General features: G+C 45.9%; 1 long non-coding RNA gene across 1 annotated transcript; it reads right to left on the bottom strand.

Moving 5' to 3' along the window:
- Nucleotides 1-35,238: 35,238 nt before the first annotated feature.
- On the bottom strand, nt 35,239-61,155 carry LOC142924068 (uncharacterized). Its single transcript, XR_012941203.1, has 7 exons — nt 61,008-61,155; nt 50,210-50,301; nt 46,988-47,110; nt 45,973-46,131; nt 43,720-43,810; nt 40,450-43,506; nt 35,239-36,649 (listed from the first exon to the last, which is right to left on the bottom strand). It is a non-coding gene; the product is annotated as an uncharacterized LOC142924068 (long non-coding RNA).
- Between the last annotated feature and the right edge of the window lie 10,934 nt (nt 61,156-72,089).

Raw genomic sequence — 72,089 nt, 5'->3', positions numbered from 1 at the left:
TTTCTGCCTGTGGGTGTGTCTGTGTTCCAGTGTGTGTGTGTGTGCAAGTCTCTTAGTGTCTGTACATGTGACAGTGTGTGATAACGATGCTGTTCATGACACAGTGAGTATACACACACACCTACATATATATTTGTTGTTGTTGTGCAGCTCTGCATGTGGGTGGGACCCTGCAATACCTCTCTCCGGAGGTATTGCTGGGCTACAGATTAACGTGTGCAGTGGACATGTGGGCACTGGGCTGCACAGTGGCGAAGTTGGCGACCGGCAGGAATTTATTCCAGTCGGACAGCTGCGACGACCACCTCCCGTGCTGCATGGAGGTATTTCCAACTGGGCGTTCACCCGCTCGTGATTCCCCCCTCCTTTCTTGAAGTTGTAGGCTATGGGGGGGAGCCAGGAGAGGGGGGGCGATTGGCTACTTGGTGATCTGGCGAATGGCAGCCATCGTATGTTTTATGTGTGTACACGTGTGTGTCTTGTACGTGTGGGGGGAGCAGTGGTGTAGCGGTTAGCGTGCTCAGCTACAAACCTGCTAATGCGAGTTTGATTCCAATTCACGGCCAACATCAGTGAGGATTATCTGAACCGGTACTGGGCATCCCCTAGTACAAATCAGCCTCAAATGAGTACCTGGTGCCGTGTGTACCTGCTTCAATATGGCCAACCATCCCCTCTCTGTGTGTGCCACAGTCCTAGCCCTCAACAGGTGCCGCTACTGTTGCTGCTGCTGTTTCTACTCACTACTAAAAACACTTGCCCCTACAGTCTGCTGCGGCTACATGGGTGACTTTTGCCTTTATCTCAACCATGTGCAGATCCTCGGGTTGCCTCCAAAATGCATGATGGATGCAGCTCCTGACGGAATGCACTACTTTGGTGAGTTGAAGGGTGGGGCGAGCATCCGACCGGATTCAGTGTTAGGGTGTGGCCTGGAGCTGTTGTAGTTTTTTTGGGGGGGTGGCCATGGGGGGGGGGGGGGTCTCTTTGTATTTTCAATTCCTTGGGTGAGTGGGTGGGTAAATAGGGGCGTGGGCGAGTGGGTAGGTGGGCAAAGTGGTGGTTGGTGACTGTGTGTTTCTCCTGCTGTGCATGTCTCCTGCAGATCGTTTGGGCATGATGTTCTGCCCAGTCAAGAGAAGGGTGCCAGGGAGCTTGTCACTTCAGAGGGCACTCAGAAGCCACGACCCGGAGTTTGTTGACTTTGTCAGCTCCTGCCTGCGGTAAGAATCATCCCCCACTCCCTCCCCCCTCCCCATGAGGATTTCCCCCACCAAGGTGATCAACGATCGCTCTCCACCGATAACCAGGAAGATGTGGAGCTGAGTTAACCTGCCGATGACCAGTACCACCGGTGTTAAGATCGCCCTCTTTGGAGGTCCGTTAATGATGCTCCTCGGCAGTGCGAGGCTCAGGGCATTTTTAGAGTACTGCGTATTGAAGGATTGACGCTGCTACCAAGACTACCGCTGCTGCCGTGCATTCCTGGACCTCGTGGGAGAAGGGAAGGAACGTCAATCCTCTCACCACGCCTCTCTCACCATGTGCGCTGCGTGTGACCCCCGTGCGTCTCTCAACAGATGGGATCCGGATTGTCGTATGACGCCAGCGCAGGCGCTGGGTCACAGCTGGCTCCGGACCGTGGCCACCAGCACCAACAGCAACGCCACCGCCACCACCATTGCTGCTCCTGGCAGGGTACAGTGTTTTGGAGCTGCTGAGCGACGGTAAGCCACGAGCTGCTTGTCCAATGTTCAAGGCAGTCCATAGGGAGGTGTGGGGCCCGGGGCAAGTCACAATTAAATCGAAAGTATTAGCAACAATACAGGGGTTTTTTCGGTTAGATCGCATAGATATACATGTGTTGTTAAACTCACCACCACCCAACACAGCCAATTAGTAAGGTGTATCATGTAAACAAAATGTGCCAATTAGTTACTAGATCAGCACACCAGTGTTGGAAAGTAAACCCACCACATTTACTATTCGATTTCGACATTTTGCCGGGGATTGCAACCAGCCTCATAAGGTGACGGCCAGAATTGTGGAGAAATACTCCTGTTTCGGTCGTAAATAGTGATAAATGTGAATGTGATGTCATCATTTGTGAGCCAATCTGGTGCGAAAACCTACGTGTTAAAAAGACATTTGACGTCTGACACCGTGACATCGAAGCACAGGGCCGCCAAAAGCACGGTGCCTGGGGCGGTTTCCCCAGTACACCGTACCCGGGGGACGGCTCTGCTCCTGTTAATGTATTTATATTTATTACTACTACCCTTATTTAGCCAGCATGAGCCTCACTCAGTCTCAAGACTCTTTTTCAGTAGAGTCCTGCCAAGTTGTTTGCAGTACAGAACAAATTTGCTTTTGCTACTGCTGCTATGCGATCCCGATTGAATGATTTGGAGGTTCAATTTCTAACACTGGCGAGGATGTCCATCCAACACTGGTTGCGTGGCGTGTGTCAGGGTTCAGTTACGTGGAGGAAAATGCCAAACCCAAAGGAATGAAAGTTACATTTTAATGTACAATTTTATTGAGGGACTGTGTGTTGTCTTGGAGGGGTCTGGGGCTGTTTTTGTTGATGTTTTGCTGCCTTGCCCAAGTTTACATTTAGTGTTGAAAATCTGGCAGGATTTTATGTACTTTGTGCTTATGTGCTCAATTTTTTGTGACTTGCTTACATTTTTACACGTTGCACTCCTTTTGTTTGTTGTTGTAACTTGCTGACCGTGTGCCTCGACTGCATATCTGTGAAAGAAGAGCTTCATAGCTTATCGGATTCCTCTTCATCCAGTCTAAATAATGTATTCTGATTTTGGAAACCAATGCAGGACAAAACGGGGGGGGGGGGGGAGGGGGTAGAACACACTCCACATTCCACACGGAGAAAGTGGCCCAAGTATGGGAATCAAACCCAGGTCCCTCTTTGAATGAGTTCCAGCCCTGCCGCCTGCAAACGAACACATGTACAGTTCAAACCCCACGTATACATTCGGTTATATACGGATGTATTTTTATAATTGGTTCCTGGGTGAGGACAAATAATGAGACAGCCATATCTTTGCCATGTAGCCCTTCATCCTTTGTGATATCGTAAGACTAATGCCCATTCTGTAACCAGACCCACGATGGGCAAAGGTATGCTGCATTATTGCAGCATCGTTATTAGCCTGGTTAATCTATCTCTGCACACAGTTAGTCCGTACGCGGACGATGGTGGGGGGGCTGTGATCTCTGCTGTAGCAGGAAGTTGGAACGGTGTCGTGCGCATCTCTTTACAGAGCGGAGCCGGCGCTGCCCCCATCCTCCGCGCTTGCCCTGGCCTCTAAATGGATGCTGACGTTTGTGGTGGAAGAGGAGACCCTGGTGGAGGAGCTGGTGGTGCAGGAGGAGGAGGAGACCCTAGTGGAGGAGCTGGTGGTGCAGGAGGAGGAGACCCTTGTGGAGGAGCTGGTGGTGCAGGATGAGGAGACCCTTGTGGAGGAGCTGGTGGTGCAGGAGGAGGAGACCGTTGTGGAGGAGCTGGTGGTGCAGGAGGAGGAGGACACCCTGGTGGAGGAGCTGGTGGTGCAGGAGGAGACACTGGTGGAGGAGCTGGTGGTGCAGGAGGGGGAGGAAACCCTGGTGGAGGAGCTGGTGGTGCAGGAGGAGAGTCTGGTGGAGGAGCTGGTGGTGCAGGAGGAGGAGACCTTGATGGAGGAGCTGGTGGTGCAGGACGAAGAGGAGATGGAGGGGGAGACAGAGGAGGTGGAGATGAAGAAGGAGCAGGAGGAGGAGATGGTGGTGCAGGAGATAGTGGTGGAGGAGAAGGAGATGACAAGGAAAGAGGATCAGGCGATGGTGATGCAGGAGGAGAAGAGGAAGCGAGGGGGCCTGGCCCGCATAGGGAGAACCATCCGTTCACTCCTCCGACGCGCGCTGCTGTGTGGTGGCCGGTCCACCACACAGTAGAGGTGGTGGTCATGGATCGTTGTGAACCACGACCACTATCACCACACCCACCACATGCACACTCCACACATACACCCCCCTGTGATACCCACCACCCACCACACACACCCTGCACCCACCAACCCCATGACACCCACCACACACTACACAAAGGGCTAGGGGTTTAGAGGGTTAGGGGTTTATAAAGTTATGGGTTTAGAGGTTTTGGGGTATTTTGGGGATAAGGGGTTTATATGTTTAGGTATTTCGAGGGTTATAGGGTTTAGGGGTTGAGAGTGTTAGGGGTTTAGGGGATTCTAGAGTTAGGGGTTTAGAGGGTTAGGGTTTTAAGGGTAAAGGGGTTTAAAGGGTTAGGTGTTTAGAGGATTAGGCTATTAGGGGTATAGGGGTTTAAAGAGTTAGGGGTTTAGGGGTTCAGAGGGTTATGGTTTTAAGGGTAGAGGGGTTAAGAGGGTTAGGATTTAGAGGGTTTTGGGTTTAAAGATTTTGTGTTTAAGGGTTTAGGTTAGGGGTTCAGTAGGTTAGAGGTTTGGGGGTTTATGGGTTAGGATTTTAGTGCGTGATGGGTTTAGACCGTTATGGTTTTAAGGGTAAAGAGGTTTTGAGGGTTGAGTTTTAGAGGGTTACAGTTTAGAAGGTTATGGTTTTAAAGGGTTCTCGGTTTAGAGAATTAGGTGTTTAGAGGGTTTATGGGGTTTGATTGTTAAAGGGTTAGTGGTTTAGAGGGTTAGGAGTTTATAAGGTTATGGGCTTAGGGGTTTAGAGGTTTTGGGGTTGTTAGGGGGTAAGCAGTTTAGAGGTTTGGGGGGTTTTAAGGGTTATGATGTTTAGGGTTTGAGCGTATTAGGGGTTTTGAGGGTTAGGGTTTTAGTGGGTTAAGGGTGTAGAGGGTTAGGGGATTAGAGGGTGAGGGGTTTAGAGGGTTGGGGTTTTTGGGGTATTTGGGTTAGGATTTCAAAGGGTGAGGAGTTTAGACAGATAGGGTTTTAAGGGTGAAGGGGTTGAGGTCTTTATTTGGTAGAGTTTAGAAGGTTATGGGTTTAGAGGGTTAAGGGTTTAGAGTTACTGTCGGTGTTTAGAGGTTTATGGGGTTTATGGGTTTTGATTGCTCGGTGTTTTGGTTTACAAGGTTACGAGTTTGAGAAGGTTATGGGTTTAGAGGTTTCGGTGTTTCCGGGATTAGAGGCTTATAAGGTGAGGGGTTTAAAGGGTTATGGTTTTACAGGTTTATGGGTTTAGACAATTTGGGGTGTAAGGGTTTAGAACAGGGGTGGGCAAATTTTTTGACTCGCGGGCCACAATGGGTTCTAAAATTTGACAGAGGGGCCGGGCCAGGAACAGCTGGATGGAGTGTTTGTGTGAACTAATATAAATGTCATGTAAAAATAATAACATGAAAGGATTTGGCCTTTAACAGGTAGCAAAGCATTTATTTGCAAGGCAATTTAACAAATTGCACCAACATGAACAATACAAAAACATGTCGTAACTCCCGGTCAAAGTGCACCATCTAATGGGGAAATGGGGGCATTACAGGAGAAAGGTAAAATTTAATTTAATAATAATATTTGTACACGTTCGGCGGGCCGGATTAAAAAGCCCAACGGGCCGTACTTTGCCCATGTCTGGTTTAGAAGGTTAAGGGTTTAGACAGTTAAGAGTTTTTGGGGTTTATGGGTTAGGGTTCTAAAGGGTGAGGTGTTTAGACGGTTGGAGTCTTCAGGGTAAAGTCCTTTAGAGAATTTGGTGTTTAGAGCGTTAGAGTTTAGAACGTTTTGAGTTTAGAGGGTTTAGAGAGTTACGTGTTTAGAGGTTTATGGGTTTCGATTGTTAGAGGTTGAATGGTTTAGATGGTTAGGAGTTGAGGAGGTTATAAGGGTATGTGTTTAGGGATTTAGAGGTATAGGGGTTTCAAGGGTTAGGGATTTAGAGTGTTAGGGGTTTAGTGGTTTGAGAGTTGAGGGTTTAACACCTAGACTTTCACAACTAATATTGGGTTAGTCTCCAACACTAAATGGCACTTTTTGTTGATGTGACAAATTTTCCTAATTGGCTGTGTCGGGTGGTGGCTGGTTTAACGACACATTTATAGTTACACAAGCTAACCCCCAAAAAACATTTATGGGTTTAGAGGGTTAGGGGTTTAGTGGGTTATGTGTTTAGAGGGTTAGCATTTTAGGGGTATAGGTGTTTTAAGGGTTAGGCATCTAGAGGGTTAGTTATTTAGAGGGTTGGGGTTTAAATGTGTTGGGATTAGATTAGGGATTTAGGGTTTTAGAACGTTAGGGTTTTGAGGGTTAGGGTTTTAGAAGTTGAGGATTTAGAAGGTTGTGAGTTCAGAGGGTTAGGGGTCTAGAGGGTTAGTTCATTAGAGGGTTGTGGTTTAGATTGGTTGGTATTTTGAATATTAGGGATTTAGGGTTTTAGAAGGATAGAGTTTCAAGGTTTAGAGGGTTAGGGATTCAGAGGGTTGAGGGTTTGGTTTTTAATGGCTTTGAAGGTTAGGGTTAAAAGACTAAGGGGTTTGGAGAGTGAGGGGTTTTTGGAGGGTTAGGGTTAAGGGTAAAGGGTTTGAGAGGATTAGCGGTTTAGATGGTTATGGGTTTAAATGGTTAGGGATTTAGATAGTTATGGGGTTTAGAGGTTTAGAGGGTTTTATTTGTTCGAGGTTTAGTGGTTAAGGTCTCTGTGCGAGTCCAACAGGTTTATTTTAGTCTATGGTAAGATAAAAACAGTTCAGTTTAATTTGTATATATTTAAACAATTTGTTTACCTTTCCTGTCGTGTTTTTGTATTGTATTTTTGTTATGTTCTGACCCGCCCGATTGGACGTCTGTGAAAACAGATCGTTATAGCTCATCAGATTCATCCAGTATAAATAAATATTCAGATTAAAATTATATTGACCTCTGTGCGAATCTATGGATTTCTGTGTGAGTTTTTGGGTCTCTTGAGTGTATGGATCTCTGTGTGAGGCTATTGGTCTCTGTGCATGTCAAAATGACTCTGTGTGAGTCTATGGGGTTGCCGTGTGAGTCTGAGTGTCTGTAGGAATGTGTGGGTCTCTGTTGGAGTCTATGGGTTTCTGGGTATGGTTGTTTGTGCGAGTTTTACATGCACAAATGGAACTTAAAAAGGCCATTGAGGGTTGCAGAATCCAAGTTGAATATTAAGTTCTCCGCATTGCAAGCCAGCTCCCTAGTCGTGTCATCAAACAGCCCATGTAATTCTTTATAATAATAAAAGACTTACTCCAAGAAATCCACACTGAGTCACAGTAGGGTCCTGAATTGGGGTTTTATTTTATAATCTTTGGTTTTATTCTGTTAAGACACGTAGGTAAAAAATAAATTAAAATTAAATAAAAAAATTAAACACGACGTTTCGAAGGCAACACAAGCTTCCGTCTTCAGGTGGAAACAGTCACAGCAAAAAATCGCTGCACCAAGTGGCGAGGCTCTGGAAACCTCTGGCTTAAATAAAGGTTAAGGGAGGGGGGGGAGGAGCCATGTAGGGGGACCTTGGTGGGGTGAGGGGCTGAGTTAATCCGTCTTTTGTTGTGTAGAGGGTGTGGGGGGTGGGTCACTGTGTGTGTGCAATAGAAACGGAAAAATTAAAGATCGGCAAGAATGTGCTGTAAGATGCGGAGTAGAAAACCGTGGAAATAGAAAAGCTTAAATGCAGGTTAAGGGGGGGGGGGGGGGCGGGTGGGAGGAGCCATGTAGGGGGACCTTGGTGGGGTGCGGGGCTGAGTTAATCCGTCTTTTGTTGTGTAGAGGGTGCGGGGGATGGGTCACTGTGTGTGTGCAATAGAAACGGAAAAAAATAGAAAAATTTAAGATCGGCAAGAATGTGCTGTCAGGGGGAAGTAGAAAAAAGGGAAATTGAAAGTTCAGAAGGAATATGCTTGGTACACCACTACTTGAAATTGCTGTTAGAAATTAGTTGACGTTTGGTATGATTTTAAACGTCCTTCCATTGGTTGCTTAATTTGAAACTATCCTCTCGGTTGAAGGTATGCCTGTATTTGTATATCTGAATGGCTTGGTGAACACATCTCTGGTGATAACCTAGAGGTTTACAGAGAACCTTGGTATCGGAGAAGACAATCTCATGATCACCCATAGCGTTGTAACAATGATCTGCCACAGCAGATGAATTCGTTCTGCCGTGTTTCAGATCCGATTTGTGCTCGCGAATTCGGTCAGAGATATGTCGTTTCGCCTCCCCGATATAGCAATCACCGCAGGTACAACTCGATTTGTAAACTCCGGGGTACTGTAAGTCAGGGATGACATCCTTTACAGATGGGATCAGATCACGAATTTTGTGTACTGTATTGAACCCGACTTGGATCTTGTGTTTGTTTAGAATTTTGGAAATCTTTTTGTAACGCCTGCTATGTATGGTAGTGTGATGGTTTTGATCAGAGTATCAAGTGGTTGTTTCTGTGTGGTAGGAGAAACAGCTTGGCGGATGGTACGGTCAGAGTATCCGTTCCTCTTGAGGGCCAGCCGTACCAATTTTAATTCACTGGTCAAGTGGTGTTGGTCCGAGATGCAATGAGCCCTATGGTGTAACGTTTTGATGAGAGCATTCTTTTGAGCCGGGTGGTGGTGGTGGGAATCCGGTTTCAAGTAGGAATCTGTGTGGGTGGGCTTTCTGTAAACAGAATGTCCCAACGAGCCATCAAACCTCCTCTCAAACAGAACATCCAAGAATGGCAGTTTGCCATTTTTCTCTACTTCCATGGTGAATTTGATGGAAGGGTGTCTGGAATTGATGTGGTCCAGGAAAAGGTTCAAAGCTGGGAGGCCATGTTGCCAAATGACGAAAGTGTCATCCACATATCTCTTCCACAGGGAAGGACTGAGGGTGGATGTCTGGATGGCGTCCGATTCAAATTTCTCCATGAAAACATTGGCTATCACTTGTGACAAGGGGGGACCCATGGGAGTACCCTCATTTTGCTTGTATAAGGTACCATTCCAAGTAAAGTAGGTGTTGGTGAGGCAGTGCCTAACCAACGTGGGTACCTCGGGGTTTAGTCCGTGTTGGACCAGATCCACAATTATTTTAATGGTGTCAGGTATTGGGACCTTGATGAACAGAGAAACCACATCAAAGCTGACGAGGATATCGTCAGGGGCCAGTGCAATGTCTTTGACCATAGAGACCAATTGGGCTGAGTTAAGTACTGCTGAGGCGGTCTTGCCAGTGAAAGGCAGCAAGGTATCTGACAGAAAACGGGCTAGTCTATAGGTAGGGGAGTTGATCGTGGATACGATGGGTCGTAGTGGGGTGCCTTCTTTATGAATCTTGGAAAGACCATAGAATCTAGGAGTTCTTGCAGCAGAAGGATTTAGGGAGGGACGTTTAGTTGGGTCGATTAGGGAGGTCGAACTTGTGATGATCTTGTTGGTTTTCATCGCTAGGCTATTGGTAGGGTCATTTTTAATTTTTGAGTAACTTCCATCGTTGAGCAGATTCTGGATTTTGTTGTTGTATGAATCTGTATCCATAATAACAGTAGCGTTGCCTTTATCGGCTGAGAGGATGACTATATCACTTTTGTTTTTTTTTAATTCGCGAGTTCAGAGCGTTCATTTTTGCTGATGTTACTAATGGGTTTCTTAGCATTCTTAAGAATAGTGGCTATTTCAGCTCTCGCAACGTCTGCTTGGATGTGTCCCACGCCTTTGAAGGCTACATCGACCTGAGAGATGATATCATCTACTGGTATGTTTTTTGGGGTAACAGCAAAATTCAGTCCCCTAGCCAGTACTTTTTCAGATTGTCCGAAATCGGGGTGCTACTCTGATTAATGACGATTTTGTTGATGTCGAGTTTTGTTATATGTGGAACTGGGTTCTTCTTTGATAGGTGGTTGAATTTGGAAATCAAGTTAGCTTTACATTTGACTGACAGTGAATCAGCAGAAGAAGCAGTCATGTTGTCTATGTGATTCCAATCAGAAGGTGACATTTTTTGTGTTAACATTAAATGAGCTTGTAGGAGAGTCCTGTCTAAAGTATCGAGTTCAAATCGGAGTAGCCTTATCCTCTCTGAGATTAAAGATAGGCTGGCCTTAAACAGAATCTGTTTAGAATTCGGAGAAGATACAGCAGAAGAAATGAGTGTGAAAGCGATAGGTATTACCTTGTGATTGCGGCATCTTTTGAGGAAGGTCAGCGTCTCGATGAGCTGTGACTTCTTGTCCCGTAGTCTGTTAAAAGCTCTAACAGATAGGTGAAAGCCCTCCCCGTAGAGGTTATCAATTCTAGATTTAAAGCTTTCGTGACTGCAAGGATCCATACTCTTTGGTTCTATTCGGTAAAGTCACGTAGGTAAATAATAAAACAACAAAAATCACGACGTTTCGGCCACAACACAAGCGGCCTTCATCAGGTGAAGGAACCAGGCTGTCTCGAAGACAGCGCTGGAGTGAAACACAGCCACGCTCAGACCGCGACCTTTAAGCTATGTGCGAGGAAACAAGGTGCCTTGACAAAGGAATTAGCATAAAAAATAGCATTTGATTGGCCGACTTAGCATGATGAACGGTGTAGAGGTGGTGTACATGCCTGTGCACATGCCGGTTGGTGCGGATTGGAATCACGTAGACAACATGACTGCTTCTTCTGCTGATTCACTGTCAGTCAAATGTAAAGCTAACCTGATTTCTAAATTCAACCACCTATCAAAGAAGAACCCAGTTCCACATATAACAAAACTAGACGTCAACAAAATCGTCATTAATCAGAGTAGCACCCCAATTTCGGATAATCTGGAAACAGTACTGGCTAGAAGACTGAATTTTGCTGTCACCTCAAAACACATACCAGTAGATGATATCATCTCTCAGGTCGATGTAGCCCTCAAAGGCGTAGGACACATCCAAGCAGACGTTGCGAGAGCTGAAATAGCCACTTTTCTTAAGAATGCTAAGAAACCCATTAGTAACATCAGCAAAACTGAATGTCATGAACTTGCGAATTTAAAAAACAGAAGTGATATAGTCATCCTCTCAGCCTATAAAGGCAACGCTACTGTAATTATGGATAAAGATTCATACAACAACAAAATTCAGAATCTGCTCAACGATGGAAGTTACTCAAAAATAAAAAAATGACCCTACCAATAGCCTAGCGATGAAAACCAACAAGATCATCACAAGTTCGACCTCCCTAATCGACCCAACTAAATGTCCCTCCCTAAAACCTTCTACTGCAAGAACTCCTAGATTCTATGGTCTTCCCAAGATTCATAAAGAAGGCACCCCACTACGACCCATCGTATCCACGATCAACTGCCCTACCTATAGACTAGCTCATTTTCTGTCAGATACCTTGCTGCCTTTCACTGGCAAGACCGCCTCAGCAGTACTTAACTCAGCCCAATTGGTCTCTATGGTCAAAGACGTTGTACTGTCCCCTGATGATATTCTTGTCAGCTTCGATGTGGTCTCTTTGTTCACCAAGGTCCCAGTACCTGATACCATTGAAATAATTGAAAATTTGGTCCAACATGGACTAGACCCCGATACACCTGCACTGGTTAGGCACTGCCTCACCAATACCTACTTTACTTGGAATGGCTCCTTCTACAAACAAAATAAGGGTACCCCCATGGGATCCCCCTTGTCACCAGTGATAGCCAATATTTTCATGGAGAAATTTGAATCAGATGCCATCCAGACTTCCACCCTCAGACCTTCCATTTTGGAAGAGATATGTGGATGACACTTTCGTCATTTGGCCACATGGCCTCCCAGCTCTGAACCTTTTCCTACACCACATCAATTCCAGACATCCCGTCATCAAATTCACCATGGAAGTGGAGAAAGATGGCAAGCTACCATTCTTAGATGTTCTGTTTGAGAGGAGACCTGATGGCTCATTGGGGCATTTTGTCTACAGGAAACCCACCCACACAGATTCCTACTTGAAACCTGATTCCCACCACCACCCAGCCCAAAAGAATTATCTCAACAAAACTTTATACCATAGGGTTCATTGCATTTCGGACCAACACCACCTGACCAGTGAATGAAAAACATGTACAACTGGCCCTCAAAAGGAATGGATACCCTGACCGTACCATCCGCCAAGCTGTTTCTCCCTCCATACAGAAACAACCACTTGATACTCCGGTCAAAACCATCACATTACCATATATAGCAGGCGTTACAAAAAGATTTCCAAAATTCTAAACAAACACAAGATCCAGGTCCGGTTCAATGCAGTAGACAAAATTCGTGATCTGATCACATCCATGAAGGATGTCATTCCTGACTTACAGTACCCCGGGGTTTACAAATTGAGTTGTACCTGCGGTGATTGCTATATCGGGGAGACAAAGCGACATGTCTCTGGCCGAATTCGCGAGCACAAATCAGATTTGAAACACGGCAGAACGAATTCTTCTGCCGTAGCTGATCACCGTTACAACGCTGTGATTGATCATGATATAATTTTCTCCGATACCAAGGTTCTTTGCAAACCCACGGGTTTTTATCAGAGATTTGTTCACGAGGCAATTCAGATCTACAAACACAGACACAATTTCAACCGAGAAGATGGTTTCAAATTAAGCAACCATTGGAAAGATGTTCTTAATCGAACCAAACATTAAACTAATTTTCAATGGTACAGTATATTTTTCAAGTAGTGGTACCCCAAACTTTCGCAGCTCTTAAAAATTCCCTTTTCACACCATCAATAGGTAAACTCCCCCTCCCCCCCCGCGCCAACCGGCATGTGCACCCGCATGTACACCGTTCATCATGCTAAGTGGGCCAATCAAATGCTATTTTTATGCTAATTCCTTTGTCAAGGCATCTTGTTTCCTCGCACACAGCTTAAATGTCGCGGTCTGAGCGTGGCTGTGTTTCACTCCAGCGCTGTCCTCGAGACAGCCTGGTTCCTTCACCTGATGAAGGCCGCTTGTGTTGTGGCCGAAACGTCGTGATTTTTGCTGTTTTATTTTTTACCTACGTGACTTTACCGAATAGAACCAAAGAGTATGGATCCTTGCAGTCACGAAAGCTTTAAATCTAGAATTAACCTAATCCTCTCTGAGATTAATGATAGACTTGCCTTAAATAGAATCTGTTTAGAGTTCGGTGAAGATACAGCTGCAGATGTGAGAGTGAAAGTGATGGGTATTACCTTCTGGTCGCGGCATTTTTTGAGGAAGGTCAGCGTCTCGATGAGCTGTGACTTCTTGTCTCGTTGTCTGTTAAAAGCTCTGACAGATAGGTGAAAATCTTCCCCGTAGAAGTTGTTAATTCTAGATTTGAAGCTTTCGTGACTGCAAGAATTCATACTCTTTGGTTTTATTCGGTTAAGTCACGTAGGTAAAAAACAAATTAAAATTAAATAAAAGAAAAAATTAAAACGACGTTTCGGAGGCAACACAAGCTTCCGTCTTCAGGTGGAAACAGTCACAGCAAAAAATTGCTGCACCAAGTGGCGAGGCTCTGGGAACCTCTGGCTTAAATACAGGTTAAGGGAGGGGGGGGGGAGCCATGTAGGGGGACCTTGGTGGGGTGAGGGGCTGAGTTAATCCGTCTTTTGCTGTGTAGAGGGTGAGGGGGTGGGTCACTGTGTGTGTGCAATAGAAAAGGAACAATAGAAAAAATTAAAGATCGGCAAGAATGTGCTGTAAGGTGCGGAGTAGAAAACCGTGGAAATAGAACAGCTTAAATGCAGGTTAAGGGGCGGGGGAGGAGCCATGTAGGGGGACCTTGGTGGGGTGCGGGGCTGAGTTAATCCGTCTTTTGTTGTGTAGAGGGTGCGTGGGATGGGTCACTGTGTGTGTGCAATAGAAACGGAAAAAATATATAAAAATTAAAGATCGGCAAGAAAGTGATGTAAGGGGGAAGTATGAAAAAGGGAAATAGAAAGTTCGGAAGGAATATGCTTGGTATACCACTACTTGAAATTGCTGTTAGAAATTAGTTGACTTTTGGTATGATTTAAAACGTCCTTCCAGTGGTTGCTTAATTTTAAACCATCCTCTCGGTTGAAGCTATAATGAATGATGAGTGCTTACACAAGTGGGTGAAACCAAAGCACCTGGAGAAAACCCACGCATACGAGGGGGCAGCACTTTAAACCGTACAGGCAAAGATGGCGATTATCCCAATTTCTGTACCGTCTTCTCCTGGCCAGCCAGCCAGGAGAAGGCACCTCGACGCCCACGGGAAGGGGGTTTCACAACATTCACTGTGTGGTCAACTAACCTTTGCTGCCTTCCACTGCTGGATTACAGGCTTGCAACACGACCGCCTGGTGAATAATAGTAATTATTTAAAGTTTATTAGCGCGCACAAGAACGACTCAGAGGCATGAGGAACCACAAACGTGCAGGAAGAAAGCCACGTGGTGAGCCAGTACCAACGATTGTCCAAGCTCTGCAGTCCTCTATGGAGGCATTATGCGCCAATTAATTACGAGTGTTTATACACGTGGGGGAAACCGGAGTACCCATAGAAAACCCATGCGTGCGAGGGTGAAACACTCTATCCCTGTACAGATATACAACAAGGTGAAGATGGTGATTAGTCCACTTGCTCTACTGCGTTCTCCTGGCGAGTCAGGTTATAGCACCTTGACGCCCACGGGAAGGGGATTTGACAACATCATTGTGCGGTGATTCGCCAACCCTCGCTACCTTCCACAGTGCTGGATTAGAGACGTGCGCTACCAACACCAGGCGAATGATAACAATAATAACTTTCTACTTATAACTTGATAACAACAGACGAATGAGAACAACAGGCGAATGAGAACAGACGAATGGTAAGAACAGGCGAATGATACCAATAATATTATTTCCACTTACAACTTGATAACAATATTTATTTCTTCTTTTAACGAAATAATCACAATTTTTTCTCCTTATAACGTGATTACAACAATAATAACAACTATTTCTACTTTTAAATTGATAACAGGCAAATGATAAAGACGGGCACGACATCTACGTCTCTATATAAGGAACGAAACAGGGTGAACGCCTCCACAAATCTGGCAGTCGCCTGCTGAAGCTAGTTGTAATTACTGGCGAAACGTCGTACTCAGATTGTAAATGTTGTGGCTTGACTCTCCAACACACCGGTGTGCTGTACTAGTTACAAATTGGAATGTTCTGTTTACGTGACAACCCTTACTAGTTGGCTGTGTCGGGTGGTGGTGGGTTTTAACGACACATTTATAGATTTACGCGATCTAACCCCCAAAGAAACCTCTTATGGATGATATTGGTCATGAAAGTCTACGTGTTAAACAAACCCGAAGGAATCAGAGAAAAATCGACGCAACCACGGGAGAAGATGCAAACTCCAAATATACAGGCTCAGGGTTGGGATTGATGACTTCCTGTATACTAGGCGAGGTAGTTAACATCTCAACACCGTAGTGACCCATTTTCTGACTCAACCACCCACTCACACACTAACTCACCCACTCAACCTCCCACACTAAATTACCCACCCACCAGTCACCCAACCATTTATCCAAACACCCACTCACTCAACCACCCACACATTCACCTACTCACCACTCACATATTAACCTATCCACTCACACAATGACTCACTCACTCAAACACCCACAAACCCACCCACCCAACCACCCAGGAACCCACTCACTCACTCAATAAACAAAAACTACAAGTTAGTTATATAGATCTTTTTCAGCAGCGACGTGGCCACAAATGATGGCTCAACCAAGTGGGTTAGCACATAGAAATGTATAGCAGCTAATTTCCTATAAAGGCATGTTTGTAAATGTGGAGGGAAAACCCAGAGAACCCAGAGAAAAATGCCCACGACCACAGGGAGAACATGCAAACTCCAAATATACAGCCATCAGGGTTGGGGTCAAACCTATGAATTCCAATATACCAGTTTAACACGTCAACTTTCGCGACCAATATCATCCATAAGAGGGGTTTTATTTTATTTCTTACAATGTCCAATATACCAAGCGAGGGAGTTAACATCTCGCCACTGTGGCGCCTCATTATCTGACTCACCACCCAGTCAACTACTAAAGCCACCCACACACTTACTCACAAACTCACTCACAAATCCAGTCACCCTGCCACCCACTCAGCCGCCAACCCACTCGCTCATGGACACAGCCAGCCACTCAAAAACTTACCTGTGCACCCACCTACACACCCACTCATTAACTCTACGACCCACCCACCAACCGACTCACTCAATCACTGACCCACTCACTCAAGACTCCACTCACCCACCCACTCACCTATTCACTCCCCCACTCACAAACCCACCCATCCACCCACCCACTCTCTAACTCACACACTCACACGCCCGCTCACCCAGCCACTTACCTACTCACCCACCTACCCAACCACCCATGATTCAATCACACACCTACCCACTCAATAAACTAAAACTGAACTATTTTTCATCGTACTAGCTAAGGCCCACAGAGATATATAGATCTTTTTCAAAAGCGACCTTGTTACAAATGACAGGAAAAAAGTGGTTTATCACATATACAGTGAGGGAAAAAAGTATTTGATCCCCTGCTGATTTTGTACGTTTGCCCACTGACAAAAAAAATGATCAGTCTATAATTTTAATGGTAGGTTTATTTGAACAGTGAGAGACAGAATAACAACAGTGGGTGGCATGGTGAGTGGGTGCGTGTGTGAATGGCTCGGTGGTTGAGTTTGTGGGTGGTTGAGCAAGTGGCTGGTTGAGTTAGTGAGTGGTTAAGTTAGTGGGTAGGTGTTTGAGTGGGTGAGAGAGTCCAAGAGCGAAGCGCCATGGTGACGAGATACTATCTTGCCTGGTATCCAGGAGCTTCTAGGTTCAATCCCTACCTTGTTGCGTCTCTATTTCCCTAAACATTTAGAAACATGCATTTAGAGGAGTTGTCTGCTATAAATGTATCCGTGATACGCCAAATTGTTGAGCTATCATTTGTGGTGAAGGTTTTTTTTGAAAACGAGCTATATAGCTCAGTGTGCCTTACCTGGTAAAATAAACATAATTTAGATTTAGTTTAGTGTGTAGGTGAGTGGGAGGTGGGTGAGTGAGTGCATAAGTGGATAGGTGAGTGAGTCGGTGTGTGAGTGAAATAGTGGGTTAGAGATATAGTAGTGGGTGGCTTGCTGAGTGGGTGAGTGGATCGGTGGTTGAGTTAGTGGGTGGTCGAGTTAGTGGGTGGTTGAGTTAGTGGGTGGTTTAATTAATAGGTGATTTAGCTTGTGAGTGGTTGAATTATTGGGTGGTTCACTGATGGGTGAGTGGGTGAATAATTCCGTGGTAATGGGTAAGCAGATGAGTGGGCGGGTGGTTGGGTGAGTGGGTGGGTTAGAAATTGAGTGGGTTGCATGGTAAGTGGATGTGTAAGTGGGTGGGTAAGTAGGTGAGTGGCTGAGGGAGTGGGCAGCTGGTTGAGTGAGTGAGTGGGTTAGAAATTGAGTGGGTGGGTTAGAAATTGAGTGGGTGGCAGGGTCAGTTAATGTGTAAGTACTGGGTGAGAAGGTGAGCGGCTCATTGAGTAAGTGAGTGCATGGGTGAGTAGGTGAGTGGATGGATGAGGGAGTGAATGGGTGGGTGGGTGAAGCAGGGCCCATATATCTACTGAGAATTTCATCATCGCCTGCGGCTGGGGTTGGCATCGTCCCCCACTCCTCCTGATGTCGAGGGTAAATGGGCGAGGTTTAGGACTGTGACTCATGCAGCTGCAATGGCTGCTTTTGGGTACGCGGTCCAGACCTCCCCAGAGACCCTGGTTGACAGAGGAGGCGTTCAAGATGGTTGAGAAAAAGCGACAGGCCCACTGTCATTGGCTACAGAATCCCACGTCAGAGAATGAGGAGGCTTACCGCAGCCTTCGCTCGGAGGTTCGGAGAGCCGTGAGGCGCTGCAAGGATGGGTGGTGGTCGCGGGTTGCTGAGGAGATGGAGTCTGCCTCAGTGGCCCACGATCACAAATCTCTATTTAACTCCATCAAAAAAGTAACCTGCAGCGCCACACCTATTACCATCATTAGGGGAAAAAACGGTGATCCAATCTCTGACCCCCCGGTGAAACAGGTTTGCAGATCTGCTGAGCATTTCTGTGAGGTCCTGGGGGAGGGAAAATCCCTCAGCCAGGAAAAAATCGTGGCACAAAGTGAGGATGACTCTGCTGAGGCTGCGGTGCCTCAAATATTGGAAGAAGTCACCGCCTGTGAGTTGCTGGCTGAAGTGCCATCTGTTGAGGAAGTACTGAAGGCAATCCGGAGTCTGAGACCAGGAAAGGCAGCGGGCAAAGATGATCTCCCAAGCGAAATGCTGAGGGAGGGTGGCGTTGGTGCACAGACTGCCCTATATGACATCATAACAACAGTCAGGACCACTTGACAGGTTACGCAGGATTGGAAGGATGCCCTGGTGGTCCCCCTCTTTAAGAAGGGAGACCGCACAGACTGTAACAACTACAGGGGCATCTCACTCCTCAGTGTGCCGGGAAAGGTCCTGGCAAGGATTATTCAACATCGCCTTTCCAGGCACGCTGAGGAGAGGCTTGCGGAGCCCCAATGCGGTTTCAGGAAAGGGCGGTCCTGCACAGATGCCATATTTTCTGTCCGTCTGCTACAGCAGAGGTGTAGGGAATTCCAGCAAGACCTACATCTCTGCTTTATTGACCTGGTCAAGGCCTATGATACCATCAGTAGGCCTGGGCTCTGGTTTGTTCTTCGTGCTTTTGGAGTACCTGACCCTTTGCTCACGATCATTAAGGACCTTCATGAGGGTGAGCGGGCCCGGGTAAAACTACGTGGCCGGGAGTCCGAGCCATTCCCTGTATACCTTGGGGTACGACAGGGATGTCCTCTAGCTCCCACATTATTTAACATCTATTTTGACCACGTAGTTCGTGAAGCCTTCAATAGCTGTACCGGGGGAATCTCCATATGGTACAGATATAATGGGAGGCTGATCGATGCCCGGGTGCGGTCAAGGGATGGCTCCCTATTGCTCAACCATGTTATGTATCTTCTTTGGTTCTTTCGGTAAAGTCACGTAGAATGATAATAAAATAATAAATTGATAAAATAAAATAGCACAATAATATTCTCACGACGTTTCGGCCACAACACAAGCGGCCTTCATCAGGTGAAGGGGGCGAGACTGTCTGGTAGGACAGCGCTGGAGTGAAAGAGCCACGTTCAGATACGGCCTTTAAGCTGTGTGAGAGGAACTAAGCACCCTCAAATTTCAGCACCACGGATAGCTACGGGCCCCGTTCAGACGGACGAGTTCGTCCATGGTCGGAACAGAGGAGGGGGAGAGAGACAGCTGCGAGGCCCTAGTATGCTCCATGTTGTAAAACTATACCATTAACCGTGGTGTGAGAGGTATTAAGAGGCAATGCTGGCGAAAGAGCTGCGGTCTGAAGGTCATCGTAAAAATACAATTAATTAAGAACAGAAATGATTTAAAACATCTTTCCAGTGGTTACTAAGCCTGAATCCATCTTCTCGGTTGAAATTGTCTCTGTGCTTGTATATGTGAATGGCCTCATGAACGAATCTCTCATGGTAGCCGGTTGGTTTGCAAAGAACCTCCGTCTTGGAGAAGTCAATGTCATGTGAGCCCACTGAATTATAACAGTGATCTGCCACGGCAGAAGAGTGCGTCCTACCCTTTTTGGATGTCTTAATTAAAAGAAGACATGATGGTTCAATGAGCCACTCTGTCTACAGGAAAGCTACCCATACAGATGCTTACTTGAAACCGGATTCCCACCACCATCCATCCCAGAAGAACTCCCTCATCAAGACTCTATACCATAGAGCCCAATGCATTTCCGACCAGGAACACATTACCAGTGAACTCAAGCACGTACACCAGGCTCTCAGGGCTAATGGCTACTCCGACTACACAATCCGCAAAGCCATCACTCCAGTCATGAAGAAGGATCCTCTTGTGGAGCCACTCAAAACCATCACCTTACCCTACATTGCAGGGGTCACTAAAAAGATCTCCAAAATCCTGAACAAACACAAGATCCAGGTCCGATTCAACACAGTACATAAAATCCGTGATTTTGTTCCATCTGTAAAAGATGCTGTTCCAGACATACAGTACCCGGGCGTTTACAAACTAAAGTGCCTCTGTGGTAGTAGCTACATTGGAGAAACCAAAAGACATATCTCAGACCGCATGCGCGAACACAAAGCAGACTTGAAACACGGTAGGACGAACTCCTCTGCCGTGGCAGATCACTGTTATAATTCAGTGGGCTCACATGACATTGACTTCTCCAAGACGGAGGTTCTTTGCAAACCAACCGGCTACCATGAGAGATTCGTTCATGAGGCCATTCACATATACAAGCACAGAGACAATTTCAACCGCGAAGATGGATTCAGGCTTAGTAACCACTGGAAAGATGTTTTAAATCATTTCTGTTCTTAATTAATTGTATTTTTACGATGACCTTCAGACCGCAGCTCTTTCGCCAGCATTGCCTCTTAATACCTCTCACACCACGGTTAACGGTATAGTTTTACAACATGGAGCATACTAGGGCCTCGCAGCTGTTTCTCTCCCCCTCCTCTGTTCCGACCATGGACGAACTCGTCCGTCTGAACGGGGCCCGTAGCTATCCGTGGTGCTGAAATTTGAGGGCGCTTTGTTCCTCTCACACAGCTTAAAGGCCGTATCTGAACGTGGCTCTTTCACTCCAGCGCTGTCCTACCAGACAGTCTCGCCCCCTTCACCTGATGAAGGCCGCTTGTGTTGTGGCCGAAACGTCGTGAGAATATTATTGTGTTATTTTATTTTATCAATTTATTATTTTATTATCATTCTACGTGACTTTACCGAAAGAACCAAAGAAGATGAATCATTGCAGTCACGAAAGCTTTAAATCGTCATGTTATGTATGCCGATGATTTGGTAATAGCTGCTCATTCAGAGGAGGAGTTGGAGATGCTGCTGCTGAGACTGGAGCGTGCTACTAATAGATGGGGCCTTACCATCAGCCCCACCAAAACGAAGCACCTGCCTGGGTATTTTGTACCATCGGACACTCCACCCCCACAACTCCCAATCGGTGATGGGGCAGTTGTGGAGAGAGTAGAGAGTTTCCCATACCTGGGTAGTGTGCTTATGACCGGCTCCAGTTTAACAGCAGAGGTCTCACTCTGAATAAGTCGAGTGGCAATATCTTTTCATCGGTTGCGTAACGTTGTGTGGAAGCTGCCTGGTCTGTCGCGCCACACGAAGCTTCGGGTCTTCTCGGTCACGGTCATTTCCTCACTTCTCTACGCTTGCGAAACGTGGACCCCCCTAATGGAACATCTTCGCCGGTTAGAAACATTTAGACAGGCCTGCCTACGATCCATCCTGGGTTTAACCAGACTGGATTGTGTGAGGAGCTCACAAATCCTTGAAAGATCTGGGCAAGGTCCCATCGGTGAGCTCCTCCGGCGGGCAAGGCTGCGATGGCTGGGTCATGTAGCCCGCATGCCCAGCCACCGCATGCCGAAACAGCTTTTGTTCGGCCGGATCGAGGGGGCTAAACGGGCGCGGCACGGGCTAGAGAAGAGATGGAGTGATGTGGTACAGGAGGACGTGGAGCAGAGTGGAGTTGCCGATGACTGGTACCAGCAGTGTCAAAATCGGCCTCTGTGGAGGAGGCTCATGAAGGACGATACTGGGCATTTGGAGGTAGTCGCCCTCCAACAACAATGGAGGGCAGAGGAGCGACGCTCACAACAACGAGGGGAGCGCCGGGTGGCTAGGGCACAGCAGGTTGGCACAATAGGGGGCACAGGTGGTGCATCAGCCAGTCATCTCAGTCATCTCAGTCAGACAACCCGTGGCACCTGGGTCTGCCCCGTGACCTCCTGCCAGCGGGCGTTCGACACTTCACGTGGCCTCAAGGTGCACATGGCCTGGCACAAGCGTCGTGGTGACGTCACCGCCACTTAGTGGCGAATGGCGGTTGTTGTTATATATCTACTGTAATCACCCAGGAATGTATGTCCTTAACGTTCGTGACGTCACTCCACATCGACCAGCCCCCCTCATTAATATTCATGAGAAGGTGACGTCCTCCAAATGGACACACCCCCACCCCTCATTCATAATCATAAGCGGGTGACGTCACTCAAGATGCAGTACTCCCCCCTCACTAATAATCATGAACAAGTGACGTCACTCCACATCGAACAGCCGCCCTCAATAATCATGAACAGGTTACGTCCTCCACATGGAACCCCCCCCCCCATCTCAGTAACATCTGGCAGTTCACCAGTTCAAGCGAGCCTGACTGCTGATGAGACACTGAGAGACGAAGCCTGTTTCAGGGTGCTGCTTGTGTTGAGTTAATGTTGATGATGAGATGCACTCTTAGAAGCTTGTGCGGCTGAGTAGCACCACTCGCATTGTGTGCGTGGAGAAGTGGCGATGTGGAGGCTGTACAGCTCGGATATCTTGTTCCTTGAGCTGCAGCAGCAGCTGTAGTTATGCATTTGTCCACTAGAGGGCATCACGTGCCTTGTGGAGAACCTGCAGTGCCCCTACATCCTGTAGCCCTAACCCTATAGCCCTGACCCTATAGCCCTGACCCTATAGCCCTGACCCTATAGCCCTGACCCTATAGCCCTGACCCTATAGCTCTGACCCTATAGCCCTGACCCTATAGCCCTGACCCTAACCTAATGCTTTTGGTGTCCTTCCCCGGCACCTCCGATTAGCACGGTTGGCTATATACGGTGCGAAAGAAATTCAGCCTTCAATAGCTGCCCCCAGACATGAGTGATCATTTGTGGTCAAGTGGCTTCTGAAAAATAAGCTAATACCTCATTGGACTTTACCTGATAATATTTTTAAAAATTGCTTAGTTTATTCTTTGTTTAGTGATTTGTTTACTTTTCCTATACGTTGCACTCCGATCGTTTTTTTGTATTGTTTGTTGCTGTAACGTACAAAGCCGTCCCTACTGGACATCTCTGAAAAAAGCTTTATAGCTCATCGGATTCCTCCAGTATGATTACATATTCAGATTTTGATTCTTATATACATATCTGGGGCAGCTCGTGTTGGTAGTGAGCCCCGATGAAGGCCAGCAAGGCGCTCGAAGGGGACGGAATGGTCAGAACAGTGTCTGGTCCTCAGACTCACCAGAGACACTCACCAGGGACAGACTCACCACATATCGACACACTCACTCACCCACCCACTAATCCACTCACTCAATCTCCCACCCACCCACTCACCCTCACCCACCCATCCACCCACCTACTCACCCATCCACTCTGACTCACCCACCCACCCACTCTCACTCACCCACCCACTCACTCACTCATACACACTCACCAACTCACCCAATCACTCAATCATTCAAATACCACTTACCCACGTACTTATTCACCCACTCACTCAATTACCCACTCACCCACCCACTCAACTACTCACCCACCCACTCACTCGCCCACCCACTCACCCACCCACCCATTCAACCACCCACTCACCCAGCCACCCACTCACTCACTCACCCGCTCACTCACTCACCCACCTACTAACTCACCCACCCGCTCTCCCACCCACCCACGCACCCACTTGCCCACCAGCTAACTCACCCACTCACTCAATCACCTCCCCACTCACCCACCACTCATTCACCCACTAATTTACCCACTCACACATCCAACCACTCCATTACCCTCTCACACACAGACTTACGAACTCACCCATTCACCCAATCACTCATTCAAAAATCCACTCACCCCTATACTCATTCACCCACTCGCTCAATTACCCACTGACCCACCCAAGCACCAAATCATGTATCCAGCTCCCCATTCATTTAATTAGCCACTCAACCACTGATTCATTCAAACTAACTCACTGACCCACCCAGTGGGTCAGTGGCAGGGGAACTTCAGATACTCGACCATTTGTTTCAACTGCTGTGCCAGAAGGTGGAACCAGCAATCTCTCCATTGCCAGTGAAGTTTACGAGCCATTGCATCACAGCAGCCCCCTCCAGTATGCAATGCTAAACGAGGCTCTCTCTCTCTGCGTGCACATCAGGGTAATATTTAATGAGGTGGTATGGACGTCTCGCTGCTTCGTGATGGATGTGATGGCAGTGGGAAAGTGGAGCAATGGAACAGCGGGGCATTAGGGCAGAGTGGCATCAAAGCAGTGGGGCAGCGGAGCAGAGGGGCAGTGAGGCAATGGGGCAGTGGGCAGAGGGGCAGCAGGACAGCGGAAGCAGCTTGGCAGAGGGGCAGTGGGGCAGTGAAGGGGTGGATGTGTCAGACGAATCGCCTGATGATCTTTTCCCACCACTGCTTGTACACGTTCTGAAGAAGGGCCATTGCCTGAAACTTCTCTCATGACATAGTTGTCATTGTACCGCCGCACACACAGCCGGGACACTGCACACGAGCCAAGGCACATTGAACCAACCCAGGCAGCGCTCACAAGCAATGCAAAGTTACATTGTTTCCTCATAGGTTTATGTCATAAAGTTTATAATAAAAACAACAATGATAATTATTACATAATGCATTGGATTGATGCTAACTCTTAACAGAGTTAGTCTGTTGGCAGCAGTCAGTGTCCAGTACAGTCCTGGCATCTGCTGCTCAGTTTCCTTCCCCGGCTGCGGTCCCAGTGGCACCTCCATCACCCCAACTGTGCGGTCGACCGGCCGCAACCAAACAGCATCATGCTGCGGAAGAGCGCACGGATCGCGTTCGCCACACGAGCCAGGCCCTTTCGTTCGTGCACTACCACCGCCTCCTGCCACTCGGTCTCCTCCTCTGTCTCCTCCTCTGTCTCCTTCCCCGTCGCCTCCTCTGTCTCCTCCGTCTTCTCTTTCTCCGTCTTTTCGACCTCCTGCATCACCATCTCTTCCATCACCACCACCACCATCACCACCACCACCATCTTCTCCTTTTCCTCCTCCACAGCCATCTTCTCCTCCATCTCCTTGTCGTCCTCTTCGTCCTCCACCGCTATCTCCTCATTTGTCTTCTCCAACTCCCTCTCCACCTTCTCCATTTCCTCTTTCACCTCCTCCTTCACTTCCTCTTTCATCTTCTTCTCCACAACCTCTCTCTTCTCTTCAACGGCCTGCGAGGATTGCTGCGCTGACTCCGCTCTGTGAAGAGACGCGCATGACACCGTTCAACCTTCCTGCTATGGCAGACATCGCAGTCGTCTCCTTACAATCTGTAGGTGGACTGTGTGGCGGATTAATTCGAATTTAATAACCACACAAAACATCACAATCAGTGAGTACGCTTGGCATTGCAGCTGTCATTCTCTCAATGCAAGGCTAGCACGAAGAAAGGTGCTGCTGAATCTAACACAGACTGCTGTACTTTCACAGTAGCTGCTGGCATTGCTGTGTAAATCCAATCGAATTACTTGCAGTGACATTTGTATATGTGTACTATAATTGATCCCTGGCACACAATGGCATACTCATTTCCAATGACATCAGGGGAGATTTTTAACGTGTGCTATGAAGGAGAGAGTGTGCGTGTCTTTGTGGTTTACGCAGCAGCACTAATACCCAGGGCAGGACGCCAGAGCTGAACTGTAAGCAGTGAGTGATGAACCCGCTATCGCTGGCCCGCTTCACCCATGCACGATTGTGGAAAAATATCTATGGTGATTCGTGGTCGACTAAGTTGCCCCCTTTGACTTTGATGGCATCTCAGAGCGCTTTACACGTGATGAGCCACTCACATCTTGCATTTCTCGTCTTAATGCATTTGAAAGGGGGCACCCCCCTCCTCCCAATGGCAGCTATCCTTGTGCAGTAAAAATACACTTGGTAGTTGGCCAGGAAACGGGCATTAGTCTGGCAACAATATAGTGGATGTAGGGTTACATGGTGAATATATTACCGAATTGTTACGTGGTCTCACCCAGAAAGCAATTATGGAGAACATTTCTATCGCCGAATGTACAAGTGGGGTTTGCATTGTCTGTGTGTTTGTGCGGGTGGCAGAGCTGGAACATCTTTGCCTCATAACTAGAGGGATCTGGGTTCGATTCCCAACTGGGCCACTTTCTCTGTGTGGAGTTTGTTCTCTCCCCCTGTTCTGGGTGGGCTCTGCAGCTTTCTCCCCATAACTGAACCCACATAAGCAATGCAAATCACTCAATTAGGATCGCAAACAACAGTCATTTTGTTCCCGATTACTAACAAAACTTGGCAGGACCCTGCTGAAAAAAGGTCTTGAGACTCACTGATGCTTATCCTGCGTAAAGAATAATAATAAATACACACAGGACACACGCAGAATTGCTTACCCTGGCTCAGCGGCTCCTTCTCTAAAGACATCTTCTCCAATGTGCAGTGTGATTGGGCCCTGCACAGGAGTGGTAGTGGTGGTTGCAGCGGTAGCGGAGGAGGTGGCAGCGGTGCTGGCGGCGGTGCTGGCGGTGGTGCTGGTGGTGGTGCTGGTGGTGGTGCTGGTGGTGGTGCTGGCGGTGGTGCTGGTGGCCGTGGTCCGGAGGCAGTGGTGCTTCAATTTTGTGAAGCGCTTCTCCTCCTCGAGAGGCTTCACCTCGCCGAGGTTATTCACCTCCCGAATGCTCCTCTGGTTCTTGGGGCGCCTACACTTGAGCTGCTTCTATTCGTGCATATGCGCAACGATAAGCACAGGAACATTCAAACATGCACACACATGCACAAAATAATACCCACACGCACGCAAACATGCATTTCCACCCATACACAAATGCATACTCACACACCTATGCATGGACGCAAACATGTATATTGACTCATGAAAATATGCTGAGCACACACATACATATACACAATCACCCGATGTTAAAACAAACCTTTACCAATCAGTACTTTTGAACACAGCATTAATGTAGCCCTAACCACTAAATCACCTAAACCCTGCAAACTAATGATACATGTTACACCCTCATATATTCCCACAGACACCTATCGACCCCACAGACCTCATGAACCCCATTGAGGCCTTGATCAACTGCGATAATTTAATGGCGATTGTTATTAACATTCATCACGGGCAATAGGTGCCACAGAATGTTCCATTGTAAGGATCTAGCTGCCCATAATCTGGAAAAATCTAACAGCAGCGCTCATCGTGGGCAACTGGAATAGCACCTTCCAATGAGCTCACAGACAGAGGTCGCGTCACTGCCTGAAAAAAAGCCCAATTTATGTGCATGCACGAGTGGGATATGGCATGACATGGTGGCAAGATGGGGTGATGTCGGGAGATGATGTGGTGGTATTTAGATGTGATGTGTTGGAATGTTATGGAGAGATCGTGTCATGTGATGGTGTAGACACATGGTGAGGTTCTGTGATGGGTTATTGACTGGATGGTGGGGTGGTATGATGGGAAAGGTGGTGTGGAGAGATGGTTTGGTGATGTGATGTGTAGTCATGTTGTAGTTTTATCGTGTGGTGGCATGGTGTGCTATAGTGTACAGATGGTGTCCTTGACCCTCACCGACCACATACACACCTTTTGGTCGCCATTCTTGTCACCTTGGTTCGGGAAAGGGTCAACTCTGTCCATAATGTCCCCCCACGTGGTCGTTTGGAGCTGCGACTTCCGGACTACGGAGCACAGACATTTCATTCAAAGGATGAGTGATGGGTTAGAGAACGAAACACATGGAGATTTCACAGAACTCATTCTGAGATCCCTCTAGTTACCTCTTATCACACTACAGGCCCTGCTATTGAGAAATATTCATCACATGGCATTAACACTTTACATGTCATATTTTTGTGAGCATGTTGAGATCATTCATTCCATAAACTTGAGACCCTAGTTTAATTATAGGTTGCTGAAACCCAGAGCTTAATAAACGTTCTCTGCCATGCTGGATCAGTGTCTAATCCCTTACCCACCAAGCCAGTTCTGCTGAATGCCATTATTATGGAGTTCTCCTCTGCATTTCCTAGTAATTTGTGAAAAGTAAGTTTATAGCTCATCAGAATTCTCCAGAATATATAAATATTCTGATTCTAACAAACTATTTTATGTAGGTATATGTAACTTACTCTCATAGTGCTCCAAGATATCAGCCCACTTAAGTTGTCTGTCCATGTTGTAGGTGTCGTGTCTGTTTGATGGTGGTGGCCTGGAGGGGTTAGAACAAGGATCAAATTTATCAACTCAATTAATCACTCATCCTCTCAATTATTACCATTTTCCACTCACAGTACCAGTTCACTCACTCTTGTGCGTGTTGATTTACAAGCCCCTTCATTTACTTGCTTACTGCCAACTCACTCACTTGTGCACCCGCTCACTCACTCATTCACTCACCCACTCACACATGTTTATTCCAATCCACTATTCCATTGAACATAATCGTCAGACTTAACCATGTTCATGTAGAACCCATTTGTATTAATCCACTGGTTGATAAAGGCCTCTTAATGCCTCATGGATGATGAGGGTTATGTAACCATACTTAAAAACGCTGGTCACTGTGGGTTGGTGAAGGTCGGGGAGACTGCAAAAGAAAATATATTTCTGCACTGCCCTCCAATGCTCACAATGGCTATTACACCATTTATAGCACGTGGTGGCCACCCAATGCTAGGACATCCAATCACTCCCCAAGCTAGACCCTGCTTAGCTTCTGAGACCTGATGAAATCAGGAACATAACAGGTAATCTATTCAGAGGTCAACCAATCGAATTACCTGAGCAATATCCCTCGCCCAAACATCAAAATACTATTACTCAAGCATAACCCGAACACCTGATAGGCAACCCTAACCCCTCATACCGAACACTAACCCTTAATACACAAACCCTAACACACAACCGTAACTCTAACTCCTAAACCGTAACTGTATCACACCTACCCTTTTGGCAAACTCCAACCTCTAATTATAACTGTGAACTCTAACCCTTCACTCTATCCCCAAACACTAAAACTCAGCCTGTAGCCCATAACCACAACTTTTCACCCCTAATTATTAACAACGATCCCTGATCATTTTTAAAACGCCCGTGTCGGGCTCACTTTTCAGATGTGATGAAGACCAGGCTCACAACTGACGAGATTAACTTTACTTTTATCACCGGTTGTGCATCTTTTAAAAACTAGAATGCGAAATAATCGCGTCCAGTTGCACATTATTTAATTGTAAATGCATTTACATAATTTTGCTTTACAAACAATGTTTTCCATCAATTAAATAATTGTTGAATAACAAGACAAAATGCACGAGTATCTGCATTATTATGAAAAAACTATTGTAACATTTACAATATTATAGAAATAAGAGAGAAAATAATAAATTGTGTCAAGCAGACGATCATACACTGTAACACGTAAATTAACAATTGGGAATTGTTTAATGATTAATGTTCACCTCTTTTGCATGCCGTTTCTATTTGAAACTAATTCTCACAACAATGTAAGAAATATCTACATCAATATTAATTCTACCGTCAAGAATCCAAAAATCACAATATCCACGACATTGTAGTTTGATTTTATAATAACATTTGTTAAAATTATATATTTAAACGTATTTGTTACAACACGTTACCATAAGCTGAGCTAAACCCCCAAACCCCTCATGCTCATGTAGTGAGTGAGACCCCCACACCCTTGAAAGCCTCAATGAAAACCCCATCAACACGCAAACAATCCTTAAACCACCCCTTTCAGGCTCACCGGTTAAATGATGTGCAGGCTGACAACTGCTGAGAATAATTTCAGTTTCATCAACAGTAGTGGAGGCTTTAATAACCACGAGGCTAAATAATCTCACGTTTATTTTAGCTGAGACAAGAAACACAGCGACCAATAAACACAGCTCTTCAATATGAATGACACGTGGTGCATGACGTCATAGATATCATGATGTCAAAGGTACCACCCACATGACTGTGACATCACAGACTGGAGACAACTACGTCATCAGCCAGGATCTGACCTGAACAGCAGACCCCTTCCTAATGTTAAATGTAATGTAACTCAGATTATTTCGGGCACAATTGTCCCAGTAATAAGAAAATGATGATTGTGTACATTTTATTCGTAATCTAGATGACTTAAACAGGCTCGTTATCAACGTTTTGAATGGTTACACGGTTACGGTCTAAACAATGTTAGAAACAGCAATATATGAAGTGATATTCCAAGTTACGAATCTAATTGTCTTAATTTGATGGCAGACAATCCAATTACCACAATATTATGAATATTTGAGTCTAGTTTGAGGTGACAATGTAAAATTATATTTTTAAAATGGCATCTTATGAAAAAAACTATTGTAACATTTACAATATTATAGAAATAAAAGAGAAAATCATAAATTGTGTCAAGCAGATGATCATACACTGCATTACGAATTAACAATTGGGCATTGTTTAATGATTAATGTTCACCTTTTGCATGCCGTTTCTATTTGAAACTAATTTTTACATCAATAATCAGTCACATAAAACGACGATGTCAGAAATATCCACATCAATATTAATTCTACCGTCAAGAATCCAAGAATCACAATATCCACGACATTGCAGTTTGATTTTATAATAACATTTGTTAAAATTATATATTTAAACGTATTTGTTACAACACGTTACCATAAGCTGAGCTAAACCCCCAAACCCCTCATGCTCATGTAGTGAGTGAGACCCCCACACCCTTGAAAGCCTCAATGAAAACCCCATCAACACGCAAACAATCCTTAAACCACCCCTTTCAGACTCACCGGTTAAATGATGTGCAGGCTGACAACTGCTGAGAATAATTTCAGTTTCATCAACAGTAGTGGAGGCTTTAATAACCACGAGGCTAAATAATCTCACGTTTATTTTAGCTGAGACAAGAAACACAGCGACCAATAAACACAGCTCTTCAATATGAATGACACGTGGTGCATGACGTCATAGATATCATGATGTCAAAGGTACCACCCACATGACTGTGACATCACAGACTGGAGACAACTACGTCATCAGCCAGGATCTGACCTGAACAGCAGACCCCTTCCTAATGTTAAATGTAATGTAACTCAGATTATTTCGGGCACAATTGTCCCAGTAATAAGAAAATGATGATTGTGTACATTTTATTCGTAATCTAGATGACTTAAACAGGCTCGTTATCAACGTTTTGAATGGTTACACGGTTACGGTCTAAACAATGTTAGAAACAGCAATATATGAAGTGATATTCCAAGTTACGAATCTAATTGTCTTAATTTGATGGCAGACAATCCAATTACCACAATATTATGAATATTTGAGTCTAGTTTGAGGTGACAATGTAAAATTATATTTTTAAAATGGCATCTTATGAAAAAAACTATTGTAACATTTACAATATTATAGAAATAAAAGAGAAAATCATAAATTGTGTCAAGCAGATGATCATACACTGCATTACGAATTAACAATTGGGCATTGTTTAATGATTAATGTTCACCTTTTGCATGCCGTTTCTATTTGAAACTAATTTTTACATCAATAATCAGTCACATAAAACGACGATGTCAGAAATATCCACATCAATATTAATTCTACCGTCAAGAATCCAAGAATCACAATATCCACGACATTGCAGTTTGATTTTCTGATAACATATGCTAAAATTGTATATTCAAAAGTATTTGTTACAACACGTTACCTTAAGATAAGCTAAACCCCCAAACCCCTCATGCTCATGTAGTGAGTGAGACCCCCACACCCTTGAAAGCTTCAATAATAAACCCAATTTACACGCAAACAATCCTTAAACCAGCCCTTTCAGTTTGATTTTCTAATAACATTTGCTAAAATTATATATTTAAACGTATTTGTTACAACACGTTACCATAAGCTGAGCGAAACCCCCAAACCCCTCATGCTCATGTAGTGAGTGAGACTCCCACACCCTTGAAAGCCTCAATAATAAACCCCATTAACACGCAAACAATCCTTAAACCACCCCTTTCAGGCTCACCGGTTAAATGATGTGCAGGCTGACAACTGCTGAGATTAATTTCAGTTTCATCAACAGTAGTGGAGGCTTTAATAACCACGAGGCTAAATAATCTCACGTTTATTTTAGCTGAGACAAGAAACACAGCGACCAATAAACACAGCTCTTCCAATATGAATGACACGTGGTACATGATGTCATAGACATCATGATGTCAAAGGTACCACCCACATGACTGTGACACAGACTGGAGACAACTATGTCATCAGCCAGGATCTGACCTGAACAGCAGACCCCTTCCTAATGTTAAATGTAATGTAACTCAGATTATTTCGGGCACAATTGTCCCAGTAATAAGAAAATGATGATTGTGTACATTTTATTTGTAATCTAGATGACTTAAACAGGCTCGTTATCAACGTTTTGAATGGTTACACGGTTACGGTCTAAACAATGTTAGAAACAGCATAATATGAAGTGATATTCCAAGTTACGAATCTAATTGTCTTAATTTGATGGCAGACAATCCAATTACCACAATATTATGAATATTTGAGTCTAGTTTGAGGTGACAATGTAAAATTATATTTTTAAAATGGCACCTTATGAAAAAAGCTATTGTAACATTTACAATATTATAGAAATTAAAGAGAAAATCATAAATTGTGTCAAGCAGATGATCATACACTGCTACACAAATTAACAATTGGGAATTGTTTAATGATTAATGTTCACCTTTTGCATGCCGTTTCTATTTGAAACTAATTTTTACATCAATAATCAGTCACATAAAACGACAATGTCAGAAATATCCACATCAATATTAATTCTACCGTCAAGAATCACAATATCCACGACATTGCAGTTTGATTTTCTGATAACATATGCTAAAATTGTATATTCAAAAGTATTTGTTACAACACGTTACCTTAAGCTAAGCTAAACCCCCAAACCCCTCATGCTCATGTAGTGAGTGAGACCCCCACACCCTTGAAAGCTTCAATAATAAACCGGATTAACACGCAAACAATCCTTAAACCACCCCTTTCAGTTTGATTTTCTGATAACATATGCTAAAATTGTATATGTAAGAGTATTTGTTACAACACGTTACCTTAAGCTAAGCTAAACCCCCAAACCCCTCATGCTCATGTAGTGAGTGAGACCCCCACACCCTTGAAAGCTTCAATAATAAACCCCATTAACACGCAAACAATCCTTAAACCACCCCTTTCAGGCTCACCGGTTAAATGATGTGCAGGCTGACAACTGCTGAGATTAATTTCAGTTTCATCAACAGTAGTGGAGGCTTTAATAACCACGAGGCTAAATAATATCACGCATATTTTAGCTGAGACAAGAAACACAGCCACCAATAAACGCAGCTCTTCCAATATGAATGACACGTGGTGCATGACGTCATAGACATCATGATGTCAAAGGTACCACCCACATGACTGTGACATCACAGACTGGAGTCAACTACGTCATCAGCCAGGATCTGAATGTAATGCAACTCCTATTATTTACGGCACAATTGTCCCAGAAATAAGAAAACGATGATGGTGAAAATTGTATTCATTTTCTAGATGACATAAACAAGCTAGTTAGCAAAAGTTTAAATAGATACACGCTTGCGGTCTAAACAAAATATCAGGGAATATGCGAAGCAACGAATCTAATTGTAATTTGGTGGCAGAAAATCTAATTATCACAATATCATAACCATTGTAGCCTAGTTTGTAGTGAAAATCAAATTATCACAATATCATAACCATTGTAGCCTTGTTTGTGGTGAAAATCTAATTATCACAATATCATAACCATTGTAATATAACCATAACCGTTGTTTCTCTTCAACGTGAATTTACCGAAAAAACTAAGAATATGAATTACTGCAGTCACGAAAGCTTTAAATCAAAATTCATTGTAGCCTAGTTTGTGGTGAAAATCTCACATTTTTTTTCATTTTATTTTTATAGCACTACTGTAAAATGTACAATAATATAGAAATAAACGTGAGATCCTCAGAAATTGAGTCGAGCAGACAATCATACACTACAACACATAAATCAACAGTTGCGAATTGTTTCATAATTAACTGTAACCTTCTTTGCATGCCGTTTAAATTTGAACCTATTTTTTACATCAATAATCAGTGGCATGAAACGAGAATATAATAAATATTCGCAATAATATTAATTCTACCGTCAATAATCCAAACATCACAATATCCACGACATTGGAATTCGATTTTTTTAAAATAAAATATGCCAAAAAATAACCCGTACCCATGACCCAAGCCGAAACCTACAACCCCTCACTCTTATGTACTGAGAGAGGCCTCCACTTCTTTGAAACCCTCAGCAACAGACCTCATAAATATCCATGAAATCATATTCTTTGGGTCTTTCGGTAGTCACGTAGATAAGTTGAAAGAAAATAATTTTTAAAAATAACAAAAAAACTACGACGTTTTGATCGTCATCAGGAGAAAAGAGGAAAGCTGCTGAGGCAAAACAGTCTGCGACAATTCTGTAAGCAGCCAGGCACTTAAACGAAGGGCAGACCCCTTCCCAATGTTGAATGGAATGCAACTCGTATTATTTCTGGCACAATTATTCCAGAAATCAGAAAACGATGACTGTGGACATTTAATTCATATTCTAGATGCGAGTGGGGACCGGTGGCGCAGCGGTGAGCGCAGTGTGAGAATGTGGAGATTGGTGGCGTAGTGGTTTGCACATTGTGTGAGGGGGGAGTGGTGGCACCGCGGTTAGCACACCGAGTGAGTGGGGAGCGGTGGGCACGGTGCTTAGCTATAAATGCTCCGATACGTGTGGCATTGCCTTTGTACTGTTCGCCTTTTGGCGATCTCTGGTGTAGGCCAATCAGTTTCAAAGACAATTCAAATATTATCAGAGCATGTTTGTTTGCATATTCACCACAAGTACCGTGTGTGGTTAATGCAGACTTGATTCATTGCAACAGGTTTCTAATTGGTTGTTTGAACATTTTAACACCACTTCCTGTTTTACTGCCAGAAAGGGTAAAACCTTTTGTTATTTTTCACACTGATTCTGGAAAAAGGTCCCATGATACAGCTTGTTTGGCTGGATGGGGCTAAATGGATGTGTCATAGGCTAGAAGAGAGATGGAATGATGTGGTACAGAAGGATGTGGATGGAGCTAATTGGACTTTGATGACTTGTACCAACAGTGTCAAAATCGGCCTCTGTGGAGGAGGTTTTCATATAAAGTCTTATAACTGTTTTCACAAGATCCCTAATCTCAAGCAAAAAGCCACCAGACACGAACATGTGACACATTTCAATGTTTATTTACCCGATTGCTACTAAGCATGCATCAATTTCCAATTGCAGTCGACAGACACATTATGGTTTGATGTGGAAAATAGACTGTTGCAGAGTGTGAATACAATGTTCAAATATATATATATTTTTGAGAGCAGCTTACAGTCTTTTACATGATGAAGGATCATTGCCATTTATCATCCCGACCAGTAAACCATCTTAACCAATCAAATATGCTATGATTTTTGGAATACCATGAAACACTATTAAAGTGTTCATTTTTGTACATATTTTCATGAAATGTTTCCAATAGATGTTTATATAGTTTTCTTACACGCGTCATGTAGTTCACTATAATAATGGTTTTGATATCACGCCATTTACACAGGAGCGTCTCAGATAAGGGGCGTCTCAGATAAGTGCCATGCAGCACATTTCATGAGGTTATCTAAATTAAATTTTTTGCAGGCTCCTTGTGCAAACCAGTCTTGTTTTCACGTCGTTAGTAAAGCAAAACTCACAAACTCATGGACTGTGTTGACCGGGGGAGGTGAAGATAATCACCAATAACCTTGCCATGGACATACTCTAAGACAACCTCTGTAAAGGACGTTCTCCCTGTGGAACTCATCATCCCTTCTGGATGCCCCGATCATTGCAGTGGTCCCCTAGAAGGCCAATAGACCCCCTCTGAGTACCCCGACTGCTCAACATCCATGGCAATTAATGTATGGGAGATGCGAGTTGATGACCCAGGTCAAAATAAAACAAGAATATAAATGTATCATACGTAGTTTGGACAACAATCACTTTGCTATCATGTATAATCAGGTTGGGCCAAATATTTAGACAGTGCATTCATTGTCCATTGTGTCAGTTTTGAAAGAATTAAGCAACATTGAAAAATAGCAAGCTCTGTCTTCATCTTCTGCCAATGCCAACATCATGCTCATGTTTGCTTTGCCAGGCCCGTTGACATGTGTGGCAAACCCAAAAGTTAAAAACGCTATTGACAACGCATGTAAAAAAAAGACTTTTCTGATTTGACCCAAAATCCGTGTTCACTTGGAAATCATTTTTGCATTATGGTGCAGTTAAAATATAGTATTCAGCTCATTAAATTAACCTTTAAACATTAACTTTAAATCAGTTTTTGAAAAATATATTTATTGCCTTAATTAATTATTTTGATGTATAGTTCCCATAATATTTATATCCCTGGTCTATAGTATTCTTCTTGTGCAGAAATGTGTAAGAGACTACTGCATGTTCTGGTGAATCCAGTCCATGAACTTGGCGACGGTGCGCTAGACACCTGGCTGGTAAGCCCGTGCACAGCCAACGCCCCAGCTGGCGATTCCAGAAAGGAACCAGCGGCCGTTTGAGTCCTGGCAAACAAAGGGCCCCCCAGAGTATCCCTGCAACAGACACACACGACACCAATGTTAGAAGTTTACTGACTGACAAGGAGGCATGATGGAGCGCTGATTACAATGACCCAGTATAGGAAATGGCATGTCATGATACCAAAGAAGGCATATCAGAAGGTCCAATAAGTAGGTTTAAATGTTCAGTGCAAAGAGCAGTAGAACTGAGAGGCAGGCTTGAAATGTTGTGGGACTGGGATCCTGAATGAGGACTTTGTTGTGGAAGGCCCATTCAGGACATGGCATTAAAACTCCGCTCTCCTCTTACTTAAAAACAAACAAATGTCACAAAGGGTGATTAATGCACTCAGCAGTGACTTATCTGTGTGCTCCAGTTTCCTTCCACATATATACACTCACTAATTGGCTGGCAACATCTGGACATATATAGAAATGCAGGGCAATTGTTGGCGCAGGCTCACCTCCCTTGCAATATTCCAGCTTGGTCTTTGGCTCCTCAGCAATTCTGAGATGCAATTATCATGAACGACGCTATATAAAATGAATCGCTATATATACTTTTAAATAGCTTAGCAAATGTGCTAAATTATCAGTGACAATTTGCTTCATTCGGAAAAGCCACATAGATCAGAAGGCTGGGAATGCGTTCACGTCGTGCTGAACAGAGAGCTGTGCGAGTGACTCGAAGCGTGGCTGCCCCTGTGGCGCCCCAGCTGATGCCCGCATCGCTCGTGCCACTCTCCTGGACCACCGAGTCGTGGAACTACCCGCGGGACCCTGAGTCGATGCGACTCGTGTCATTGAGGGAGTGGCCGCAGGGCAAGTGAATGTCGGGTGCCCACAACTTGATCGGCATTATTTTCTATTGGCAAGCTTTAGGCAACCCTGTGATGAATTTGTATGTTTGTCTATAGGATACATTCATCATAGTAACAGGACTTTTCTTACCAAAATTTGTTCTTAATTATCATGGGAACTCAACACGTTCGTAAATAACAATGACCTTAAAATTAAATAAAAATGGAAAAATGTAGACTTTTGGGCAATGGCCCTTTTTCATTGTACAAATGGGAGACGGACCATTGCCCGAAACGTTGCATATAATGTTGTGTCTATTGAGGCCACAACATTACTGACTAATGTGTTGAGCTTTTTAGTTAATTGTTCTTGGGTACCACTGCCAACGCAGCAACAGCATTGCCAAATAATAATGTATCATCGGGTTAACTTATTAGTACTCCATACTGCTCAGTCTGGGTCAGCGAAGCATTGAACCAGTTCAGATTTTGCTTTCCACTGATACTAGCCATGACTGGTTATCAAACTCATGTGGCTGGCTTCCACAGCAGAGCACGCTGAACAACACTGCCATTGCCGTGAATATTACATGTTTATATTGTTATTATAACATACGATACTTGTTTCCTACCACGTGTGTTGATCTCGATTTAAAGCTTTCGTGACTGCAGGGATTAATCTTCTTGGTTTTTTCGGTAAAGTCACGTAAAAGGGAAATAATAAAATAATAATAAAACATAATAAAATAAAATTATCACGACGTTTTGGCCACAACACAAGCAGCCGTCCTCAGGGGAAGAAACAGAGCTGTCGGAAAGACAGCGCTCCAATGAACACTGCTAAGCTTGGCAGCGTATTTTAAGCTGGATGGGAGGAGCAGAGCGCCTTGACAAAGGAGTTTACATATCAACAGAATAATTTTGCATTGAAGTAGCTATGTTAATGTGAGAGATTAGCAGGATGTTAAAGTCAGAAATTAGCATGTAACTGGGAGATTAGCATAATGTTAATGTGACGAATTAGCATGTAACTGGTCACGGAAGTGGCTATGTTAAAGTCAGAGTTTACATATCAACAGAAGAATTTAGTATACATTGAGGGAAAAAAGTATTTGATCCCCTGCTGATTTTGTACGTTTGCCCACTGACAAAGAAATTATCAGTCTATAATTTTAATGGTAGGTTTTTTTGAAAAAGTGAGAGACAGAATAACAACAACAAAAATCCAGAAAAACGCATGTCAAAAATGTTATAAATTGATTTGCATTTTAAGAGGGAAATAAGTATTTGACCCCCTCTCAATCAGAAAGATTTCTGGCTCCCAGGTGTCTTTTATACAGGTAACAAGCTGAGATTAGGAGCACACTCTTAAAGGGAGTGCTCCTAATCTCAACTTGTTACCTGTATAAAAGACACCTGTCCACAGATGCAATCAATCAATCAGATTCCAAACTCTCCACCATGGCCAAGACCAAAGAGCTCTCCAAGGAAGTCAGGGACAAGATTGTAGACCTACACAAGGCTGGAATGGGCTACAATACCATTGCCAAGCAGCTTGGTGAGAAGGTGACAACAGTTGGTTTGATTATTCGCAAATGGAAGAAACACAAAAGAACTGTAAATCTCCCTCGGCCTGGGGCTCCATGCAAGATCTCACCTCGTGGAGTTGCAATGATCATGAGAACCGTGAGGAATCAGCCCAGAACTACACGGGAGGATCTTGTCAATGATCTCAAGGCAGCTGGGGCCACAGTCACCAAGAAAACAACTGGTAACACACTACGCCGTGAAGGACTGAAATCCTGCAAAGCCCGCAAGGTCCCCCTGCTCAAGAAAGCACATATACATGCCCGTCTGAAGTTTGCCAATGAACATCTGAATGATTCAACTCGCCGTGTTTGGAGGAGGAATGCTGCCTATGACCCCAAGAACACCATCCCCACCGTCAAACATGGAGGTGGAAACATAATGCTTTGGGGGTGTTTTTCTGCTAAGGGGACAGGACAACTTCACCGCATCAAAGGGACGATGGACAGAGCCATGTACCGTCAAATCTTGGGTGAGAACCTCCTTCTCTCAGCCAGGGCATTGAAAATGGGTCATGGATGGGTATTCCAGCATGACAATGACCCAAAACACACGGCCAAGGCAACAAAGGGGTGGCTCAAGAAGAAGCCCATTAAGGTCCTGGAGTGGCCTAGCCAGTCTCCAGACCTTAATCCCATAGAAAATCTCTGGAGGGAGCTGAAGGTTCGAGTTGCCAAAAGTCAGCCTCAAAACCTTAATGACTTGGAGAAGATCTGCAAAGTAGAGTGGGACAAAATCCCTCCTGAGATGTGTGCAAATCTGGTGGCCAACTACAAGAAACGTCTGACCTCTGTGATTGCCAACAAAGGTTTTGCCACCAAATACTAAGTCATGTTTTGCAGAGGGGTCAAATACTTTTTTCACTCATTAAAATGCAATCAATTTATAACATTTTTGACATGCGTTTTTCCGGATTTTGTTGTTGTTATTCTGTCTCTCACTGTTCACATAAACCTACCATTAAAATTATAGACTGATAATTTCTTTGTCAGTGGGCAAGCATACAAAATCAGCAGGGGATCAAATACTTTTTTGCCTCACTGTATATATAAATAAATAGTGCATATTTAGTGTATCATTGAGTGCATGTTTACGTGCTCTAACCCAAAAATCTCGATTATGGACTCAAAAAACCGCTGGGAGACTTCTCACTCAGACCCGTAGCAAGACGATATCTCCCCAATATTCAAATTGTTCAAATATCCCCCGAACCAGCCCAGGATAAATTTAAAGATCATACTCGGCATTCTGAAGGTCCTCCGTGGCCTGACAATGATCACGTTGCCATGTTTACGCTTCTTACAAATATTTTTGCCCTGTTGAATCGATCACCAAACCCAAGTGACGGTAATGTTACGGTAAAAAAAACTCAGTGGGTGACCTCTGGGCACAGCATGACCTTGCAAACAGACGACCAATCGAGTTAAATAAACATGGGAAACGCACCTCGATGAACAGGCTGACTTCCCTGTGTGTTCGGACAAACTCGCAGGCAAAACGAACATGTCCCGAATGCCCACGTCCTTCAGGAACTGCATCTGGAGGTGTTGGCACACCAATTGCATCACCTAACAAAAGAGGAAAACAGCAGGAACGACGTGAATACATCATCGCCATGCAGCAGTCTACGCCCGTCAATTTCTCACAGCGGTAGTAAGGTCCTTAGGTGTCTGGGAGCACAAGGCAGGTGCAGGTGGGTGAGTCATAATTTCCTTCCCTTACGCCAAAACTTATTTCAGGCTGTGCAAGAGATAATGACACAGGTGAATTGTCACAAAAGCCACTTAGAAATCTGCCATGCTGTTAATGGTTAGTAAACTGAACTCACAGACCAGAGGTCGCTAAATGGGTACACCACAGTTAGCTGATCGGCAAGTCGTGTGTGATGCAGCAAAGTGTGGCTTTCAGCCGGCTCTTCCAACACATCTGGTCAACGTGGAAAAGTAGAATATGGGACCTTCCTGGTGTGGACTAATCAGTTTCAAAGACAATGCATATATTATCAGAGCATGTTTCCATGTTCACCACAAGTACGTGTGGTTAATGCAGACAGGATTCCTTGAATAAGGATTCTGTTTGGTGTTTTAACATCTTGACACCTGTTGTATTGCCAGAAAGGGTAAACCCTATTGTTATATGGAAAAGTAGACCAAATACTCGTAAAGAGTTCGCTCTCATGAAGGTCTTTTCACCAGTGGTGGTGTGACCAAGCAATTGCAGAGCTGCACTTTTATATAAGTCAGGTCAGAGCCAGATACACATTGGAGGATAAACATCCCACAGTGGCTGGGCAATTGTTGTGCAATAATGTCAGGTCAAACTTACTTAGAATATTTACAGGTGCATTTTATTCATGCCGTATATATTAATGCACACATTGTGTAGTAGTATTATTAAACTCACCTTTAATGACGATGACCATAAACATGATTAAGAGTAACTATTAATGAATGTGTGACTGTACGATGTGGACGTAGCAGAGGGGCCCCCCACGGTGGGCGGTGACGCAACGCGCGCAGTGGCCCGCGTCACGTGGTTGACACCTCACGTGCACAGAGCGAGGCAGGCAGAGCCAGAGGGGGGGGGCATTGCCTAGGCGACGCTGGCGTCCTCGCGGTCTACTCCACGGTAAAGCTGCGTGTCACTTGGTGACCCCCCCACCGCCTCTTACTGGACACCTGTGAGTGAGAGCTTGATAGCGCTTCGGATTTCTCCAGGGTCAAAACAGATTTTGATTCCGAGTACAGTGTGCACAGCACCTGTACGACGGGTCCTCGTTTAACGCAGTAGATGCGTTCCTGAAAAGTGCAGCGCTAAGCGAAAATATTTCCCCCGTAATGAATGTCCACGCGCAGTCAGAATTGGGTTACAAATAACTTGGGGGGACGCCGCCGCGTTACCGTCTCGTCTCGCTCAACCGCGCAGCTCAAGAAAGTCGCCTTATGGCGGTGCGCGTTCCCTAAATGAAGGCAACCGCGTTATAGCGTGAACATGCGGGACAGACCCAGTTGTCGTGTGCGGGTCAACTCCATGAGATAAACTTGCTGCCGACTTCATGCGTTGTATACGCCCAGTGCTCAGCCAATTGTTGTGAGCGTCGCTCCTCTGCCCTCTGTTGTTAATGGAGGGAGACTGCACCCAACTGCCAAGTATCATCCTTCGTGAGCCTCTTCAAAACGCTGATCTTGACACCGCTGGAAGCAGCCATTGGCCTTGACCTCACCCCACAACAGTGCAAGTTTAACCGCTCAACATTAAAACACAACGATGGGTCACTTGCACCAATCGCACAGCATCACAGCGTTGACTCTCAGCTGTTGCTTGTGTAGAGGGGGTCAGATTGTCCAGACATTCGGTTGATACTAATAGGGTTTATTTGCCAGTATTGCAGATTATTTGAATTCCATTTGTTTGGGCGTCAGGGTGGTGCAGTGGTCACGCCCGTGCATGGCATCTTCTGAAGGAGTGCCTGGCTTCGCTTTCCTAATTCTGGTCCCTTTCTCTGCAAGGGTTTACTCCCATAGCAAAACAACAACAAAAACATACACTGTAACTGGTACTAGTCAAACATCTGGGATTGTTTTTGTTATGCTGCCTTGCCCAAAATGGCATTTGGTGATAAAAAAATTTGGCAGGAATTGATGCACTAATGCAATTTGAACTCTTATATATTTTTATTTCATGACTTGCTTAGCGTTCATATTCTTGGTTCTTTCCGTAAAGTCACGTAAATAGAAAACAAGAAATAAAATTCAAATTAAATAAAAAAAATCAATAAAAAAACAAATAAAAAATAAATTGAAAATAATAAAAGCAAAAAACCCAGGACGTTTCAATCGCAACACAAGCGGTCTTTATTTTATTGTTTTTGTTTGGTGTTTACGTGACTTTACCGAAAGAACCAAGAATATGAATTCCTGCAGTCACGAAAGTTAAGTCAAAATTTGCTTCGCGTTCCTTTACTTTGCCCTCCTATCTGTTTGTATTGTTGTTTGTTGTTGTAACTTTCTGACTCGCCCCGACTGGACATCTGTGAAAAAGAGCTTAATAGCTCATCAGATTCGTCCAGCCTAATTAAAGATTCTGATTCGGACATTAACTGACCCAGTTTTCGCGTGGAGATCACGGCCAGGATGTGGAACAAAGGGACCCCCGGTCACACTCACGTGGAATGCCTAGGGCATTGCACAGCATTTAAATGGACTAGTTTTGTGAGATTGAGTGGTGGCTTAGGGAAGGCCTTTATTCAACAATGTATATCATGGCCGATAAGAATTTGTATAGTCATACACCATAGCCCACGATTTCCTGCACCGTTCATTCACTTGAGGAGACTGCGCATGGTGGAGATGGATGACCCTCGGTATCCTGTCCCAAAGTGATTCCAGTGGTTCAGGTAGTGGAAGAGTTGCTAGAGCTTCTGGTTCTTGCCGAAGCCTTGTGACTTTGGGATGAGAGCGTGGTAGGATGAGTGAAGCGTAGAGCTAAAGCTCCTGGAACATCCTGTACCCAAACAACACCAAACATTCAAAATCTTACAATGCTGCTGTTCCAGCACGAACAACATAACAATGAACAACATATTCTTAGTTTTTTCGGTAAAGTCACGTTGAAGAGAAACAACAAAATAATAAAATATATATAAAACAATAAAAAATTATCACGACGTTTCGACCATAACTCAAACGGTCGTCTTCAGAACAAAATTCTACTCACCTGGTATCGACAATCAAGGGTATTTCCCTGTCCCCAGACGACCTGCTTGTCAGTTTTGATGTAGTTTCCTTATTCACCAAGGTTCCTGTACCTGACACAATTGCAATCATTGAAGACTTAGTTCATCAAGGACTAAACACTGAGGTACCCCCCCTGGTGAGACATTGTTTAACCAATACATACTGCACTTGGAATGGAACTTTCTACAAACAAACTGAGGGCACCCCAATGGGCTCCCCCCTTTCTCCAGTTATAGCTAACATTTTCATGGAGAAATTTGAGACTGACGCCATCCAGACTGCCACTCTGCGCCCAACCTTATGGAAGAGGTACGTGGATGACACTTTTGTCATCTGGCCACATGGCCGGCCTGCTCTAGACCAATTCTTCGACCACATCAATTCCATACACCCAGCCATCAGATTTACCATGGAAGTCGAAATAGATGGCAAGATACCTTTTTTGGATGTCCTAATTAAAAAGAGACCTGATGGTTCAATGAGCCACTCTGTCTACAGGAAAGCTACCCATACGGATGCTTATCTGAAACCGGATTCCCACCACCATCCATCACAGAAGAATTCTCTCATCAAGACTCTGTATCATAGAGCCCAATGCATATCCGACCAGGAACACACAAGCAGTGAACTCAAGCACGTACACCAAGCTCTTAGGGCTAATGGTTACTCCGACTATACAATCCGCAAAGCTATCACTCAAACCATGAAGAAGAACCCTCTTGAGGAGCCTTTCAAAACCATCACTTTACCCTACATTGCTGGGATCACAAAAAAAGATCTCCAAAATCTTGAATAAACACAAGATCCAGGTCCATTTCAACACATTACATAAAATCCGTGATCTGGTTCCGTCTGTAAAAGATGTGATTCCGGACATACAATACCCTGGTGTCTACAAACTAAGTTGCCTCTGTGGTAGTAGTTACATTGGAGAAACCAAACGCCATGTCTCGGACCGCATTCGTGAACACAAAGCAGACCTTAAACACGGTAGGACCAACACCTCGGCCGTGGCAGATCATTGTTATAATTCAGTAGGCTCACATGACATTGACTTTTCCAAGACAGAGGTTCTTTGTAAGCCATCTGGCTTCCATGAGAGATTCGTTCATGAGGCTATCCACATATACAAGCACAGAGACAATTTCAACCGAGAAGATGGATTCTATCTTAGCAATCATTGGAAAGATTTGATAAACCATTTCAGGTCTTAATTGATTGTTCACGCTTACAGTGGCTTTCAGACAGCATACATTATACAAAATTTCGTCTCCCCCCTCCACTTTTCAGAATATAGATGGACTAGTCCTGGGTAAACTGCCAAATCGTTGCGCGTGGCGCTAACGGTTTTTATAAATAAATAAATGCGCCGTTTAAAAATTAATTTATGCGAACCAACACACCTGAAGACGACCGTTTGAGTTATGGTCGAAACGTCGTGAGAATTTTTAGTTGTTATATATATTTTATTATTTTGTTGTTTCTCTTCAACGTGACTTTACCGAAAAAACTAAGAATATGAATTACTGCAGTCACGAAAGCTTTAAAATCAAAATGAACATTTTCACAAATTCAACGTAATGCAGGTAATTGAGTGGCTCGAGGTTAATTTCAATGTCAGAGCACCGAGCCAATGCCATTGAGGTCCTCCGTTCAAAATTCAGTGAGCCATCTATCAACAAACGTTCCTGCGAATTGAGGGCAGGAATGCTGTGGTCTCAACTTGGTCACCAATGGCTGCTCAGTAAGCATAATGTCAAATGTGTTTTTGTTCACTGAAGCATATCCCAGCTCTGAGGGTTTGAATTCCATTTGACGTGTAATGAATTATCTTCAGCTTGGATTCCTGGTAAAGCACATCAGTGGCAACTTGTCTCTGAACCAGGGGTTCCTTGTTCGATAAACTGAGTTTCTGGAACATTCAAGCATCCTCAAGCGCCGTGGATAAATAAGAGTTTTATCGTTCCACTATTGTTTTGTGCACCGTATCAGCTTTAACAGGATTTGCCCAAAAAGCCTTAGCAAGGAAGGATGAGTCTTTGTAAGTTAGCAAATATAGAGAATGGAGACCTCAGCATGTAGAGATCTCAACCACAACTCTACCTGGTCTCTGTTATTTATTTAATGAGCCAGCCCTTGCCACAGAGGTTATACGAATGAACCTTGCATGCCACAGACAGGGCAGTGAACGGCAGTTGCTGCTATTGTTTTGGTTGTTTGTAGCTTTTTTTACCCAGCGATGGCAAGCTCGTACTCCGAGTGCCTATAGAAGGAGGCTGGGTCAAAGATCACGGGCCCTTCATGAATCTCTGCAGCGTTCCCAGTCCATAGGTCACCGTGGAGCAGTGCCGGAACCACCTCTACATCCCGGAAAAAAATCCCCCAACCGAAGCTGCACACCACGCAAAAAACAACACCACTTTATTCATGATAACGTTGTTTTCGAGTTAGATCGCATAAATTTACATGCGTCGTACACCCACCTCCAATTGCCATTAGGCAATTGCCAGAGGCCAGAACGCTTCTGGCAATTGCTTGATGATGCTGGGTGTAATCACCAGCGAAAGGTCGTACTCGTTTGAAAATGTTCTGCGTTTCCTCTCTAACACACCAGAGTGCCGAAGCAATAACATAAATGGCACGTTCTGTTCATGTCAGAAACATTACTAATGGGCTGTGTTGGGTGGATGTGGGTGTACGACGCATTTACACTGACACGATCTAAGCCAAAAAAAACTTTATCATGAATAATATTGGTCGCGAAAGCCTGCGTGTGAAACACCACTTTACCTTTAAAGTCACCTCGAAAACCCACTGCGATCAAATGGGTTTCCCATATGGCTGTGCACATGATGAGCTACACTGCTACATGTATTAACTCTTTCCTGCTCCGAGATGACTGCAAGTTGCGGGGTGCATCCCGTTCACCGCTGAATCTCGTGTACGTCATCGAAACGTAATAGGAAGTAAATATTAAAAAACTTTATTAGTACCGAGGATCCCACAAGGCCGTGCGGGAAGGTGTGTAGCACAGTTTGGTACCAGCTATAACAGAGTGCTGTCCTGTCGCTACGGTGCTCTGTGGCGAGTACAATGTCTTTAAAAACAACGGCGCTATTCCTCTCTAAATAAAATTACCGCTGAACCGCTTGCGCGTCCCGAGATTCGGTGAACGAGACCCATCCTGAAATGAGCAGTCGTCTCGGAACAGGAAAGGGTTAAGGGCGAGAGTGAAACAGCTTACGAACCTGAAGCCGAGACCAGAGCTCGCGGGTTTCCCGTTCACCGTAGTCCTTCTCTATCATGTCCAGCTGAAGCTGCAGTCGCTGCCGTGAGAAGAACGTCACCCAGTCCTCCTGCCACTCATTCAGCTGGTGGCATAAATATAGTTTTATTACGGACATTTAGAAACATAAGCAAATAATACCTACTTTATTTGGCCAATCCTTGACCTAAAACAGGGATATTCACTCATTTTCGGAGGGGGGCCACTTTCGCGAATAAGACATTATCAGTGAAAGAGCCACCTCACATTTAAAACCATTGGGGGGTTTGACAGCATGATGGGGTGTTTTCACTTGTGTGTATTGTCGGGGACTGCACGTCAGGGGTCGCAGTAAAAAGGACACCAGGGACTGCCACCGGCCCGCGGGCCTTGCAATGAAGAACACGGACTTAAGATGTCACCCAGCAACGTTGAAATTTACGTACAAATGGCTGGGTAATTCTTAAGACATAATTCGACACTCATGTTATGTACCGATTATCATGCTGTAGTCTTTGAACATCTCATTTCAGCCACCAATTGATATCCTCATAAAAAATACAACAGCATTGATCCTAATGATAGGTTCTGCACTTAATTCCCACACCTCCGTTTAGCACGGTTGGCTATGTACGGTGGAAAGGAAGTTCAACATACATTCATACAAGTCTGTCAAACCTGGCTGAGTGTAATTGGTAATTAGCGAAAACATAACTGATTATGTGAACACTGGTTATGCAAGATCGATCTCTGAGGGAACTTGAGTGACATCTGGTGATGTCAGTTGTAACTGTGTGCCCTGTTATCAATGGTACAACTGTGTGCAATGGAAGAAAATATATGCATTTTTTTAATCAAATATATTGTTTTATAAATTTGTGTACTTATGCAAGATAAAATGTACGCCAATCTAGTTCTTTTTAAAATGTAACCTTAAACCAATGTTACCATCATCAGTGGTTAATAGACTATTACACAAAGGACTCTCATATTTCTACGATGTAATACTAATTAGACTGACATCTGAACAACAGCTGATTTCACCGCTCCATGATAAAACTAATTTAATCAAGTAAACATTATTGCCGTTCCTATAAAACTTTGCTCACCCAGGCTGTCCTTCAACAAAAGGGTACATTAAATCTAAAATATAGTTTTTCTGGGTTAGATCGCATAAAAATAAATGAGCCGTTAAACCCACCACCACCTAACAGCCAATTAGTAAGGTTGTCACGTAAACGGAACATGCCAATCCGCTACTTGTACAGCAAACAGAAGTGTTGGAGAGAAAATCCACAACATTTACAATCTGAGTATGACGTTTCGCCAGTAATTACAACTATCATCATTAGGTGGACAGCCAAATTCGTAGAGAAATCCACCTGTTTCATTCCTTGGAGGGATAGATGTGATTACGTCACTTGTGAGCCCTTCACGAATTGGAATGTTCTGTTTATGTGACAAACCTTACGAATTGGCTGTGTCGGTGGTGGCGGGTTTAACGACAAATTTATATTTCAACGATCTAACCCAAAAAAAACGATATTATGGATGATATTGGCCGCGAAAGCCTACGTGTTAAACGGGTATATTAAAATTTAAATGGGCTACAACCAGTTTCATGACTTTAAAGCGGAGATCACATGTGGGATGTAACCACAGCATATAGCCGTATGAATCCCACATACTCTACATCCTCCTGCCCAGGGTCCATACCTGTTGGGAGAAATTCAAGACTGAAATTTTTATCAAAATCTGTAAAGCACATGAGAACCTTAATTTAGCAGTCTCAAACTGACTGGGACCCCTGTCGTGACGGAGCAGCTGAACATTGCACAAAATCATCAACCCATATACAGATATATACCAAGGGTGACCAACTTTCCTGACCCTACCAGCAGCATACCATAATCTTCAGATGGCCGCGGGAGCCACAAGAGATAAAGATTGGCCATACAGAAGTTGACTCGTGTCGACTGGCTGTGGAATTTTGAGTTTAGAAATCTCAGTGCCCTGGGAGTACTCATGGCCTGCCTCCGATACCAGATTGTTCTCACTTCATATAAAGTTAAATTGAAGAGTTACAAATTAGCAGCGCCTCTGCAAAGCCACACTTGAACTGCCCAGGAGCCACATGCAGATGCCGAGCGATGGTCTGGCCAACCATGGTATTTTCTGTACATTATAGACTTGTAAATCTAGCGTATATAAAAAAATTAGCTGAAAACATTTATTTGAGCATTTACTCTATTGCCCTTTAATGAATGAATAGCAAAACTACATGAACTCTCTCCTAAAGCCTTCTTTTGGCTAGCAGACCTTGACATTTATCTCCTGAACATATTGCGATTATATTCTTGGTTCTTTCGGCAAAGTCACGTAGAAGGGAAATAATACAAATAAAACATAATATAATAAAATTCTCACGACATTTCGGCCACAACGCAAGCAGCCGTCCTCAGGTGAAGAAACAGAGCTGTCGGAAAGACAGCGTCTTAATGAACACTGCCCAGTGTTCACTGCCCAGTGTTCATTAAGACGCTGTCTTTCCGACAGCTCTGTTTCTTCATCTGAGGACGTCTGCTTGCGTTGTGGCCGAAACTTCGTGAAAATTTTATTATATAATGTTTTATTTGTATTATTTTATTATTTCCCTTCCACGTGACTTTACCGAAAGAACCAAGAATATGAATTCCTGCAGTCACGAAAGCTTTAAATCGAAAAATATTGCGATTAGCAAAAATATAAAGGGACGCAATGTTGAATTCTCTAAGTCTCCTTTGCAGAAGAGTTTGCCCTGATGGACTTTCATATATTACCCAACATAATTCATATAAAAGTACATTGCACACACATGAACAATACAGTTCCCTTCATCACAAAGATGGCTAAAACAAAGAGATGTGATTAGGTGTGGAAAATCATGACCGCTGGCTCACTGGTTGTGTTCATGTATGAAATAATGACAGCATGTGTGTATCTCATTCACTAGCTCAATCGCTTGATTTTTACGATTAATAAACAGCTGTATGAAATGTGTGTTTGTTTACACACAAATCGCCTGTTTACACATATTCATTAGATCCGATTAGCATGCCTACTCTCAGTGCGAAGGAATGTCAACATAATACATAGTTGACATGATGCTAGGGTTGGATCGGTGGGCCTAGTTTTCCACATGTTTTACATTTTCATGATTCAATACCGATAGTTTTCTCTTCCTTGTGAAGCCTCTCTCCAATCTTCCTGTTGTGAAGGTGCATTTCAGCCAGATGCTGCCCCAACAAGCCTGAGCCCCTGTCAGAGTGTACAACACAATAGACCTGTCAAAGAAAACATTAACTTTATCATGTCAACAAACCCCAAGTAATAATTCATATGCAAACTAAACTACATCATATTTGTCCAGGTGGTCTGTGGCCGAGAACCTCGTTTGAAAATACAAATATATCAGTTCACATTCTGGTTTGGGTGACTCAAAACAATATTCTTCTGGGGTTTATACAATGAGTGTTACTTCCTGGGAAGTCAATCCTATGTAGACTATAAATGACACCATTTTTTATTTTACCAGAGCTATTTTTCAGAACCGACCTGGCCACAAATGATAGCCTAACGAAGTGGCTTATCACATGGAAATTTATAGCAGCCAAATGCTCAAAATACTCATGTTTCTAAATGTGCAGGGAAAAACTGGAGAAACTGGAGAAAACCCTGCACGACCACGGGGAAAACATGCAAACTTCAAATATACAGCAGGCGTCAAGGTCGGGATTGAACCTACGAAGTTCAATATACCAGGCGAGGTAGTTAACATCTCCTAGCCACCATGGCGCCCCATTCTCTGACTTATCCACCCACCCACCCACTCGTAAAGCCACCCACCCACTCACTCACCCTGCCACGTACTGAATCTCTAAACCAACAACTCAACCACCCACCCACTCATCCAACCTCTCACTTGCTAAACCAGCCACTCACCAACCCACCGACCCACTCATCCACCTATTCACTTTAAATAGTTCAACTACAATTGACTTAATTTAAATTCACCAGGTAAGGCCCACTGAGCTATACAGATCCTTGTCGGAAACGATGTGGCATACAAATGATAGCTCAAAGAAGTGGCTTATCACGTGGACATTTATAGCAGCCAAAGCCTCTAAATATATATTTCTAAATATGCATGAAAAACTCGGAGGTCCCAGAGAAAAATCCATGCAACCACAGGGAGAACATGCAAACTCCAAATATACAGGCGTCACGATCCGGATCGAACCCACGATGTCCTATACAAATGGCGAGGGAGTTAACATTCCGCTACCCTGGCGCTCCACTCTGACTCAGCCTCCCACCCACCCACTCGCCTCCCACCCACCCACTCAAACACCCAGCCAAGCACTCATGAACCCAATCACCCTGGCACCCACTCAATCGCGAAACCCACTCACTCATCAACACACCCAGCCACTCACTTAACCACTTACCTACGAACCCACCTGCATACCCCCCACTCACTAACTCAACGACCCACTCACTCAACACTCCACTAACCCACCCACTCACCTATTCATGCCCCAAATCACACACTGACCCATTCACCCACTTAATCTATACCTCATGCACTCACCCACCCACCTGCGCAGCAGCCACTTATCTACTCACCCACCCACTCATCCTGCCACCTACTCAACCTCTAACCCACCCACGCACCGAACTACCCACCTACCCAATCACCCATCCAATAAACTACAACTAAACTATTTTGTATTTTACCAGGTAATCCCCACAGAGCTATATAAAACATTTTAGAAGTGATCTGGTTACAACTGATACGTGAACGAAGTGGCTTATCAAGCTGACATTTAGTGCAACCAAATCTTCTAAACAAATCTTGACTCTAAATGCGGAGGGATAAATCTGGAGGACCCGGAGAAAGATCCACGAGGACACAGGCAAAACATTAAAACTCATAATATACAAGCAGCAGGGTCAGAATCGAATACACGATTTCCTGTATACTCAGTGAGGTAGTTAATATCTCACCATAGTGGCACCCCGCTCTCTGACCCACTCACCCAATTACACACTAACTCACCCACTCAACCTCCCACATTAACTTACCCACCCACCAGTCACTCCCCCATTCACCCAACCACCCCCTCACTCACCCAACCACGCACCAACTCACCTACCCACTAACTCACCCACCCATCTTCTCCCGCACTCAGCCAGCCACCCGCTCAATCACGTGCCGACTAACTTACTCACACACTCACCGACCAATACACCCATTCACCCACTCATTTCCCACCCACAATCTCACTACCCAAGCCAACCACCCAGCCCCTCACTCACTCACTTATTCAATCACTCACTACCCCACACACTCACCCAACCACTTGCTCACTTACCCATACGCTAACCCAACCACTCACTCACCGACTCACCCACCCACTAACTCATCAAAATTAATTCTCAACCACTCACCCAACCACCCACGCAATCTCATACCCACTAACTCACTCACCTACCCATTTATGCACTCACGCACCCACTTACTCCCTCACTCACTCACGCACCCACCAACCAACCCACCTACCCATCTCTTCACTCACTCACCCACCCACACAGTCAATCACTCACCTACATACCTACCCACTAATACTCACCCACTCATCCAACAACGAACTCACCAACCCACCCGCCGACTCACTCACTCAGGTACTAACCCACTCAACTTATAGCCCACACACTAACCACCTAACCACCTACCCACACACTCACTCACTCATCCACCCACCCAAACATCCACTCACCCACCCACTAATTCACCCACCCACTCACTCCCTCATCCATCCACTCACCTACTCGCCCATCCACTCACTTACTCAATGAGCCACTCACCTTCTCACCCAGTACTTACACATCAACTAACCCTGCCACCCACTCAATTTCTAACCCACCCACTCACCCAACCAGCTGCCCACTCCCTCAGCCACTCACCTACTTACCCACCCCACTTACACATCCACTTACCCTGCAATCCACTCAATTTCTAATCCCCCACTCACCCAACCACCCGCCCACTCATCTACTCACCCATTACCACGGAATTATTCACCCACCCATCAGTCAACCACCCAATAATTCAACCACTCACAAACTAAATCACCTATTAATTAAACCACCCACTACCTCAACCACCCACTAACTTAACCACCGAGCCACTCACCCACTCAGCAAGCCACCCACTACTATATCTCTAACCCAATATCTCACTCACCCACCGCCCACTCACCTACACACGTATGCACTCACACACCGCTCACTCACCTACACACTAAATCATGTTTATTTTACCAGGTTAGGTCCAATGAGCTACATAGCTCGTTTTCAAAACAACCTTCACCACAAATAAACCGACCATTAAAATTATAGACTGATCATTTCTTTGTCAGTGGGCAAACGTACAAAATCAGCAGAGGATCAAATACTTTTTTCCCTCACTGTACATTGCGGGGGTCACAAAAATATCTCCAAAATCCTGAATAAACACAAGATCCAGGTCCGATTCAACACAGTACAAAAATCCGTGATCTGGTTCCATCTGTAAAGGATGTGGTTCCAGACATACAGTACCCGGGCGTTTACAAACTAAAGTGCCTCTGTGGTAGCAGCTACATTGGAGAAACCATACGACATATATCGGACCCCATCCGCGAACATAAAGCAGACTTGAAACACGGTAGGACGAACTCCTCTGCCGTGGCAGATCACTGTTATAATTCAGTGGGCTCACATGACATTGACTTCTCCAAGACAGAGGTTTTTTGCAAGCCAACCGGCTACCATGAGAGATTCGTTCATGAGGCCATCCACATATACAAGCACAGAGACAATTTCAACCGAAAAGATGGATTCTGGCTTAGTAACCATTGGAAAGATGTTTTAAACCATTTCGGTTCTTAATTGATTGTATTTGATGGTGATTTTCAGACCGCAGACCTTTCGCTGGCACTGCCTCTTAATACTTCACACACCACGGTCAATGGTATGGTTTACAACATGTAGTATAATAATTAATAGTATAACATTGTAATGTTTAACATAACTCATAAGGCAATATATAGCATCGTAATTGCATAATGAATATACATCAGTGTGGTATATAGTAGTGTAATATCACAAGTCTAATAGTTTATAATCTAAAGTATAGGGTAGTGTAAAGTAATGCATTGTATAATTCAAAAGTGGAATTTGTCTATGATATGATGTTATACCATGTAAATTTTGATTTAAAGCTTTCGTGACTGCAGTAATTCATATTCTTAGTTTTTTCGGTAAAGTCACGTTGAAGAGAAACAACAAAATAATAAAATATATATAAAACAATAAAAAATTCTCACGACGTTTCGACCATAACTCAAACGGTCATCTTGAGGTGTGTTGGTTTGCATAAATGTATTTTTAAACGGCGCATTTATTTATATATATATAAAAAGACGTTAGCGTCACGCGCAGCGATTTGGCAGTTTACCCAGGACTAGTCCATCTATATTTTGAAAAGAGGAGGGGGGAGATGAAATTTTATAATGTATGCTGTCTGAAAGCCAATGTAAGCGTGAACAATCAATTAAGAACTGAAATGGTTTATCAAATCTTTCCAATGATTGCTAAGATAGAATCCATCTTCTCGGTTGAAATTGTCTCTGTGCTTGTATATGTGGATAGCCTCATGAACGAATCTCTCATGGAAGCCAGATGGCTTACAAAGAACCTCTGTCTTGGAAAAGTCAATGGCATGTGAGCCTACTGAATTAGAACAATGATCTGCTACGGCCGAGGTGTTGGTCCTACCGTGTTTAAGGTCTGCTTTGTGTTCACGAATGCGGTCCGAGACATGGCGTTTGGTTTCTCCAATGTAACTACTACCACAGAGGCAACTTAGTTTGTAGACACCAGGGTATTGTATGTAAAAGATGTGATTCCGGACATACCCAGCCACTCACCTACTCACTCACCCTGCCACCCACTCCATTTCTAACCCACACACTCACCCAACCACCTCCAACTCCCTCAGCCACTCACCGACTCACCAAATTACCCACTACCCAAATAACTAATCATCCACCCACCCATCACTCAACCAAACAATAATAAAGCCACCCAATAATTAAACTACCCATTAACTCAACCACCCACTAACTCAACCAGGTTTATTTTACCAGGTAAGGCCCACTGAGCTATAAATATTGTTTTCAGAAGCACCATCGCCAAAAATTATAGCTCAAAAAAGTGGCTTATCATGTATACATTTATAGCAACCAACTCCTCTAAATACATGTTTCCAAATGTGGAGGGAAATATACAGGCATTAGGGTCAGGATCGAACCCACAACCTTCTGTATGCGAGGCGAGGTAGTTAACATATCGCCACTGTGGCCCCCCACTATATGACTCTCCCACCCACTAACCCACACAGTCACCCACTCACTTAAACACCCACCGTCACATGTATCCAGGCACTGACTCACCCAGCCACTCAGTACCCATAAACCCACCCAGGCACTCACCCATGCACTTGCCCACTCACCCACCCACCTAATTATGCACACACTAAACTAAATTTAAAAAAAAAAAATTTACCAGGTCAAGCCCACAGCAAAATAGATATTTTTCAGAAGCCACGTGACCACAAATAACAGTTCAATGAAGTGGCTTTTCACGTAGAAGCTAAATTCTACAAATGCATGTGTCTAAATGCAGCAGGACAACCCGGAGAACTCTGATTAAATGTCACGCTACCACAGGAACAACATGCACACTCCAAATTTCCAGGCGTCAGGGTCGGGATTGAACTCACAACCTCCTGCATAAAATACGAGGAAGTTAACATCTCGCCACAATGGCACTCCACTATCTGACGTAGCCACCCACTCACCCACCCACTCACAACAAACCCACTCAACCCTGACAACTACTCAATCTCTAACCCACCAACCCAAGCACACAACAACCCACCTACCCATTCACCAACCCAGCCAATAAACTAAACTAATTTTATTTTACCAGGTAAGGCTCACAGAGCTATATACTGTACATCGTTTTCAGTAGTGACCTGGTTACAAATGATAGGCCAACGAAGTGGCTTATCACGTAGACATTTATTGCAGCCAAATCCTATAAATGCATGTTGATTTTATATGCGGAGGGAAAACCCGGAGGACATGGAGAAAAATCCATGCGACCAAGGGGAGAACGTGCAAACTCCAAATATGCAGGCAGAAGGGTCGAGATCGAAACCACAACCTCCTGTTTTCCAGGTGAAGTGGTTCGCATCTCACCACAATGGCGCTCCATTCTCCGACTCTCCCATCCATGAACCCACACACCCACCCACTCAAATACCCACCCATTAACTCAACAACCCATGAACTCATCCACCTACTAACTCAACCAGCCACTTACTCAACCAGCTACTTACTCAACCACCCACAAACTCAACCACCGAGCCACTCACACACTCACCAAGCCACTCTCTCAACCTCTAACTCACACTTATGCATCCAGCTACTCACCCATCCACTCATCCACCCACCCACACACCAACCCACTCACCCACGCACCCAGCCAATCATAAAAAAAAAACACTGAACTAAAATTATTTTTTTTTCCAGGTAAGGCCCACAGCTATATAAATCTTTATCAGAAGCAATCTGCCCACAAATAACAGCTCAATGAAGTGGCTTTTCACATAGAACGTTATAGCAGCCAATTTCTATAAATGCATGTTTCTAAATACGGAGGGACAACCCGGAGAATCCGGAGAAAATTCCACCCGACCATGGGGAGAAGATGCAAACTCCAAATGTATACAGGCTTTAGGGTTGGGGGGAACCTACGAACTCCAATATACCAAGCGAGGGAGTTAACATCTCGCCACTGTGGCGCCTCATTATCTGACTCACCCACCAACTCAACTACTAAAGCCACCCACACACTCACTCACCCACTCACAAACCCACTCATTCACTAACCCACTGACTCATCAACACACCAAGCCACTCACTCAAGAACTTACTTATGCACCCACCTACACACCCACTCACTCTAAATATACAGACGTCAGGGTCGGGATCGAACCCATGACCTCGTTTATAAAAGACGAGGCAGTTAACATCTCGCCACCATGGCACTCCACTCTCCGACTCAGCCACCTACTCAACCACCCACTCACAAACCCACCCACTGGATCTCAAACACACTCACTCACCAATTTACCCACCCACTCACCCTGACACCCACTCAATCTCCAACTGACCCACCGACGCACTCAAAATCCCACCTACCCACTCAACCATCCAATAAACTGAAACTAAACAATTTTTTTTTATTTTACCAGGTAAGGCCCACAGAGGTATATCAAGTGACCTGGTTACAAATAATAGGTCGACGAAGTGGCTTATCACGTAAACATTTATTGCATTCAAATCCTTTAAACGCATGTTGATTTGAAATGCGGAGGGAAAACCCGGCTATTTTAATGCACACAATGGACCAGAAGGACAAGCGCAAAGGGTTCACATAATGTGCATGCATAATGTACGTTGACTCATTAATCTCCCCCCCCTCCCCACTTTGCATCAAGAGCGCCAAAGTGTGGTCACCACATCTATGCCTCTTTATAAGGAACGAAACAGACTAACTTCTCCGCAAATCTGGCTGTCGCCTGATGAAGCTAGTTGTAATTACTGGCGAAAAGTTGTACTCAGATTGTAAATGTTGTGGCTTGACTCTCCAACACACCGGTGTGCTGTATTAGTTACAAATTGGAATGTTCTGATTACGTGACAACCCTTACTAGTTGGCTGTGTCGGGTGGTGGTGGGTTTTAACGACACATTTATATATTTACGCGATCTAACCCAAAAAAACCCCTATTATGGATAATATTGGTCGCGAAAGCCTACGTGTAAAACAAACCCCAAGGAATCAAAAAAATCGACGCGACCACGGAAGAAGATGAAAACTCCAAATATACAGGCTTCAGGGTCGGGATCGAATTGATTACATCCTGTATTCTGGGCGAGGGTGTTAACATCTCGCCACTGCGGCGCCTCATTATCTGACTCACCCACCCGCTCAACTACTAAAGCCACCCACACACTCACTCACCCACTCACAAACCCACTCACCCTGCCACCCACCCACTCATACAAATCGGGCATCAATACCGTTGCTTTGAATGATCTGTGAAACGCAGAATATTGCAGATAAAATCGGACATTTTGAGCTTGCTGCCGGATCGATTGAGTGGAATCAATACAATTAGTCTCGATTCACGATCAACAAAGACCATATATAGGAAAATCTCTGATCGGTGATTTTGATTGCATCATATTGCAGCGCCCCTTTGATGATGTTATAAAGCACTTGCCCCAACAGTCTGTTAAAGGCTACACGGGGGATCTTTGTGTGCGAGTAGCTCACAGATCCTTGAGAGATCTGGACACTGTCCGATCATCAGCGAGCTCCTCCGGCAGGCAAGGCTGAGTTGGCTGTTGTCTGTGCATTAAGAGGTGTTAAATATCCCACGCAGAGGAGTCTGCTTACAGAACAGATAAGAGGTTCTTCACGTACCGTGCCCCGTGTCACCTGAACGTTAAATGGGGCCCCGGTAATTCAGTGTCCACCGCTGAATCATCTTTCACCATCACCACTCGTCCATGAAGGCCAATGCGACGAGGCCATAGATAGACGGCGCGTTATAACGGAGGGGGGGGGGCCAGGAGAAACGTCTAACTACGTGACATCACAACACCCTGCACACAACTGTAGTGGCAGATTAGGGTGCGCATCGTTAACGAATATGTGGTGTAAGTGGTTGAGAGTAGATGGGCGGGCACGCCATGGGCTGGAGTGAAGGTGGACTGATGCGGTACGGGAGGATGTGGAGCTGAGTGGGCTTTGCCGACGACTGGTACCAGCGGTGTCGGGATCGGCCTCTGCGAGGGAGGCTCGTGAAGGACGCTTTTACTGGGCAGTTGGAGACAGTCGCCCTCCATCAACAACAGAGGAGTGACGCTCACAACAACGAGCGGAACACCGGATGATAAATATGCAGCAATTTGGCACAGTACAGGGAACAGGTGGTGCATCTGCCAGTCATCTCAGTCAGCCAACCCATGGCACCTGGGTCTGTTCCAGGACCTCCGGTCAGCGAGCCTTCGACACTTCACGTGGCTTCAAAGTGCACCTGGCCTGGCACAGGCGCCGTGGTGATGTCACTGTCACTTATTGGCGAATGGCGACGGTCGATAACGCAGCGGTGGTTGCGAGAAATGACATTTGGGGGGGGGGGGGGGGGGGCGCCAAACCTGACCAGCTGTAAACCTCACGTCGCCTCGCAGCCACACAGTGGCAACAGGGAGTTCTGGATGGGTGCAAGGGGTTGGTAATCCCCCTCCACCTTCAACTAAATAACCACACACGCGAGCCCTTGGGTCTCTCTGTGAGTCGATGGATCTGTGTGTGGTGAGTCTATGGGTTTCTGTGAGAGTCCGTGGGTCTCTGTGTGGTGAGTTTATGTGTCTCCGTTTTATGAGTCTATAGGGCTCTGTGCGAGTCTGTTTGATTCGGTGGTTCTCTATGTGATGAGTCTATGCGTTTTTGTATGACTCTATGGGTCTCTATGTGGTGATTCTATGGGTCTGTTTGGTGAGTCTATGGGTCTCTCTCTGAGTCTATGGGTCTCTGTGGTGAGTCTATGGGTCTCTGTGTGAGTATGGGTACGATTGAGTCTATGGGTATCTATCTGGTGAGTCTATGTCTCTGTTTGGTGAGTCTATAGGACTCTGTGCGAGTCTGTGGATCTGTTTGAGTCTGTGGCTCTCTGTCTGATGAGTCTATGGGTCTCTGTGGTGAGTCTATGGTTCTCTGTGCAAGTCTGAGGGTATGTGCGTGGTGAGTGTATAGGTCTATGTGTGATGACTCTGGGTCTCTATGTGATGGATATCTGTGGTGCACATATCCTGGCACAAGCGCCGTGGTGTCGTCACCACCACTAAGTGGAGAATGCTCCTGCTCCTGCTTGTTTTTGTGCTCGGGAAGGAGAGAGAAAACTAGACTAAGGTCCACTGAGCTAAACATCTCTTCTTCAGAAGCGACTTGGCACCAATGACAGCTCAACGAAGTGGCTCATCATCACAGTCACGAAAGTTTTAAGTCAAAACTTTAAACGAATGTTTCTAAATGTGGAGGGAAAAACCAGAGGACCCGGAGAAAAAGTCCACACGACCACGGGGAGAGACAGAGACACGCAAACTCCAAATATACAGCAGGCATCAGGGTCGGGGTCGAACCCACAACCTCCTGTACACCAGGCGAGGTAGTTAGGGGGGAAAGCAGAGACAGCGAGATAGAGGAGAATTAGTCAAACTCACACTCAGTATTACTAACCATGATACACTCACCATGATACTCACCATCATACTCACGCATTCACCATCATACTCACACACAAGCCCACACACATCAACAGTCGCCATTCACCACTACGTGGCGGTGATGTCCCCACAATAACTCAGGTGCCAAGGTTTGACGGCTGTGCCAGGCTAAGTGCAGGAGGAGGCCACGGGCCAGACTCAGGTGCCATGGGTTGACTGCTCTGCCTGGCTAGGTACAAGAGGAGTGCTAGACCCTGGTGCTATGGGTTAACTCGTGTGCCACCACCTGCACAACCACCACAATAACAACCACACAACAATAACCACGACCAACAACTGTAACCACAACTATAATTTAACCACAATTATAATTCCCATCAGCCACACGGCCCTCTGGGAGTGCCTCTCAACAGCAGCAGCAGCAGGGCCGAGCTCTGCTTGAAGCAGCGCCGTGAACTCAGCAGAACGTGACGGCTGTGGGCCAGGCGCCTCCTCTGTCTCCCCCCACCGCCGCCGCCGCCACTGCTGATGTGTGCACACCGCGCGAGGTTCTCACCTTCAGGCTGAGTCGACGTAGAGGAGGCCCAGCGAGCCGCCGCTTCAGAAGCTTTCGCGAGCCACTGACGGTGGCCGTGAGCGGGAATCCAAATCAGCCGCTCGCCACCCACAATCCACAGCGCGCGCCGCCTCCACTCGGCCCCGGCCTAAGCGGAAGTAGCAGCGGGGGAGGGGGGCGGGGCATGGGGGGTGAGGGGGCGGGTCACGAGGGGGGGGGCAGGGGGGGCAAGGGGGGGGTGAGGGGGAGCATAGAGGGGGTTCGTTAGGTGGAGAAAAAGGGGGGGCATGGGGGGTTGTGAGGGGGCATGGGGGGTTGTGAGGGGGCATGGGGGGTTGCGAATGTGGAGGGGCGGGGGGGGAAGGGGGGTCACGAGGAGGAGCAGGAGGGGCAGGGGGGTAGCGAGGGGGAGGGAAATGGCGGACCATGGGGCGTGGTCGCGAGGGGGGGCAGGGAGGGAGGAGCTCAGGTGTGAGGGGGAGGAGCTCATGGCTATGACGTCACGGGGGCGTGGTTACCTTGGACCATCCCCGCGCCTCGCGCCACGTGCTTCCGACTGGCAGTTTGGCCGTTAGAGAGACGCGGACCGACCCCAGAGCAGGAGTGGAACCGAGCTGTGGGTGAGTGGTGGCGGTGGTGGTGTGAGTCTCTCTGTGTGAGTCTGTGTGTGTGTGAGGCTTTCTATATGAGTCTGTGTGTGTGTGACTCTCTGTGTGTGTGTCTCTCTGTGTGAGTCTGTGTGTGTGTGAGTCTCTCTGTGTGAGTCTGTGTGTGTGAATCTGTGTGTGTGTGACTCTCTGCATGTGTGCGAGTTTCTGTGTGAGTCTGTGTGTGTGTGTGAGACTCTCTGTGTGTGTATGACTCTCTGTGTGAGTCTCTGTGTGTGTGACTCTCTGTGTGACTCTCTGTATGTGTGAGTCTGTGTGTGTGTGACTCTCTGTATGTGTGAGTCTCTGTGTGTGTGTGTGAGTCTCTGTGTCTGTGTGTGTGTGAGTCTCTGTGTGTGTGTGAGTCTCTGTGTGAGTCTGTGTGTGTGTGAGTCTGTATGTGTGCGAGTCTCTGTGTGAGTCTGTGTGTGTGAGTCTGTGTGAGTCTCTGTGTGTGTGAGTCTCTACGTGTGCGAGTCTCTGTGTGAGTCTGTGTGTGTGTGTGGAACGGTCGTAGAGCTGACAGCGCGCCGCGCTATGAACCCGGCGACCCCGAGTTGGATTCCCTCTAAAGGCCAACAGCAGTAACGATTATCTGAACCGGTGCTGGGCCTCCCCTAGGTTGACTCAACCTCGAATGAGTACCTGGTGTGGTGTGTAAAGATCGCCACTGGGGAGACAAAGGCGGCCGGGCGTGGTGCTGGCAATCCAACCCCCTCGTGTGTCGTGCCGGCCTTCATACGTACTGCTGGCTAACAGCACTTGCCCCTACAGCCTGTTAAGTCTCTACGGGGATCTTTGTCTTTGGTGTCCCATACTGGCAGGGGGAGGAGTGGTGGTGTTAATGTTGGTGGTATTAGTGGTGGGGGTGCTCGTGATGGTGGTGGTGTTAGTTGTGTTAGTGATGGTGGTGTTAGTGATTGTGGTTGTTAGTAGTGGTGATAGTGGTGGTGTGACTGGTGTTAGTGATGGTGGTGTTGGTGTTGGTGGTATTAATGATGGTGGTGTAAGTGAGGTGATTGGATGCCATGGTGGTCCCCATCTTTAAGAAGGGAGACCGCACAGACTGTAACAACTACAGGGGCATCTCACTCCTCAGTGTGCTGAGAAAGGTCCTGGCAAGGATTATTCAACACTGCCTTACCAGGCATGCTGAGGAGAGGCTTGCGGAGCCCCAATGTGGTTTCAGGAAAGGGTGGTCCTGCACAGATGCCATATTTTCTGTCCGTTTGCTAAAGCAGAGGTGTAGGGAATTCCAACAAGACCTACATCTCTGCTTTATTGACCTGGTAAAGGCCTATGACACCATCAGTAGGCCTGGGCTCTGGGTTCTTCGTGCTTTCGGAGTCCCTGACCCGCTGCTCACGATCTTTAAGGACCTTCATTATGGTGAGCGGACCCGGGTAAAACTACATTGCCGGGAGTCGGAGCCATTCCCTGTTCACCTTGGGGTGCGACAGGGATGTCCTCTGGCTCCAACATTATTTAACATCTATTTCGACCACGTAGTTCGTGAGGCCTTCAGTAGCTGTACCGGAGGAATTTCCATCTGGTACAGATACAGTGGGAGGCTGATCAATGCCCGGGTGCCGTCAAGGGATGGCTCCCTATTGGTCAACCACGTTATGTATGCCGATGACGTGATAATTGCGGCTCACTCAGAGGAGGAGTTGGAGGCGCTGCTGCTAAAACTGGAGTGTGCCACTAAGAGGTGGGGCCTTACCATCAGCCCCACCAAAACGAAGCACCTGCCTGGGTATTTTGTACCATCGGGCACTCCACCCCCACAACTCCCAATCGGTGATGGGGCAGTTGTGGAGAGAGTGGAAAGTTTCCCATACCTGGGCAGTGTGCTCATGACCGTCTCCGGTTTAACAGCAGAGGTCTCACTCCGAATCAGTCGAGCGGCATTATCTTTTCAGCAGTTGCGTAACGCTGTGTGGAAGCTACCTGGTCTGTCGCTCCACACGAAGCTTCGGGTCTTCTCAGCCGCAGTCATTCCCTCCCTTCTCTATGCTTGTGAAACGTGGACCCCCCTAATGGAACATCTTTGCCAGTTAGAAACGTTGAGGCTGGCCTGCCTCCGATCAATCCTGGGTTTACCCATGCTGGATTGTGTGAGGAGCTCACAAATCCTCGAAAGATCTGGACAAAGCCCCATCAGTGAGCTCCAGCAGGCAAGGCTGCGTTGGCTGGACCATGTAGCCCGCATGCCCAATCACCGCATGCGCAAGCAGCTTTTATTCGGCCGGATTGAGGGGGCTGAACGGACGCGGCACGGGCTAGAGAAGAGATGGAGTGATGTGGTACAGCAGGATGTGGAGCTGAGTGGACTTGCCGATAACTGGTGCCAGCTGTGTCAAGATTGGCCTCTGTGGAAGAGGCTCGTGAAGGACGCTACTGGGCAGTTGGAGGCAGTCGCCCTCCAACAACAACGGAGAGCGCAGGAACGACGCTCGCAACAACGAGCAGAGCGCCGGATGGCTAAAGCACAGCAAGTTGGCACAGTAAGGGGCACAGGTGGTGCATCAGCCAGTCATCTCAGTCAGTCGACCTGTGGCACCTGGGTCTGCCCTGTGATCTCCTGCCAGCGGGCGGGCGTTCGACACTTCACGTGGCCTCAAGGTGCACATGGCCTGGCACAAGCGTCGTGGTGACATCACCGCCACTTAGTGGCGAATGTCGGTTGTTGTTGTTGTTGGTGTTAGTGATGGTGGAATTTTTGTTGCTGGTCTTAGTCGTGGTGGTGTTAGTGATGGTGCTATTATTGGTGCTGGTAGTGGTGTTCGTGGTGGTCTTAGTGGTGGTGTTAGTGGTGGTGGTATTATTGGTGGTGGTGTTAGTAGTGGTGTTAGTGATGGTGTTAGTGGGGTAGTGTAGCGGTTAGCGCGCTGCGCTAAGAACCTGGCGACCTGGGTTTGATTCCCGCTCACGGCCAACATTGGTGATGATTATCTGAACTGGTCCTGGGCCTCACCCTAGATCGACTCAGCCTTAAATAAGTACCTGGTGCGAGGTGCAAACATTGCCACTGGGGAGACAAAGGCGGCCGGGCGTGGTGTTGGCCACCCACCCCCTCGTGTGCCGTGCCGGCCTTCATAGGTGCTCGCGGACAGCACTTGCCCCAACAGTCTGTTAAGGCTAAACGGGGGATCGTTGTCTTTGTTCGTGGTGTTAATTGTGGTGTTAGTAGTGGTGTTCGTAGTAGTGGTGTTCGTAGTGGTGGTGTTCGTAGTGGTGGTGTTCGTAGTGGTGGTGTTGGTGGTGTTAGGAGTAGTGTTAGTAGTGGTGTCCGAACAGAGGAGCAACGCTCACGACAACAACCTTTGAGCCGGGCATCTAAAAGGCAGCAAGTTGGCACAGTCATCTCAGTCAGACAACTCATGGCACCTGGGTCTGACCTGCGACCGCCTGTCAGTGAGCCTTCGGCACTTCACGTGGTCTCAAAGTGCACCTGGCCTGGCACAGGCGCCGTGGTCACATCACCGCTACTTAGTGGCGAATGGCAGTTGTTGTTTTTTGTGTTTTTCGTATTGTGGGTGACTGGTGAGGATGTGAGTCCGTGTTGATGATGAGAGTCCGCATTGTGACGTGACGTGCGTTTAGACGTGGGTGTGTCACGCCCCTTCAACTCTGCGTGTCCCTCACCTCTGTCTCCCGCTCTCCACGCAGAGACCCGGACCGCGCGAGAGACACAGTGAGCTCTGAGCACCCTCGTCTGCAAGTTGCAACTATGGAGGTACATGTGGCTCCTTGACTCGTGTGGTGAAGTATGGGTGGACGTGTGTTCTCCCCTCTGCGTATGCCTACCTGTCACCTGTATACCTGGGTGTGCTTCTCCTTGCCTGCCTAAGTGTGTGCGCGTCTATCAGAGTGTCTCTCTGAGATCCTGTTGGTGTACGTGCCCGTCTATGCGTGAGCATCCACAGCGCTGTTATCTATCCACTGATGGATGAACGCCTCCCTCCCTGAGACCCTACTACTCCTCACATCCTGTGATGGAATAATCCGCCAAGCGCCGATTTCGTCGCACCATCTCTCTGGCGGCTCTCCTCTCTGATGTGTTCTGTTCCTTGGTTGTCGCTCAGTTATTATTCTTGACCGTGAGCCATTGTTGTCCCTCCTAGCCATGGCTCGTCCGGCCCGAGTCCCACTCACTCCTCTTAACAGTTTGAACGATCCCATTGACCTGCCTGTGACCTCGAAATCCACACGTCTTTCATTGTAAATCCAAGCATGGCAACTGATATTGGCCAAATATCCCAACGCTGAGAACTGTCAACATCTCGGCAGGACCCTCCTGAATGTGGAGCCCAGGATGTCAGAGATGCTGGCTCAGTGCTCGCCCACTGCACTTGCTCCAACATCTTAATCAAGCCCATGTGGTGGACCTTCGTCTTTGTGTGTGTAGATCAGCCGAGCTGGAGAGGCTCGGAGTAACGGCGAGTCTTGCACCACGTGGAGTGCGCTGTCCTCAGCACGCACCGGCTCCATCCGCAGCAAATCGCCACAAGGTAAGAACAGAAATGAGTGACGTCAAGATGGCCACGCTGAATGGTGGGACATCACGATGGTCATGTTTCAAGGGGGACGTCACAGTGACCATGATGCATGGGGGGACTTCATGGTGGCCATGTTGCATGGGTGATGTACCGTTCGACTTTTGCCGTTCTCTGGTCTAACACCGACGAGACAAGGTCATAAAGAAGGCTGTCTCTGGTGCGGGCCAGTCAGTTTCAAAGACAATGCCCATATATTATCAGAGCATGTTTGTTTGCATATTTTTCCACAAGTACGTGTGGTAAATGTAGACTTGATGCCTTGCAAAAGGTAGCTATTTGGTGTTTGAACATATTAACACCTGTTTTTGTGCCAGAAAGGGTAAAAGCTATTCTTATTTCATAAAATCCTTCATGGCATATCTGTGTTATATTTATCTAATTCATTAACCCTGTTGTCAAACCCAAGCAACCTAAGATGTCCTCAGAGCTGCATATAGCTGGACATCAAACAAAGATGGTCACTGCATGGCACGCTTTCAGATGTGCTTCTGCAGTCATCTGGAATGCTCTTCTGACATTAGGCAGCCACTGGAGCGATGCACTTTTAAATCAATATTTTTTGCGAACTTGTTAGTTTGTTGTCTTTCCCCCTCACTTCTGATTAGCAGGGCTGCCGAAGCACGGTTTAACATACGGACATAACTGGTATTGGCCAAAACATCCAAATCCCCTGCAAATTCCTCAAATTGGGATCACACAGCAGACGTAATGGCAGCAGCGTCACCCCCATTCTCTGTAAATCATCTGCAGGAACCTCCTGAAAAGGAATCTTGAGACTTTTTGAGGCTGTGCTGCGTAAACGAAAGATCACCGACAGCTGTTGTTATTCTCTTGCCTGCAGCAATCCTGGCTCTCTTTGGCCCACAAATGACCCACCGGGAGAAGCTGGAGCTTGTCGCCATACAGAAAGTATGGTACTTTGCGCTCAGCAACAGATCCCGGGGACACAACAACGATGGATACGACGACCACGAACATCATTACATTCCGGTGAGACTCGCCACAAAGCCCCCGCCGTGGGGGCGGTCACAGGGCGCAGCGGTCGCGGGGTTCGTGGCTTCTTGTCATTGCAATTTAAGCAGCAACCAACCAGAGAAAGCACACGTGCACTCTCCCACACACTTCACAATCAGAAGTTTATTTCCCAAGTTAAGCCCATTGAGCTAAAGAGCTTTTTTTAGGGTGACTCGGCCAGCAGACATCAGAGCATTCCACAATTACAGATTTAAGAAAACCAAACACTTAAAAAAGCAATTATTTCGTAAAATAATGCTCACATGTTGTGATTTTCAAAATATAGTCAGTCTAAATTTGTGTAATTTTGTGCAGGTCCACCATGAGCACCTTCACTACCGCTATGAGGTGCTGAAGAAGATTGGGCGCGTAGGTCAAGGCCAGGTGATCCGGTGCCTTGACCACAAGATGAACACCCTGGTGGCCGTGAAGATCTTGGTATCACCATTGAGGTAAGAATTCAGAGTGGTGTCGTCACAAGGACGACGTTGTTGTTACGTCCAGTGCTGTGGGCGGCCGTGTGATGAGGTGGTGACAACTCGTGCCTCACGTAGAGGGTCCCCGGTTCGACTCCTGACTCGGGTGCCCTCCTGTGTGGAGTTTGTATGTTCTCCCCCTGTTCTGGATCAGTTCACGCTTACATTACATTAAGTCTTCATTTTACCTAGTAGAGGCATTCCTGAAAAGTGCCACGTTAAGGGAAAGCACATTAAGCAAACATAATATCCCCATATATAATGTAACGATAAAGTTTTGCAAGATATAATACACGCACACAGTGATGTGAAGAGACCAATAACGGAGGGCATGCTGTCACGTCACGTGATCATTCCGCATTCCGCCTACTGTGTCATACCGCTCAGCCGTGCAATTTTATAGCGGGCACATTCCACGTTATAATGGGCGCTTTCCTGCATTAGAACAGAAGCATTCCGGATTATAATGGGTGCGGTCCGCGTTATAATGGGAGCCTTCCACGTTATCATGGGCACGTTCCACGCTATAAAAGGCATGTTCCACACTGTAATGGAGTTGTCCCATGTCATAACGGGCGTGTTCCGTGTTATAACGTGTGCGTTCTGCGCTATAGCAGCTACATCATTGGACCTCCTTTGCCAGTACCAAAATATACTCCCAAAGGAGGTCCCATGATGTAGCCATTCACCCCGAGCTCTCATTACTCTGATAACGCTTGTCTTTGTGCTGTACGCCTTTTGGCGTCCCTGGTCTAACACCGTTTTTGAGACGAGGCTCAAAAGAAAGCTGTTTCTGGTGTGGACCAATCAGTTTCAAAGACAATGCATATATTATCAGAGTATGTTTTTTGTTTGCATTCTGACCACAAGTATTGTGGTTAATGCAGTAATGATTCCTTGTAAAAGGTTTCAGTTTGGTGTTTTAACATCTTAACACCTGTTTTCTTGCTAGAAAAAAGGAGAAAATATATTCTGATATTTTGGTACTGGCAAAGGAGGTCCCATGATATTCCACGTTATAATGTCTTGCTCTGTGAGAGCCACATTCAGTCACGACTCAGCTGTGGCTCAGTCTCTAAAACTCAGGCTCAGCTCTAGCTCAGCCGTGGTTTGGCCCAGGCTTGAGCCGCTCAGCTGCTTTTAAAGATACATGAGTGGCTCAGCCGTGGCTTGGCTCAGCTCCTGGGAATCCTGAATGTGGCTGGGGCCATGCTCGGAGTCGGCTCAATTCACACATTAGGGAATCACTACGTTCAGGCAGCACCCCAAGCCCCCTTCTATCCCTTGCTTATTTGATCCTCTTCCCGATCCTTTCTGGAACCTTCCATGAGCGCACTACCGGAACTCACAATGCCATTACACTTGGGGAACGTATATTTATTTATTTATTTCTGAATAGAATTTGTTTCTGGTCATTCCTTAAGCAAGTCTAAGTCATGATTCATTTGTGGATTTTCTCTGCACAGCTCCAAGCGTTATAAATTTCAGAGAAAGGAGCTCCAGATGGCTCTGGAACTTCAGGGCGAGGGCAGTGATGAGGACTACAACGTTGTCAAAGTCCTGAATCATTTTGACTTCAGAGGACACCACTGCATTGTCCTGGAGCTGTTGAAGTACGTACCATGTGTTCCCACCCCCCCCCCCCCCCCCCCCATAGCGTGGTTAACTTCATTAGCTAAACTAAAACTTTTATTTAACAGGTGAAGCCCACTGCCCTATCAGTTATTTTTCACAAGCGGCCTGGCTACAAATGATAGCTAAAAAAAGTGGCTGATGTGGAAATGTATAGCAGCCAAATACTCTAAACACATGTTTCGAAATGTGGAGGGAAAAACCAGAGAACCCGGAGAAAAAGCCACGTGACCAGGGGTAGAACATGCAAACTCAAAATATACATGCGTCACGGTCGGGATCAAAGCCTCGATCTCTTCCACACCAGGGGAGGGTGATAACGTCACACCACCGGAGCTAGATGTTACTTTTGGGATTCCTGTGCCACCCACGCATTGTGATACTGTGGAGCTGTCATGTGTCCCGGGTGCATGAGGCCACGCCTCTTTTCTCAATAAGCCCCGCCCACTTTTATATAGCCACGCCTCCACTCGATCAGCGCAGTGGTAATGCTTGAGCCCCTCGGTGAAAATCCCTGAGTTCGATTCTCAACTCGGACGCCTTTCTCTGTGGAGTTTGTATCTCCTAATGGATAATTCCACCACCCGGAAACAGAGCCAATGAAAGCAAGTGGACAGATGTGCTAACTGATTTGGTTTATCAGCAAACCGATGACCTAAACCCACACTGAGCTATGAATCATATTAGTCGTGAATGTGCAAATAGAATATTAATATTGTCGTTATCAGAATCCACGCAGTATTGCAGGGTATGACACTGACGCTGCTTCGTTGTTGTCATTGTTGTTGCTGCTGCTGCCTCTTTCACAGGGAGAGCCTCTATGATGTGATTATGGAAGCGGGGCTCCGGAAATTGCACATGGGGATGGTGAAAACTTACACCAGGGGCATCCTCAAGTTCCTTTGCCACACCAAGGCCAGGAGCATCATCCATGCAGATATCAAGCCAGTGAGTGGACACAGCAATCAGCGTGACTTTGTTCCAGAGTTGTGTCATTATTGGGGACTCGGTCCATAGAGAAAACCGACCACGTTGGTCACAGGGTCGATGTGTTAGCTCTGTCCGTCTATCTGGAAGGAGGCAGGGTCACGTTACCTCTGGTGATGATCTGGTATGAATTAAACTGTCGTGTAGAGTCGTGTCGCTATTGGGGGACTCACCACAGATAAAACTAGCAATGTAGATCACAGCGTTGCCCCAAACTTTGAGAAACACAAACCGGAGCCGAAAAGAATGATTTTCAAAACGTGCCAAACACGCGTTTGAACTGACAGCTGCCCGTTGTCAGTTTCCATGCTGTGAATGGAAAACTTCCCAAGACACACGCGCGGTGGAAAGCGTCACGAAATCCGTGCGCCCTTGAGTGTGGTTTTTGGTCCATAACTCGTTATCGGGCAGCTGTGAGCAACTAGGATAAGTTGTCGATAGAGCCGCACCCTTTTACTTAGATGGTGCTTCAGAGAGCTTTAAATATGATGAGCCTCGACTAACATCGCTCATCTTGATGCATTTGAAAGGGGCACCCCCAGTGGCAGCTGTCAGAAAACAGCGAATGTTGCACTTGACTCAAGGTTGATGACGGCGCTACGCCTCACCTAGTTCCCCTGTTTAGCTTGTACCGTGGTACGTGATTGATCCACTGCTGGCTGAATGCTATCGGCGTAACCTCCGAGTGTGAATTCCTTCTGCCTTTCTTCCTTTAGGAAAATGTTCTACTCAAGGATACCGTGACCGGCACCGTCAGGGTCACGGACTTTGGCAACAGCTGTTTTGTGAAAAGGCAACGTGAGTAACCTCACCTGGGTGTGAGTTTCTGCGTGTGGGTGTGAGTTTCTGCATGTGGGTGTGTCTGTGTTCCAGTGTGTGTGTGTGTGCAAGTCTCTTAGTGTCTGTACATGTGACAGTGTGTGATAACGATGCTGTTCATGACACAGTGAGTATACACACACACCTACATATATATTTGTTGTTGTTGTGCAGCTCTGTATGTGGGTGGGACCCTGCCATACCTCTCTCCGGAGGTATTGCTGGGCTACAGATTAACGTGTGCAGTGGACATGTGGGCACTGGGCTGCACAGTGGCGGAGTTGGCGACCGGCAGGGAATTATTCCAGTCGGACAGCCGCGACGACCACCTCCCGTGCTGCATGGAGGTATTTCCAACTGGACGTTCACCCGCTCGTGATTCCCCCCTCCTTTCTTGAAGTTGTAGGCTATGGGGGGGGGGGGGGGGGTGGGGAGCCAGGAGAGGGGGGCGATTGGCTACTTGGTGATCTGGCGAATGGCAGCCATCGTATGTTGTATGTGTGTACACGTGTGTGTCCTGTACGTGTTGTGGGAGCAGTGGTGTAGCGGTTAGCGTGCTCAGCTACAAACCCGGTAATGCGAGTTTGATTCCAATTCACGGCCAACATCAGTGACGATTATCTGAACCGGTACTGGGCATCCCCTAGTACAAATCAGCCTCAAATGAGTACCTGGTGCCGTGTGTACCTGCTTCAATATAGCCAACCATCCCCTCTCTGTGTGTGCCACAGTCCTGGCCCTCAACAGGTGCCGCTACTGTTGCTGCTGCTGTTTCTACTCACTACTATAAGCACTTGCCCCTACAGTCTGCTGCGGCTACACGGGTGACTTTTGCCTTTATTTCAACCATGTGCAGATCCTCGGGTTGCCTCCAAGATGCATGATGGATGCATCTCCTGACGGAATGCACTACTTTGGTGAGTTGAAGGGTGGGGCGAGCAACCG

The sequence above is a fragment of the Petromyzon marinus genome, chromosome 8 (genome assembly GCF_048934315.1).
Source record: "Petromyzon marinus isolate PM22_M1 ecotype Great Lakes invasive population chromosome 8, UKy_Petmar_22M1.pri1.0, whole genome shotgun sequence".
Lineage (NCBI taxonomy): Eukaryota > Metazoa > Chordata > Hyperoartia > Petromyzontiformes > Petromyzontidae > Petromyzon > Petromyzon marinus.
Note: the sequence above shows the minus strand (reverse complement) of the source record. Positions and strands in the feature narration are given on the sequence as shown.